Here is a 72,089-nt window from a genome sequence, read left to right as displayed (position 1 = left end):
AAAATGTTATATATTTTTTCATATCGAAAATCTGCACTTTTTCCACAATCAGAAATCTTACCAAAAACCCCAAAACGATAAATACTTAGAGTTTTGAAATGAAAGCGAATGGTTGGAACCTTTTTAGTAGGATTTTGGAGGTGGAAACACCTTTTTAGTTGAATACTGATGGCACTCTATCTCCAGTAAGCTCAGAAGGTATTATTTTCAGGGATGAGAATGGAAGAGTTATATTGATCTACAAAGGAAGCTCAAGGCATAGATCAATTCTGACATGAGTTGAAAGCTATTGACGTGGGTCTCTAATCAGCAAGAATGATTGGAATTAAGTGTAAAAACTAGGGTGATATTTGTTTATCCTTTACATAACCAAAATGATTTGATAGATAGTATTGGCTGAACTTCTTATGTGAAGCTGTCTACGTATCTAGTTCTTTTATCGAACTAGAATCAAGTCAAACGTAGTTCCATGGAGATTAAACTTGGAGAGGTTTCCATGGTGGGAGAGAACATCCCCAGATGATTATATTCATCCTCCTTTTATTGATCGATTTGATGAGTCTATCCGTTTTTCTCTTGGAGCTGTTATGTAATAATGATTTGTTGAGCTCTTACTCTCTTTTCCTTTAATGATGCTCATCCAGTATGTTTGGCTCTTGAGATGGATGTTTGTTACAATCTATTTAACTCCTTGTGCTGTCAATGAATGTTTTAACTCCCTAGTCTGAATTGTTTTAGATTTGCACACTAGAGTGAGAACTGATGTCTCAGGTCTCCCTAATTTCCATTGTGTGTTTTCTTTTCCCTTGTACATTTCCATGTAACTTATTTTTCATTTTTAATACAAAATCTTGCTCACTTAGTAAAAAAAAAAAAAAAAAAATGCTTTAATAATTGTGCTCGAGTTGATATCTGTTGATAGGGATCATATGTGTGCCTTGGTGTGTTAGGTCGTGTGCAACCTATTGCTCTTGTAGTAGACTTGGATTATAGGTTGTATGTTAGACCTATGATTAGACTTTGGACATTGGACACGTGGACCACAGTGATTGGTTGAGAGTGTATGGTACTTACACGAACAACCCCCTTTCTTTAGATCATTGTTTTTGGAACAGTGGTGTAAAAAAAGATAATAAATGAGACCATGTGTTAGACTTACTTGGTTTGAAATGGAGATTGTTGTGAATTGAATTTTCTTATTTTCTGTGTTTGTAAGTTGGATGTCATTTGTTGCTTAGAGCTTTGTTGCGAGTTGATGTGTTAGGTCTTGCTCGTAAATCATAGTTCGTAGATAATTGGATTTGACTGATAATTAGCATTTGAGTGGTAATTACAGTTTAATCAAACTTAATCTTTACATAGGCATCAAGCTGAGTGATTGATAGCTGACCTTTTGGGGGCGCTATATATTATGATAGCAGATGCCAATTTGGTTGGTTGATAGTAAGCCTTTTGGGGGAGTTACAATGATCGTAGATGCTAATTTGGTTGGTTGATAGTAAGCCTTTTGGGGGAGTTTACTATGATCGCAGATGCCAATTTGAATTGGTTCGCTGATACGCCTTTTGGGGGCGTGACTATAGTTGAATCAAACTTTGATCCTTAGCAAGGCATCAAGTTGATTGGTTGATATTGAGCCTTCGATGTGCATCAATATGGTTGATTGATACTGAGTTTTGTGAGTGCATCAATACGATTGGTGTGGAAAACTTGGAGATCGTCTTCGCCATTTTGTATGATATGGTGAACTACTATGCTTAAGTAGTACCGAATTTGTAGATTCCTTCGTAGCCCTCAGTTTGGAGTATTGTTGATCTGCACTAACTCGAGCAACTACCAATTAAACAAAATTAGTACAAATCAATTAGTACAAATCAAGTGTAATAATTTTGGAGATTTATGGAGTATTAAACCCAAGTTATAACTTGACTAGACATAGGCATATGACTTTAGATAGCCCCAGTTCGTATTGTAGGCGACCTGCCAAGGAGGAAACTTTGGTAGCTCCCAACTCATTTTGTACAGGTTGGCATGCAAAATAATCAAGTTCAGAATATAATTAATCATATGGTCGTCTCCATCACAAGGCATAAAGAGGACTAACATGGTATCGTCAATGTATAAGTCTCTAGAATTCAAATAAAAATAAATGAAATATCTAGTGTATATAATTCTATATGTCACGCCTGATTGTCGATAATTCGAGGTCGCTCTGTTTGTAAGATTTTGAAGTTCAACTGCCATGCATATCGAGCGACCTTCAGCTGATGGTGCTGCTAGCATTAATTGATGCAATTTTGAAAATACCACTGTATGGATCTGCATCCATTTATGGTCTAGCAAGAAAAACTGATAATGCCAAAGCTTGCTCCAAGGCAACTCATGCTTGTTGAGACCCGAGGGATAATAATATTTAAGTGGAGGTGAATCTTTTCCCAATGACACTAGGTACTGTTAGGGATATATCCCAACCAACACGACGAATTTAGAATCTAGAAAACTCAGAAGAAATAAACAAAGAAGAGGAACACACAGATATACGTGGTTAGGCAATTGCCTTAATCCAAGCATACCACAATTTACTATTATCAAGAAATAGTTACAAACACTAATATATCTCTCTCAATCAATCTCACACAAAGCACTCACAAAATAGCTCACCTAATTTGTAATCTATGTTCTCAAGTTTCTCTCTAATGTGTATTCTTAACTTTAAGGATGGGGTTCTATTTATAGACTCCCATTGAATACAAGTCCTAATAAAGCAAAAGGGAAACTAAAACTGATTGAGATAAGGATCATGTGTAGTAGTTGGTTATGATAACCAACTCCACTTATAAAGTCCTAGTACATAACCAACTCCATGAACTAATGGTTATCAAAACCAAAACCGATTTGGATAAGGCTTCATGTACTGGCGGTTGCAATCAGACTCGAATAACATAACAATCTTCCACTTGAAGACTGATAAAACGAAGTAACTGTACTCCTTGTATAACTGGTGCATCATGGTGTGCTTCAACAACGATCCTCAAGCTAGAAGACCAGCCAGCTAAACAGAGCTTCAGTTTCTCAATAGTCACTGGCTTAGTCAACATATCAGCGGATTCCGACTTCCTTGAATCTTTTCAAGTACTAGTACTTCATCTTCCAGAAACGACTTGATGAAATGGTAGCGTATATCAATATGCTTAGTCCTCGAATGGAATGCTGAATTCTTCGCTAGATGTATTGCACTTTGACTGTCATAATGTAACACATTTTCTTCTTGTATCAAACCTAACTCTTCCAGCAAGCCTTGGAGCCATATCAATTCTTTGCTAGCCTCAGTGACTGCAACATACTTTGCTTCTGTAGTAAATAAAACAATTATCTTCTGTAATTGTGAAACCTAACTTACGACTGTTGCACCCATAGTAAACACATAACCAGTGGTGCTCCTCCTGCGATCAATATCTCCTGCAAAGTCTGCATCAACATAACCTTGTAGTCTTATATCACCCCTGTGATAACACAAATAGACATTAGTAGTGCCTTTCAAGTAGTGCAATATCCACTTAACTGCCTCCCAATGTTGCTTTCCAGGATCACTAAGAAATCTGCTCACAACTCCCACTGCTTGAGCAATATCTGGTCTCGTGCAAACCATTGCATACATTAGACTTCCAATGGTTGAGGCATATGGTACCTTAGCCATGAAATCTATGTCATTCTGGGTCTTGGGAGATTATTCCTTAGATAACCGAAAGTGACTACCCAAGGGTGTGCTAACAGGTTTAGCATCACTCATGTTGAGCTTTCGAATGACACGTTCAACATAATCAACCTGAGACAATGTCAAAGTTCCCTTCTCCTTATCTTTACTGATTCTCATCCAAAGAATTTGCTTAGCTGCACCCAGATCCTTCATAACATATTCACTATTTTTTTTCTAAGTAAGCAAATATTGTATTGATGAGAGTAAAAACAGATGAGAGCAAACATAGCATATTCACTTGACAATTGTTTCTTCAGATTTTTAATCTCATTCATATCTGACCCAACTATCAACATATCATCAACATATAGCAACAAAATAAGATAACTAGAATCAAACCTCTTGTAGTAACAACAATGATCAACATTGCACTTGAAGAAACCGTTCTTTTGTATGAAACCATCAAACTTCTTGTACCACTGTCTTGGTGCCTGTTTCAAACCGTATAAGCTATTTTTCAGCTTACACACCATTTCCTCCTTACCATTCATGATGAAACCCTCCGGTTGGTGCATATAAATTTCTTCATCTAGGTCACCATGAAGAAATGTAGTCTTAACATCTAACTATTATAGATGTAAACCTTCAGCTGCTGCAATACCCAGAGTCATTTTGATAGTAGTAAGCTTCACCACAAGAGAAAGTACATCAGTGTAGTCAATACAATGCTTCTGCTGAAAACCTTTGACTACCAATCTGGCCTTGTACCTTTTAGAGCCATCATGCTCCTCCTTTACTCGGTATACCCATTTGTTATGCAAGGCCTTCTTCCCAATGGGTAATTTAGACAACTCCCATGTCTCATTTGTGATGATGGAGTCCATCTCATCTTTCATAGCAAGCTCCCACTTGCTCGCATCTTCTACCTTCATTGCTACATCATAGCACTGGGGTTCACCACCATCAGTAAGGAGCAAGTCACATAAGTGGATGTGGGATACTTTTGACTCAGTACATGTTGCCTAGAAGTCTTCCTAAGATCACTGGCCGGAGTTGGAGTCTGTGATGTAGCAACCTCATCATCACTTTCTATGTTTGATTGTGGAACATCGGTAACCTGTTGTTGCACTGTACCATGACTAACTTTAGTGTCTTCCAAGTCAACAAAGTTAGTCCCACTAACATGTGTGTCATTTCTGTCCTTGTACATTATATTCTTATTGAATACCACATCTATACTTCGTATGATCTTTTGATTATGGCAATCCCAAAATTGATAACCAAACTCATCACCACCATATCCAATGAATACACACTTCAGTGATTTAGGTTCAAGTTTATCCCTAGACTGATCACTGATATGCACATATGACACACATCCAAACACTCGCAAATAAGAGAGACTTATTTGCTTGTCGCCCCAGACCTCCTCAGGTAACTTGTGATCTAATGGAACTGATGACCCACGGTTAATCAAGTAAGCAGCTATACTAACTGCTTCGGCCTAAAACAGTTTCGGTAACCCTTCCTGTATACACATGCACCGTGCACGCTCTGTTAATAACTTGTTCATTCTCTCAGCCACACCATTCTGTTGAGGTGTCTCTAGCAGTGTCTTCTCCATCCGAATACAATTTTAAGCACAGTACTCCTTGAAACCAGTATCATTGTACTCTCCACCATTATTAGATCTCAAACAGTTCAATTTCAACCCTGTCTCATTTTCAACTATAGCTCTCCACTTCTTGAATACATAAAAAACCTTAGATTTCTGCTTCAAGAAATAAACCCATACCTTTCTAGTAGAGTCATCAATGAAAGTCACAAAATGTGACTTACCACCAAGAGAGGAAACAGATGAAGGACCCCAGACATCTGTGTGAACCAACTCAAACTTCTGTTGCTTTGGAGTTCTTCCCACTTTCTAAAAGCTAACACACTTTTGCTTCCCATATATGTAGTTTTCACATAAGTCTATCCCAGTAGACTTCAAACCTGGTAGTTTTCCTTGTGAATGAAGGACTTGTATTCATTTTTCACTCATATGCTCAAGTCTGCGATGCCATATGTTTGGATCTTCTTTGTCATCAGCAACATCAACATAACCACAACCATTGGTGGTTAAATAGAGAGTACCATCTTTCTTTCCACGTGCAATAAGTGATGTACTTTTTGCTACTTTCCAACTTTCACCTGTAAAATGGGTAGTGTAACCTTCACTTGCCAGCTGCCCTACTGAGATTAGGTTTCTCCTCAAATCCGGAACATGCCTTACATTTTTTAACTTCCATATAGACCCATCAATCTTGATCTGTACATTGCCTTAGCTTTACTAGCAATGTTGTAAGGCTTGTTATCACCCAGATAGACTGTACCAAGATTACCTGGAACATAGCTTTCTATCATATCCTTATTTGAGGTCTCATGGAATGAAGCACCCGAGTCCAGCACCCAAGAGTCTTCTCTGCTCTCCATAAAACAAATCAATGCATCATCTAACACCTCAGCCACATTGGCTTCTTGGCGTTTCTTCTTTCCATGTTTATTACCTTTCTTCTTCTTGGGCAATCGACAATCATAAGAGTAATGTCATTTCTTGCCACAGTTATAGCAATCTATCTCGGATATATAAACTTGAGATTTTCCTTTGGATTTAGATCTGTTCTTATCAGAATCCCTGTATGAACTCCTACTCCTACTTTCAAAACTCAATGCAGACTCAAAAGTAGAAGCAATATTCAATTTACTTCAGATCTCCTCGGTCAGTATCATATTAACTACATCATCAAACTTCAACTTAGTTTTACCTGCAGAGCCACTGCTGGCAGGAAATATAACTTTCCAACTTGCTTGCATCTGACCAAGAATGGCCAAAACTCTAACTTCATTACTAAAAGATATTTCAACAGACTCTAACTGATCCTTGGTTTCGTTGAACTTATTGAGATGTTCCTTGAACGAATCTCCTTCAGACATCCTTAAAGTAAAAAGCTTTATAATAAGATGTACCTTATTAGCATCAGAGGGTTGTTCATACATAGTAGAGAGAGCATTCATAATATCCACAATGGTTTTCTCAGTCTTGATATTGAATTCTACTGACTTCCCTAGAGATAACCGAATTGTACCAAGTGCCTTTCTGTCAAGCAGGTTCCAAGCATCCACAGTCATTGCTTTAGGTTTGGATCCCATCAATAGAAGATATAGATCTTTCTAATATAGATGATCTTCAATTTGCATCTTCCAAAATCCAAAATTTGTTCCGTTAAACTTTTCGATCTTGAGCTTTCCTTCATCATTCGCCATTGCTCACACAGGAACAATCAATACCCAAGATCCACAGTAAAACGTTACGCTATGATACTATTTGTTAGGGATATACCCCAACCAACACGATGAATTTAGAATCTAGAAAACTCAGAAGAAAGATACAAAGAAGAGAAACACACAGATATACGTGGTTAGGCAATTGCCTTAATCCACAAGCGTACCATAATCCATTATTATCAAGAAGTAGTTACAAACACTAATATCTCTCTCTCAATCAATCTCACACAAAGCACTCACAAAATAGCTCACCTAATTTGTAATCTATGTTCTCAAGCTCACCTAATTTGTAATCTATGCTCTCAAGTTTCAATTCTCTCTAATGTGTATTCTTAAAACTCTAAGGATGGGATTGTATTTATAGACTCCCATCGAATACAAGTCCTAAAGTAAAAGGGAAACTAAAATTGATTGAGATAAGGATCATGTGTAGTAGTTGGTTATGATAACCAACTCCACTTATAGAGTCCTAGTACATAACCAACTCCATGAACTAATGGTTATCAAAACCAAAACAGATTTGGATAAGGCTTCATGTGCTGGCGGTTGCAATCAGACTCGAATAACGTAACATGTATTATGTGTCGTTATGTGGTAAGACAAGCAGTTGGAAAGAAGAGCATATAACTGGAGGAAGTAAGAGTTTTTGCCAATAAGCAAAGTACTCCATTCAAAGAATCACAACAGTATTCATAATGTAAGCAACTAATAAACATAAAAATATAGTTTTACCTACGAATAAGTAACGAGACTCAAACGCAAGTAAAACTAAAGCTAGATTCTACTAAGGGTTTTATCAAAGTTTTCTACTCTCTTTATCAATGCAATACGTTTAGAGTAGAGAATTCGTTCCACTCCTAGTTCTTTAGTATTCAATGTTTTTAAGATTATCAGTCTATCCAAAGTCAATGAGAGTATGAATGGAAATTATACTACGATGCAAATTATGCTAACAAGATACGATAATTCAACTACGAAATGCTAAATTAATACTATGATAAGGAATTAGGGGGGATTGATTCCATTTTAACTCAACTTAATTAACTAGCGAAGATTCGTCGTAATTCGAATTGCAATGCTTTCGCATAGCAATTGGGTGTTTCTAATCCCCAATTGTTCATGGTAATCTCTACCAACTAACAACTAGCATGTGAAGCAATCAAATCCATTCTCATGGTGAACTAATTACTTTCTAGATTGGAATGGAAAATTACGACTATTCTACGCTAACAACAATCAAACTTTCATCAAGGCTTTCTCAAACCCTTCTAATGGAGGTTTAGCCTAGGGTCATTAAACTATCATTTCCAATTGAATTTAAATAAGATATCATATAAAGATTGTAAATTTACTAATTTGATCTAATCAATAATTCCAAACTAAATTAACACTAAGAAATAATTAATAACCAAATGATCGAAACTAGATCTAAGTAATTTTAATAATTAAAACTAGATTATGATTAACTAATTATGAAATGAAGACAACCTAATTTATGAATTTAACAATACTAAAATTAAATAAGAATTTAATCAAATAAACTAAATTAGAATTAAAAACTAATACTTTATTGTAAAACTAAAATTGATTCTCAAATAATAATCTACTTGTTCTAACACTAATTAATTGAAAGGTATAACTGGATAAAAACAAGATATGAAAAACTAATTAATGGAGACTAAAACTAGATCTAGAATTATTCGCTAATGGCTACCTAAAAACTAGAATGCTTAAGAGTTAAGTCTTCTGTGTTGAAAATAGAGGAGACCAGATCCACATTTTTCGTGCATGGGCTGAGGAGCCATGTTTTGGGCCGGAAAATCGAGCCCAAAATTCAATCTCTTCAGTCCACAGAGCCCTTTTCAGTTGGATTTGACTTCAGTAGGCTTTTCATCCACTTCTACTCCTTTGATTGGGTCAAAGGTTAGACCATTGGAAATCTCTTTCTGAGCTGGTCGTTTTGACATAAGGTAGGCCTAATTCCGAGGTCTGAGTCAAAAGATACGGTCTACGGAAGTTTTGCTGACTTTTGTGCGCTGTTTCTGCCCGCGTTGACTTTGACTTTTCAGCTTTGACCGGGCTTTTTAAAGGCTTTTTCTCTTTGAATCTTGGCCTTTAATCACATAACTTCTTAGCAACCAACCCTTGCTCCTTTATCTCGCAAAAGTGACACATTTCTGCACATAATCGACTCTAATGCCTGAAATACATAAAATCACGTAATCAACATTAACTCTTATTTATTACTCGCATAATTGGTCTAAAAGTATTATTGTTAGGGGATTAAAACTATATTTTTGGGCTCTTATCAGCAACCTGCAAAGGAGTGAGCTGAACAAAAAGAAATTAATAACTATCCCTGGTCAAATTGAGACAACATGTTGTATGTAGTACCACAACTACACATGGTCGTAAATTGGTATGAAACATGTATTGTGTCTTGTCAGGGCATCAATACATAGTCATTGATAAGTACATAAATGCTACACATTTATGCCCACATTTATATTAAGTTGTCAAGTTAATTTATATATATTCTCTTTTAATTAGTTTGTTTAATTGATTTTACAGAAATCGACATGAACGCGACGAAACGGGTTGAGACTGGAGACTTTACGGGATTGTAAAATCCTCATGGTTTGATTACATAGAGGAAACTCGATACAAGCTGGTTGAAAATTACATGTATAAGACATTCTAAAACTTCGGTGAAAGTTTGGAGTTTCGCAGTCAAAGTTCGAGGGCGCTCGCCCCTATTATGCCTAATCTCGAGGGCGCATGCCCCTCCTTCTCAGTACCCACATAAACCATGTTTTTTTTTCAATTCTATCGTAGATTGGAAATTAAATTGGAAAACTTCCTAATTCCAATTCTATTCAAACACCGAACAAAACGTTTCCACATCAGTTCCAACTCTTGCATGCCCTAAACCAAACTCCTATATATACCAAAGAGGGATCGAGATTAGTAAGATCCCCTTTTTTCATCTAGTTTAGAACTAAGTCGTAAACACTTTGTGTAATGTAATATTAATCCCTAGGATAAAAACAAATATTTACACATGTTATGGTGAGTTTTAGTCCTATAACCACCATTGCCTTGAAGATATTATTGATCGATGACAACTATGCATTGAGCTCATTGGATGCAAAATTGGTATTATTGCATGACCTCTGATAGACACTGAAACTTTGACTCAATCTTGTTTAATTTGAGTTAACCATGTATATAGTTTTTGGCTTGGTCTCATATATAAATCATATAGAGAGACTACTTGAGAAATATGTATTGAATGGGTTATCGAAAAAAGAAGAAGAAGAGAAATATGTATTGAAAGTGAAACGAAATACTAATCAGAAAAATGTCTTTATTTATAGTAAGTGATTCGTGCTGAAGGAAGAAGGCTTTCTCTCTATGGGCGGTGGACGGTTTCATCTGAAAGTTGCAAACTGAAAAGTATAGTTTTCAGTTAATCACTGGACTTGGTTTCTCGTTCTGAGTATTCCTTCACCATAATTTTACAATTATTAGTTATAATGGATTTTGCCCTCCTTTTCCATTAAAAAAGGTTTTTGATCGTGCAGGGGGTAGTAATTTTACAATTATTAGTTAGAGTAAATTCCTGATTCGGCCATGATAATGTTATTTTGTTCTTAATCCGGCCATTGTCAGCAACTCAGTGCAAAAAGTTGTTGACATTACCCCATTAGTTGCTGACAAAATGCGTTGAGTTGCAATTTGTGGCCGAATTGGGAACACATTGACATTAGCATGGCCGAATCAGGGAATTTACCCTAGTAGTAGTTATAATGGATTTTGCCCTCCCTTTCCATTAAAAAAGGTTTTTTGTCGTGCATTTTCCTTGGGGGGTGGGTGGGGGTAGGGATGTCCAAACGGGTACCTGACCCGACCCTACCCTAATCCTATATTTTGGATATCCATTGGGCTCGGGTTTGGATTTCGGATAGGATAAAACTCGGTATAAATGAAGAAAGAAGACAATAAGAAACTTTATTTGAAATATATATCTACATTTTATTCCTTCTTCGGCTATCCACCAATCCTTCAAACAAAATAAAACTTCTAATGAATTTGGAAGTAATTATCACATATACTCGGACATAATTATTTGATATGATTTAAAAATAGATGGACTCAAAATGAACTATAGACACATGATCAAGTGCATTTACTGAAAAAATTAGAAATCCCGACATAAATTTTTTCATAATCCAACATATTAAATAACTCATCATTGTAAACATAAATGAGATCATAATCCAAATATTTATCTAACTCATTCTTTTATATGAGATTGTAGTAGGGGTGTAATACGGGGTGGCCCGGGTCAACCATGGGTCAAATAGTGCTTGGGCGGGGCGGGGCGGGTTAAAGTGTCATGTCTTAGTACCATCACCCAACCTGTTGGGTCATCTTACGAGGCGGGTTTTGGGCGGGTCATCCGGGTCGGGTGGAAATTATCATTTTAACCCAATTTCACCCAAAAAAAACTTTTTAATTCTGTAAGTAATATATTTCCAATTCACAACATAGAGAAAAAAAAATAGAATCAATCGATAAAAAATAAACAAAAATAAAAAAACTTGAACTTAAACCCAAAACCATATCTGTAAATTTAAAACTTTTTTCTCGTGATTTACCATCCATTTGTAAATTGATTATTTTCCATAAGATGATAAAATGAAGATGAGAGTGAGGATCTATGGTACAAAATAATAAAATATAAACTAAAAGAATTCGAAATTAATACAAGGATGAATAATCCATCTTCTTCAAAATTCGAAAGTTGAATTTAAACTTTTGATATTTATCCAATGTTCAAACTTGAATATGTGAAATTGATGTTGAACTCATAAGTTTGTATTCATATCTCTCAAATTCCTACAAAAGTTAAAAGAAAATATACACAAAATACAAAAATATTAAAGTTAGAGTCTTGAAATTGTGCGGGTCAACAAGGTTGGGTCAATGACTTTTGACACGGTGTGGGTCGGGCGGCTTGACGGGTCGGGTTTGAGCATAGAACCTACACTCATAGCCCGACCGTGTAAAAAAGGTGGCGGGGCGGGTCTATTTTCGGGTCGGTGCGGGTTTGGGTGGCGGGTGAAAACCGGGTACCCTACCGGATGATGGGTCAACGGTTTTTTTACACTCCTAGATTGTAGTATGCAATTGAAACCGGATTTAAGGTTCGATTTTGGTTCGGGTTCGGTTTGGTTTTTAGCCTTTTTAACGGGTTTAGGGCTAAATTATCGGGTCGGTCCGGGTTTAAAGAGTGTGACCAAACCCTACCCTATGTATTTCGGTTTAGGTTCGGATTCGGGTTTTGTCTGGTTCGGACATGATTCGGTGCGGATATTTTATTCGGGTTTCGGGCAAGATAGACATCCCTTGGTGGGGGGTTTGCCAAATTAATCCCATAGTTAGTTGCACTTTTTTATAAATATTTTACAACACTTAATTAATTCCTGTTCATCGTGTTTTAAGTCAACTATTTAAAAAAACAACAACTTGCATGTACTATATTACTTCACTAGTTTTCAAACCCGTCTTACGAACGGGTGCCATTATATTAAATTATTCTAAAAAATATTAGTAATTATACAAAGCTATAAGATATATATGAAAATTATATTAATCACTAATTTAAATTTCTTGCACAACTCTCAATAAAAAGAAAACACCAAACCTTGATAAAACCTATCGACTTCTTTTAATAATTGAAATTTGATGAAAATGCTCAATGTGGCGAAATTGATATTGAAACTACTTGAATAGCAAGACACTCTCAATCATAATAAAATAATTATGATAAACATTATTTAAAATGCAAAACTATACTTGTCGAGACATTATATTCCCTCTACAAATAATACAACTATGTTTCGAGGTTAGTTCAATGCATTTGCATCAAGTTTCCAATTTTCTGTTAATTATTCATTGAGGTTAGTTCAATGTAGTTATTTCATCTAGTTTCCGATTCCCCATTACTTATTCTTTGAGGTTAGTTCAATGCAGTTGCATCAAGTTTCCGATTTTCCGTTAATTATTCTTTGAGGTTAATTCAGTGCAGTTGTATCAGGTTTATGATTTCTCGTTAGTTATTCATTAAGGTTAATTTAGTGCAGTTGCATCTAGTTTTCGATGTTTCATTAATTAGTTTTTGAGATTAGTTCATTGCATTTCCATCCAGGTTCCAATTTCTCATTAATTACTATTTCAGATTAGTTTAATACATTTGCATCCAGTTTCTAATTTTCAGTTAATTATTTTTAGAGGTTAGTTCGATGTTCAATGCATTTGCATATAGTTTCAAATTTCTAGTTATTTATACTTTGAAGTTAGTTCGACCAGTTACATCCGATTTCTTATTTCTTGTTAACTATCCTTTGAGGCTATTTCAATGCATTTGTATCAAGTTTCTGATTTTCCGTTAAATATTTCTCAAGATATTACATCCAAATTCTGATTTACCATTAGTTAATCTCTAATTTTAGTTTAATGCAATTGCATCAAGTTTCTGATTTTCCGTTAATTATTCTTTGAGGTTAGCTCAATGTAGTTGCATCCAATTTTCGATTTCTAGTTAATTGCTCTTTGAGGTTAGTTAAATGCATTTACATCAAGTTTTTGATTTCTCATTAATCATTTTTTGAGGTTAGTTTAATGTAGTTGTATCAAAATTTATGATTTCCCATTAATTATTCATTGAGATTAGTTCAAAGCAGTTGCATCCATTTTTCAATGTTTCGTTAATTAGTCTTTGAGATTAGTTTATTGTATTTGCATACAGTTTATGACTTCCCGTTAATAACTCTTTGAGGTTAGTTCAATATATTTGCATCTAGTTTTTTATTATTTATGCTTTGAGGTTAGTTCGATGCAATTACATTCGGTTTCTGATTTTTCGTTAACTATTCTGTGAGGTATTTAATTTCAATACATTTGCATCTAGTTTCTGATTTCCCACCAATTATTCTATGAGGTTAGTTCAACGCAGTTGCATTTGGTTTTTAATTTTTTGTTAATTATTTTTTGAGATTAGTTCAATGCATTTGCATCCAGTTTCAAATTTTCCGTTAATTATTATTTGAAGTTTGTTTGATGTATTTGCATATTGTTTCCAATTTCCTGTTAAATATTTTTCAAGGATTTGCATCCAATTTCTAATTTTTCGTTAGTTATTCTCTGACGTTAGTTTAATACAGTTACATCCAGTTTCCGATTTTTAGTTAATTACTTTTTGAGTCTGGTTTATTGTATTTGCATAATGTTTCCAATTTCCTGTTAATTACTCTTTGAACTCAATTCAATGTATTTGAATCCAGTTTTTAATTTTTTTTTTTAATTATCCAATGTGGTGTGTATACTTCAAACAGGACATAAAAATAAATTATGTTTCATTTGCTATGTGGGATCATCAAAAATTATCTAGTTTTCGATTTTCCGTTAATTATTCTTTAAATTATACATGACTCACTATGTGGGATCTTTAAATATTATCTACGAACGTGTGATGTTATATTAATTATTCTGAAAAATATTTGCAACTATATATGCAGAACTATTATATATGAATATTATATTGATAACTTGTCCAAATTTCCTATAATGTGAAAAGCCCATTATCCATTAAAAAAAAAGAACTCACCCTTGATAAAACCCTTCAACTTCATTTTGTTGTTTAATAATAGAAGTTTGATTAAAGTTTTGTGAGATTGCCTAATAAGGCGAAGTTCATATTGGAGCTACTTGAATAGCAAGACGTTCTCAATCATACGAAAAGAGATAAAATAAACACTATTTTAAATGCAAAACTATACTTATCGAGACATTCCCACAACATATAACACAACTATGTTTTGAGATTAGTTCAATCCATTTGCATCCAGTTTCTGATTTTCAATTCCATTATTTATTTTTTGATGTTAGTTCAATGCAGTTGCATATAGTTTTTGATTTCCTGTTATTTATTTTTTGAGGTTAGTTCAATGCATTTACATCAAATTTCCAATTTCCTATTAATTGTTCTTCGAGGTCAGTTCAATGCATTTGCATCTAATTTTTGATTTCCCGTTAATTATTCTTTGAGATTATTTTAATGCATTTGCATCCAGTTTTTTTATTTCTCGTTTATTATTCGATAAGGTTGCATTGGCATCTAGTTTTCGATTTTCTGTTAATTATTGTTTGAGGTTAGTTCAATGAATTTGCATCCAGTTTTCGATTTTCCATTAATTATTTCTTGTTGTTAGTTCAATGCATTTGCATCCAGTTTATTTTTTTAGATTAGTTCAATACACTTGCATCCTGTTTCCGATTTCCCATTAATTATTATTTAAGATTAATTCTATGAATTTGCATCCTGTTCCTAATTTATAGTTAATTTTTCTTTGATGTTAGTTCAATACAGTTGCATCCAGTTTTCGATTTCTATTAATTTAATCATTGAGGGTTAGTTCAATGCATTTCCAACTAGTTTTTGATTACCCGACAATTATTTTTTTTATGTTAATTCGATGTATTTGCATCCAAGTTTTGATTTCATTTTAATTATTTTTTGAGGTTAGTTTAATGCAGTTGTATCCATAGTCCGATTTTTCATTAATTACATTTTAAGATTAGTTTAATGTTTGCATTTGCATCCAATTTCTGATTTTCCGTTAAATATTATTTGAGGTTAGTTCGATGTATTTGCATCTAGTTTTCTGTTTCTCATTAATTGTTCTTTGAGCTTAGTTTCATGTAGTATTATATATATTTTAAAATATTTGTCATTATTGGTTTGCCATTATTTTTTTATTTTTTTATATACATGTGAGCTTGCATTAGAATGAATGCAAAATTTTCTATTATATGTTTTGTGATGTTAGTTTTTGTATAATTTAATTTTCCATTGAAATTTGTTTTGGTTTGGTATATATATATATATATATATATATATATATATATATATATATAATTGGAAATTACATTATAGTGTTGAATTTTTTTTTATAAATTCAGAAATTTAATTTGAATATGTCGTAATTACTGTGGTTTTTGAAATCCTTAACGATGACTAAATGTCTAAATCCCAAAGTGGATGGTGCATTAAATCTATCCAAGTTTATTTGTTTAGGCCCATATAGACATATAGTGCATACAATACAATTTTATTTGTTGTCCACTTAGTTTTCGGTGTACACAGTTACTTATTTATGATTAGTTGACATTTATTTTATTTTTTTTGTCCCAGTCACATGTGAGATTAACAAATGTATAAAGTAAATGTTCAGGCACCTCAATTCATTTTTCATTCGTTATTTCATTGTCTTTTTCTAGAAAGAAATTTTATTATGTTAAACTTCACCTAAGATTAGTGTAGAAACTATTCTTTGTGGCGTAAGAGTTTTAGGAAAATCATTTTCGGTGGAAACTATTATTTTTAGCAATTTAGTTTTTTTGTCTTCTATTTTTTCGTAATTGGCTATAGTGTTTAGGAAAAGTTAGAGAATCTATGAAACTCTAGATGAGATTGTTTCCTTCTTTATATCATATTTTTTCGTAATTAGTAATAGAGTTTAGAAAAAACTGGAGTCTATGTGATTGTCAATTGTCTGATTTTTCTATATTAGTCTCTTACTTTTTCGTAATTAGCCAAAGAGTTTTACAAATATTAGAGACTCTGTGAATGCTAAAAAAATAGAGCCAAGAGGGTAGAGCTATAATATATATATCTAAGGAGTACCAAATTGAGGCAATTCACTGGTCAGACGGACGGAGTTCACGAGAGCAATACATATTCGCTAAATGAAGGCAGACCCGTCAAACAATGTACATCTCAGTTACCCAAAAAAAAAAGTAATGTACATATCACATATATAATATATATGAACAACTAGCTTGCCGCGATTAGTGATGCATGTTTATGTTTGACTCAAATGTTTGACGGTGGAACTAAGGATTTGAGGGAGTGACTTTTAGGGACAGATCGGGGAAAAAAGTAACTTTCCAATTTTTTTTAATCACTCATAATGATCAGGTAGATGAAATATCAAATATGCACGCAAATTAAAAATAATTCAAGTAGATGAAAGATCAAGTGTATTCCTGACGAGAAATAATAAATGGCCCGACCCAACCGACACGACCCATTATATATAGTATGAACAATCAATATTCATACACTTTGGCTTCCTCTTGAATCCTCTTTGGACTCTTGAAAATCTGTTTTTGGTGATAAAATTGCTTTTTTTTAGTAACTCTGCTGGTAAGTCTGCGTATTTATTGTTTATTACAAGGCGGACTAAATTTTATGTTCAAATTTTAATGCTAGAATTAAGCAATATGATGCTGATGATTCTAAAGCTCGTATGCTTGAAGAATCAATTAGAATTCCCGTCATTAGACACGGAGAGTCACGCCTTGTTTTCTCTAGTTAGTGCCACTTGGATTCTTGACTACCTTTCTTGAAGAATCCAAAAACAGGGGGTATTAGTCCCATCAACTCTTGTGCAACTCTCCATGTCTACTTCATCTTCTGGAATTCCCTCCATCTAAGCTTGTGTTCACCTAGAAAGCTCAAGATTGCTATATTCTCGACAAGATGGGTATGGGTAATTTTAGAGTTTAAATAGCATTGTTTTGTACAAGTTCCAAAATATTGAATTCGGTGAATATTTTGATGTATCCAAAAATCGATATATATATCAGATATATTGAAAATATTAGAGATATCTATTTTTTGGTTGACTAGTCAAAATTTTGTTTTGTATGTCAATATATCGGAAATATCATCAATTATATTGGAAATATCGTCAATATATAGGTCAAAGTCAACAATATTTGGTCAAAATCAACAATATCGGTCAAAGTCAACAATTTATATCGTATATATCGATCGATATATATCGTTATATCGGAAATTGTGATATATATTAGAAAAAAAAAATTCAATATTTGGTTGAGATATATCGAATATATCCATATCGGTATACAAAAAAATGATATATATCGATAATATATCAAATATATTGACGATATTTTGAGCCTTGGTTTTGTAACGGTTGTTTTTATTCTTATAAATGGATTCAACTAGTTAGCTAGTTTAGGTTTATAGCATCTATTGATAATTGATGCATAATTTATTGTATATTGGGGCAAGTCCCGTCTCCGTCCCAGTCCCAGTCCCTATTGTTTTTATGATTAATAAATTGGTAAGGGTCTGCCCAACCCCCCTCCACAATGGAAGTTTCTTAAAAAAAAAACAAAAAATTTTGTGTTCACCTTCTTTGCTCTCTCTCTCTTAGAATACCCACTAGTAGACACTAAAATTGTATGATTTGTAATAGAGAATTAGTTTCTACAAATCACATATATTTTAGCAATTTTTTTTTTTTGATCAAATATATAAGAATTGGAACACTAAAAGTGTTTGATTCGTAATAGGAAATTACCTTTACAAATCACCTATTTTTTAACAATTTTTTTATTTGATCAAATATATAAGAATTAGAAATATACTCAAACTTTCCAAATATAAGAATTATAAATACACTCAACTCTCCAAAGAGGTTCCATATAAGTGGGATTGTAGGTTATTAGAAAATACTATTTTTAATATTATAGTGTCACATAGGAGAGAGAAAATCTTTCATTAGATGTCTTTGGTTTAGTATATAGACAATGTTTTTTACCCGGCCATATGGCCGGGACTCTTTTAGATATCACAAAAAAATGAATCCTTTCTCATATACACGTCCATCCTATGAAAAAACACATTTCACAACCACAATATAATTTTTATGGACAACTGCATCAAGAACATTCAGAAAGACAACTTTGAAAGACCTAAGTAAAATCAAAAGCTAACATTATTATAGACCATTTTGATAATAAAACCTGGAAAAGTGATAATATATATAGAACTTGAAAATCTCTTACATAACTCCTCAAATAGTTTTTTTTTTTTTGGTATTTAGGAGCTAGCCCCAAATATTTACTACAGTATGTTTTTGCTTTATAACTCATGGTAAAATAGTCAACATGTACATCAGTCCCTCACATAATTGAAGGACTTCTACACCAATTCAAAAACACCTTAAAGATAACGAACCATATGGTAAACACTATTGCAAGTGACTGAGATGTTAATAGTAACATACTTTTGAATATATAGATGGTTCTCCAGGCTTCCTCGAGGCATGAAATCATACACTAACATCCCATTGATCGATCACCTTCAATGATAAAGAACTATATGGTAAACAATATTGCAAGTGATTGAGATGTGAACAGTAACATACTTCTGAATAGATGGTTCTCTAGGCTTCCTCTAGGCATGAAATCATACACTAACATCCTGTTGATCACCTTCAATGCAGTAACCGATCAATTTAGCCAAATAAGGATGGAGGAGGTTGCCAAGAGAAATAACTTCAGCCTGCCAGAATGCCAGAATGGTAAGATATTAATGTATCAATATACACGGTATATATGATCCCAGATACCATAGTTGTACTTCTTGACATGGATGAGGACAAAAAGGAGCATGTATGTTTTGTATCACCATAGTGAGAAGTTGGCAGTTTCTTTTGGATTGATAAATACGCCTCCAGGCACACCAATTAGAATCATGAAGAACCTTCGGATTTGTGAGGACTGTCATGCAGCTCTGAAACTAATTTCAGATATTGTTAATAGAGAGATCGTCGTGCATGATAGAAACCACCCTGCTTTGATCTGAACCTTTCCAGCTTTCCTTATATGGTTTGTATAACCTGATTGTTACCTATATGATTTTTATTGTCGATTAAAACATTAACTCTTGTGTTTGAGAAGTTCAATTGTATTGAGTTGTCAGGTACAACAAAAGGTACTCTAGACTTGAACAATGTGAATTGACTGATGCTTTTCCTATTGGTATGTATCAACACGAAATATGTATGATGTCAACACAGCGTGCAAAAGCACATGGAATTTCTTTCTTCCAATTAAACGTAATTCGTGTAAACGATGTTAATGACTTAATGACCTTTAAGAAGCCAGACATTACAATTTAAATGGTCGTCCAATGGGACTAAACGACTGATACCTTTTACGTAGCTAGTAGAAGTGATTAACTAACAGAAACAGAGCTAAAACGTACATACACTGTAGTAGAAAAGTTTTACCTCATTAGCAGATATGAAGAAGCCATTTTGATCTTTATCAAATACTTTAAAAGCTTTTTTCAGCTCTTTGTCAGTGACTTAGAGCCGCTATACTTAGTTCAAATGATGGACTGCTTTCTACTACTTCACTTATGCTTGGTATGGTAGCTGCAAGCAAGGATCGGTGGGATATGATCCTGGTAGGAGTTGTTGTTTCTGTTTATTCTTTGCTTGTAGCATGGTTGTTGGAGAATATGTGTCACTTGCTACTCGGAGAGATATTGAGGGGTAGGTCAAACAAAAACTATGATCCTCACTTGTTTGGCCAAGAGAGTATCCCTTTGAATTCATTCCTAGTCCGAATAATAAGATGAACACCAATTCCATGCTTGTTTTGCTGACATTGGCGTCCCCAGCAAAGAAAAACCAAGGCAAAGAAGCAACTAACCAAAAGAGGATCCGTCTATGCAACATCACCTGGAGAATCGCCTACTGTGAGAGGGATGTCACCAGCAACAGAATTGCTATATATGTCATCTCAGAGGTCTCCATTGATGAGGGTGATTTCAGAGGATCGGAAGAAAGAGCAATGACGACTGACAATGTCACACCCCAAATTTCCAGACAATATTTAAAACAATTATATTCAATTATCTGGAAACCCGGGGTGAAACAAAACCCAAAACCCTGTTATCAACCACGATATATACAAAACTGAAATCAAAAGAAACCTAAAAAGAACAATCTTTAAATCACATTATTAAACTACAAAGAAACTAACCAACTCTATTACATCTGTCTCAAAACAAAACCGTACTCTTCAGAAAATCTTAAACCAGAAGACTCCAAGAGCAACTCTAAACCACGTGTCCTTATCCACTGCACTCCACCATCTATGTTCCCAAGAACACACCCACGTTGCAAAACAAAGCAAACATGGGTCAGCAAATTGAATTTGCTGGTATGAGTAGACTAACAACAAAATATATATAAAAGTCTTTCAAATTAATAAATATAACATTACCAACCATTTCAACTTGGAAGACAATATAGTTCCGTTTTCCAAAACGGCGTGTAGTTTCTTCCCAAGTAAGATTTCACCCCAATATACAAATTCCAAGAATCTCATATAACAGTACTCATCATTCCCACTTTCCAAAATAACTTACAACATAAATACCATTTACATTCCACTTATTAAATGCACATATGATAACCTAATTAAATATGAGTTTGGTATACCTTACCTTTAAGCCAACACGTCGTCTTAGGGTAGGATATTTACGTCCCTACAGAAAAGATTAATCGATCCTACCCTCCTGCAAAACAGAGTTAGACATCACAATAAAATGTTTTATCTCAATCAGTCAAATTTCCATTCATAACCAAACCTCATTTAAGACATTTAAGTCTAATTGATATAACCTAGTTTGTCCCGCATATTCGAGGAATACCACTTATCATAATACCTATATCAAGGGTAGTCATTCATATGATATCATTACATCATAAAGTTTCTACGTGCATAACCATAGATCTCAGACTATCACAATTCATTAATATTTTCGGAATAATATATCACGTTATAGTCATTTTGCAGTCACATAGAAATCACAATCATTTACTAATATTATTCACAATCACACTTCACATCCATAATATCACACACTTCATATATTTTTACTTAAAAACCACTCGTCTAGTTATGAGAACGGGGAAAATATCACACCCAAGGAGTACATTCATCCCGTGTGAGTATCAACTCATACAAACCACGTATATATTTCTCATAAGAAAACATATACATCATATGCAATAACTCCATCACACGAAAAATCAATATTTTTACTTTGCTTATTAATTATCTTGTTGACTCATTTATTCAAAGACACAGCCCAACCTTTAGTTCCTACTCCACGATTTGCACTACACACATTTGCCAAATCACACATATCCGTGTGCCTCACTCACACCGAGTACCACTACAAGACATATGTCCCAAGCGGGATATCGCCTCCAGGAAACATACTTTCATCTTGTAAACTCGTAACTTGTGAGTCACAACCATCTTTTGGCTTTCCATACACATAATCACAAAGCCTCCTTTGGGCATAACAAAATATCAGGTCATTCATGGCACATTCAATGAATACCTTGGGTCATTCCCGCCACATTCAAGGAATACCCATCATAACACTAACGGGCCATTCATGGCACATTCAATGAATGCCCTGAGTCATTCTCGCCACATTCAAGGAATACCCAAACCTACATTCCCGTACATTCAAGGAATACGACCAACCCGCAAGGCGAATATCTTAGTTCCTCTCTAGGGCAGTCCAAACTATTGGGTCATTCATGGCACATTCAATGAATACCCATCTATCACATGACATCACAAGTCATAATATCTCATTACCAAATCCTAAGGCATGGAGAGTTCTAAAGATGTGGGCAACACATTAAAACATTATTATCACTTATAATTATACTAGCATTATCCATGTTAAAATAGACCACACATGCAGAGAGTCATTTTCGCGCGTCAAGACAAATCAAGCACTTAAATATCATTGAATGTAAACAGACTTATAATCAAACAAATGCAATTTATCTAACCACACTCATATATATAATATCGTAAACAAATAATTCATTAGCCCAAATTCAAGTCCACACACACTAATGTCCAAAACATATCCACATATACTAAAGTCTATATTCATATACAACTTCTATCTCACACATATATATTTATGTAGTCTCAAAGCAATAGTAATTTCTAACACAATCACATAGTTATCACACAAACTAATATATATATATTATAGATATAGTGACTGCACCTGTACATAAGGCTGCCTACGTATCCAATCTTTTAAGATTAGAATCAAGCCTTACGTAGCTTTTAACCAATTCTCCAAATATTTTAATAATCACGATAAAATAAAACATATAGATATATTTTCATTCCACACCAATATTTTCACAATAGTAAGAATATATCGAAAGTATAATAACCACTGACCATCTAATGCCATCATGTAACCACCCAAATATATCTATTTTAAACTTTAGCTAATTCTAACAACCTTGTTAATCCGTGCCTTGACAGACAACCCACCATTGGATCTGCCTAAAATTTGTATATGTCATTTAACTGGATATCAAGAATCTATGGATTAAATTTGAGGTCAATCCAATAATAGGTTGACCTCCATCTAAACAGAAACAAAGGACTGCACCCATCAGTTTTCTGGTGTAGTTTCTACTACGACTAGTCCCACTAATGGAAGCCTCGACAGATATCAAGCCATTGGATAAATCTAAAAATCTAATATGGAAGACTAAAATGTGTCAGGAAACTATAGATTAAATTTCATACAAATCCGAGTACGGAAAGGTCACCATCTAAGAAGAAACAAAAGACTGCACACTGCAGTTTTTCTGGTGTAGAAACACTACAACTTGTCACGCTTATGCGCACCTCAACAGAAATCCAACCGTTGGATCTGTCTAAAATTTTAATATGTCAGACTACAATTTTTCAGGAAACTATGAATTAAATTTCATACAAATCCGAGCATGGAAACGATACCATCTAAGCAGAACCAAAAGACTGCACACTGCAGTTTTTCTGGTGTAGAAACACTACGACCTGTCACTCTTATGTGCGCCTCGACAGATATCCAACCGTTGGATCTGTCTACAATTTTAATATGTCAGACTACAATGTGTCAGAAAACTATGGATTAAATTTGAGTGACATCCGTGTACGGAAAGATCTCCATCTGAACAGAATTAAAAGACTGCGCATACAACTTTTTTAGAATGGTGTTTACTGTTAACTGTTCATCTTCTTCACAAAACTCTATACAATTTATTAATGGCTTTAGCCTCCCAATATACAATCCATATGATCACACATAACAAACAACATATCCTATTTCTATGGAAATAATAAAAGAAAAAAATATAACTCACCTTATTAAGTCTACAAGATGTAAACAACTATGAATATCAATAGTGCGGTGAGCCTAATGCTTTGCATTCCCTTTTTCTCTTTTCTTCCTTTTCCCCTTCTTTTTATTGGAGGCTAGGGTTTTGATTTTGAATAATCATCTTTTTACAGAGAAAATTCGCAGGTCTTCTTTATTCCATATTTTAAGTCTGTTTAAGTTAACCTATGGGCCTCCAATGGGTCTAAAAACACCCAAGGTCCATACCTATATGAATGGGTACATTTTAACAATGTTTTCAAGCCCAAAATGATTATAAAATACCCACATAAGTTCTAACAAACAATTCAAATAAAAACATGAACTTTTTTAAAAATCAACAATAGCTAAACAAATTCTAGAATAAGCTAGTCTTTATAATATAATAGTTATTTTCAATCAAATAATTTAATTTATGTTGTTTAAAATTGGGGTTGTTATAGACAATGACTATGAAACCTTACCAAACACTATGAAGGTGGCTTGTGCATCAGGTTTGGCATTCTTGTGTGGCTCACTTTTACCATTGTTGTCAGTCGTGATTGCTACTGACATCAACAGAGTTCTAAAGCTTGTCATATTAAAACTTCGCTAATCATCTGTTGGAGTTCCTCCTGCGCTAGGTTTTGATCCAATGACCGTTGCTAGCTCCTCAATAGTAATGTAACCTAAAGAGCATATCAATTCATTGGAAATAATTCATAAATACCAAAAAAGAAGAGACAAATATAGTTGAATTCAGACGTACTTGCTTAATTAACACACTTCATGTTCTGCTCTTATGTTATAGGACAGTAGGGATCACTTTAATGCATTAAGATTATATTGCATACAATGTTCAAGGGAAGATTTATTTGTGTGTATCCATCATATAAGTAATTAATACAAACCAGACAGTTCACATAGAGTAATGAAACAAATAATTGCACAGTTTGAAGTTTAAACATAGGACACAGGAAGAACGTACTCACCATCTCCATCATTGTCAAACAAACAGAAGAAATCTCGAAGAAAAAAAAAAATTGATGCATGTACTGAAAAAACTTAAAACTTGCGGTTCCGATGAGTTTAAAGTCTTGAATTTAGAATTTAAGTTTTGAATTTAGAAGAGTTTGAAACTAAAACTGGTTCCAGAGGGAGATTCGAGGCAGTATTGGAAAATATTTGGAGGTCTACCGGTTTTTGAGAGTTTTAAGAGAGGTCACTTACGTGAAACTTTTAGAAGTTTTAACTTTTAAGAGAGGCGAGACTTTCGGTTTCTAAAGCCCTTTTCCACGTGGCTTCACTCTCTCATAGGATAGTGCCACCTAGGATAGAAATTATCCACGTCAGATATACTATGCTTTAATATAGAGAGAGGTGATATTAGAATTGCACTGGATCGAAAAACACAATTTTATTACAAGTGTTGGATGATTTATATTACCTTCTCGAACTCTTTCATAAACTTTACTATCTCTAGCTAACCTCCATATCATGACTGGCAATCATCAGTAAAATAAACGAAGTTATCCATTACTTCCATTTCTGTGAGAGGCTCTATGTATCATGACTGGCAATCATCAGTAAAACGAAGTTATCCATTACTTCCATTTCTGTGAGAGGCTCTTTGTTTTCATCTCTGAGTGCCAACAAGCATGGTATCACATCGCTTTTTGCGCTTATATTTCCCTTCACGAGATCCCCCTTTTTCTTCTTAATAATTGGCTAACAACTTACAATTCTTGCTCGTGCATCTAAGCCTTGTTGGAAGACTGTACCAGGAAAGGAAACTTTATAGGGATAGATGAAAAGGCCTTGAATACAATTGTGAAATCGCTCAACAGGGCCTCTTTGACTGTTTCGTCATGCATACCGTACCATAATATAGAACGGCGCATGAGACATCAAACATAATCTATTTTGTTAAATGGACGGCCATGACCACATCTTCTTCTTTAGTTTCCCTCGTTAAGCTAGTCATAACCATATCGTCCATATCTCTTACATGGCGCTGAGTACTCTGGTTTTAAAAACTTATCATTGCTTTTTTAACAAATATGTATCTGTTGGGGTTAATACCGATACCAATCAATCCCCACTACACAGATAATTTGTATTTGAATTCACTTCAATTCCAGACTAATTTTAAATATCAACTACAGCCTAGCTAATATGTCCAACTCTCTAAACAACTATTAACAACAGATAATAATGTAAAGAAGTAAAACGTATACCACAACACAAAGATATATCATGGTTCGGCCAATGGTGTCTACTTCCACAAGAGTTAATCCTTTTATAAAGTGGGAAGGAAGATTACAATCACTTCTTTTAGTCTCTCACCTTACTAGATCACTCCTCTCTCTTTACACACTTGTTTCTATGTAAATGTTATCTCTCAATCTTGATTGCTTTCAAGATTGGGTTTTCTCTCTCTTGTGTTGCCTTGGTTCGTGTGTTAGGTTTTGCCAAAAAACCCCAACATAGCAAACTCGCGGTTCTACAAAAATAGAATTATGCCGAAAATAGGCATGTATGCGGCGCGCCTCGACAAAACCAAAGTCAAAGCCTCAGTAGCGCCACCAAAACACCTTGTAAATTGTCCATGGGCGCTGCGTGTTCGCGAAAGCAAGACCAAACTAAGCACACGCGCGCTCAACCTTCTTCACACAAACTGAACTTATTTTCCTCCTCATGTGAGGGATAACTCCAACAATCTCCCACTCCCAAACAGTGAGAGGGGATATCTCCATGCAATTTCCAAATCAACAGGAAGAGTCTGCTACCATTCCAGCGGTAGCACAACAAACATCAAACTTAATTACCTTTTGGTAAGACTTTGGTCATGATATCCGACCCGCTCTTGTCGATATGGATCTTCTCAATACACAGATGCTTATCTTCGAGTACTTCTCTAATCCAATGACAACACATATATATGTGTTTGGATCTAGAATGAAAACTCGATTCTTGCTCAAATGGATGGCGCTCTGACTGTCACATATGACTACAAATTGTTTATGCTTTAGCCCTAGTTCATCGAAAAACCTTTTCATCCATAACATCTCTTTGCAACACTCAGTGGCTGCAATATACTCAGCTTTTGTAGTGGAGAGGGCAACACACTTTTGCAACTTAGATTGCCAAAAAACTGCTCCCCCTGCAAAAGTAACCAGATAACTAGAGGTGGACTTCATCGAGTCAACATCACCTGCCATGTCTGCATCAGTATAGCCTTCAAGTAAGGGCTTACTTCCACCAAAACACAAACACGATTTGGAAGTGCCCTTGAGATATCTCAATATCCACTTAACACCTTCCCAATGCTCATTATCCGGATTTGACAGAAATTTGCTTACAACACTAACGGCGAAAGCAATATCCGATCTTGTACACACCATTGCATACATCAAGCTGCCCACTGCGGATGCATAAGGAATCTTTTCCATCTTACTCTGTTCATGCTCACCCTTTGGACACATCTCTTTGGTCATGAGGAACTGGCCACCAAGCGGACAACTGACTGGCTTCGCTTGATCCATGTTGAATCTCTTCAACACCTTCTCAAAGTAGCTTTCTTGAGAAAGCCACAACTTCCCACTCTTTCTGTCACGAGTGATCTGCATCCCAAGTATCTGCTTTACTTGACCCAAATCCTTCATCTCAAAGGACTTATTCAAGTCTTTCTTCAGCTTGGATATCTTGTTGATGTTTGGGCCAACTATCAACATATCATCCACATACAACAAGAGCATAATGAAATCCCCGTCTGGAAATTTCTGAACAAACACACAATCATGATCGGAAACAGACTTCTTGTATCCTTGCTTCACCATAAAAGAATCAAACTTTATGTACCACTGTCTCGGTGCTTGCTTCAACCCATACAAACTCTTTATCAGCTTGCATACTAAGTGCTCCTTACCTTTGACCTCAAACCCCTCTGGCTGGTCCATATAGACATCTTTTTCAAGGTCTCCATGAAGAAAAGCTGTCTTAATATCTAGCTGCTCAACCTCTAGGTTCATACTTGTGGTCATACCTAATACCACCTGATAGAAGTCATCTTAACTATAGGAGAGAAAATCTTATCAAAGTCAATACATTTCCTTTGACCAAATCCTTTCACAACAAGGCGAACTTTGTGCCTTGGGTGTGGATTATTCTTCTCATTCTTGACTTTGTAGATCCACTTATTCTTGAGAATTTTTCTTCTTTTCGGTTTCTCAACTAACTCATAAGTGTGATTCTTATACAAAGAATCCATCTCATCATGCATGGCCTTCAACCACTTCTCTTTGTTTGTACCTTCAAGAGCCTCTTGATAGTACATAGGTTCTTCACCATCAGATAGTAGAACATACGTATGTGATGGATACCTAGTTGAAGCTTGTTTCTCTCTGTTTGACCTCCTTGCCCCATATGCTAGTGCCTCAGGAGGATGCAACTCTGCTTGCTCTGGTGGTGGTTCATGCACTTCATCTGCATCTTCTATATCAATAGGTTCTATCCCATCATGAGCAATATGATTCTCATCATGAGCTTCAAGCCCATGGTTCTCTGCATTCTAAAGCCTTCTACACGTTCCACAGTAGGAACTTCTGGTTCTGAATCAACAAGATAATTAGTGAAAGCTTGTAGCTTCTAACCCTCCTCGAAATCTGCTATGGTTTGGTCTTCTAAGAACATAACATCTCGACTTCAGATTGCCTTCTTGTTAATCGGATCATAGAGTTTGTGATAGGGTTATATACTAAAAGCATTACTTTTGTATTAACTCTAATTCTTTATATTTTGAATGAGAATCATACGGGCAAATGTTATACATATTATATATGTTATTAGTTATATACATGTGTCTAATACTTTATGTTGTAGATGATATGGTGTGAACACACAGAAGATCATATCATCATTACCTTATAAAGTATAAGTAATTGTTCACAACCTAGATAGATTTGGACAAACCATTGGTACGGTTGTAGTATAATCTGGTATTAGTCTATCTTGACTATAGGATTACACTAGTACACTTTGTGTGTATTGAACAAGACTAAGTGAGGTTGTTTCTCTTTATACTGACTATATAAGAGAACAAACGCCTCTGTTATTATGGATGCTTGTCCTTTTAATCCAGATATAATAACGGGCACTTATGTGCATTGCACATTGCTTTAAATCATCAATGAGTGAGATTCATTTGTGAATCAACAAACTTGATGGATTGGGTAATGACATTGTATGTAAGATGTGCTATTGATTATAGAAGGAATCCCTGACCCACAGGAACTCGGGTTAATGATGTCCCCTTGAGGAGCTCAAAAAGATTGTCATGTAAACCCTGCAGGTGGATTTATTCTGACATGACAATGAGGTTGAGTGGTACTACTCAAGGACATAAGAAGTTAATTAATGTAGTTGTCAGTAACTTGACTTAATCAACGGACATTCGATATCTTAAACACGGGGATATCAACGAGCATATAATATGGAGCCCATAAATGCTGACACGTAATTTGGGATTAGGGTGGTAGTGTAATAATGGCCTTTAGTGGAATAAGCCATTTGTTGACGGACTTAGGTCGTGTGTTCTGGGCGAACATGGAAAGCCCAAGCCCGTCAGGAGGCCCAACCCTAATTTCTCCTCATGGTCCCTGTTGTAGCCTATAAATAGAAACCTTTCTTCTTGGCTGAAATTAACTATTCAATGGATTGAAAAGATAGGCAAGGAAAGATAGATCCAAAATTGGATCTAGCTTTGTGAGAAAGAAGGGGGTTGGTAGATCGTTTCCCACACAACGTCCAATCTATTCTAAAGGAATACAACAGAAGATCAAGGGGTTGATTGTTGATTCGGATTCATAGCTATTGGATTCTTAGAGATATCAAGAAGTTGATCTAAATGTATGATTTTTTATCCAAAACCGTGAACCCCATTAATTCCGCTGCGCGTGGGTTTTTGCGGTTTGTAGAAATATTCATTCTGAAAATAGCGGTTCCTATAGTTTGTAGCCAAACTTCTCATCCCCATAACCCAGAAAAATGCATTACTTGGCTTTGTCGTCAAGCTTGGATCTTTTATCCTTCGAAATATGCACAAATGCCCTGCACCCAAATACCCTCAAGTATCCATAATCAACATCTCTGCCTGACCATACTCTCTCTAGATAATCACTATTCAGAGGCTTCGACGATGATAGGTTGATCACATGTATGGCTGTGCGCATTGCTTCTACCCAGTAACTTCTAGGTAGGTTAGAGTGAGACATCATGCATCTCATCCTCTCTACAATTGTATGATTCATCCTCTCGGCTATACCATTTTGCTGCGGAGTTTTGGGAACGGTCTGCTCATGACGAATCCCATGACTCTGGCAATACTCTTCAAATGGCCTAATATACTCACCCCTATTATATGAGCGAATACACTTCAAAAGCTTCCCTGTCTCTCTTTCCACCATGCTATGAAATTTCTCAAACACACCAAGTACTTCATCCTTGGTCTTCAAACTATATGCCCATACCTTTCTTGACGTATCATCAATGAAGGTCACGAAGTATAAAGCTCCCCTGTGGGACTTTACTTTTATAAGACCACATAAATCTGTGTGCACTAGTTCAAGGACGTTGTCCTTTCTGTGAGACAGGAATATTTGGAAAGACACCCTGTATTGCTTTCCTACCAAACAGTGAGTGCATTTATTTAAATGCGTACCTTTAATGTCTGGCAAGGCCTTTTGCTTGGTAAGAACTTTCATGCGTTTTTCGCCCATATGACATAGTCTCTTATGCCACAATTCGGATCGGAGGAAGCTTCTTTTTCTGCTGCATTTACTTCTGCTTTACACAAATTAGCATGTGTTTTGTAAAGAGAGCAAGTTTTCTTCCTTTTGGCTGCTACAATGGAACCTCTACTCAGTTTCCATATCTCGTTACCAAACGAGTTTACAAAGCCATCATCATTTAACCTCCCAGCGGAAATTAGGCTTAGCCGAATGTCAGGGACATGTCTTACATTCTTGAGTGTCAAGGTGTATCCGACATTGGTTTCTATGTGAGCATCCCCAATTCCTACAATCTTCGAGACTCCACTGTTACCCATCTTCACTTTACCATATTCACCACAGCTGTAGGTAATGAAGAATCCCATGTGCGGTGTAACGTGATAGGATGCTCCTGTATCTATCACCCACTCTGTACCCTGACATGAGGTACTAAGACAACACTCACCACAATCTGACATAATTCCCACTAGACCATCGTTGACTAGTGCAGTAGTATCTCTTCTTGAGTTTTCGTTCCTCTTTACCATGTCTTCATGTACACAGTTATTCTTCTCATCCCTCTTCAGTGTTTTGCACTCATACCTAAAGTGACCCTTGGTGGCACAGTAGTAACATTGCCTATCTGCCTTAGGAGTTCTAGCTTCACCACTAGATTTGCTTCTGTCATCACCTCTAGAATGAGATGGTTTTCTGCTTCTACCTCTCCCCCATTTCTTTGTGACAAGGATCTCTGAGTGAGAGGAGCTGCTTCTTGAACTCTTTCTAGTCTCCTCATTCAATAAAGATGCGGTAGCCATCTCCATGGAAATGATTCCATCCTTAGCTGATCTGTGTAGAGAAGCTGCTAACGTCTCCCAACTTTCGGGTAGAGAGCCTAATAGAAACAAAGCCTCAACTTCGTCTCCCATATTAATCTTCATCAAATGTAACTGATTGATGGTATTCTATACTTCATTAAGATGCTCAGACATTGAAGAATCTTCTTGGTACTTCGTGTTGGCAAACTTCTTAACGAGCAACACTTTGTTTCCGCTCGACTTCCTTTCATAGAGGTCTTCGAGTTTCTTCCACAAGACAAAAGTTGTAGTATCTTGGGATACATGGTGAAAGACACTGTCGTCAATCCACTGTCGAATGTACCCAATTGCTTTTCTGTCAAGCTTGCTCCACTCAGCCGCAGTAATAGATTCCGGTTTTTCTCCTCCATTCTCAATGGGTTGTGTCAAGTCCTTGCAATAGAGTAAGTCTTCCATCTTGGCTTTCCAAATAGTATAGTTCTTTCTATTCAGACTCGTCATGCGAGTGTTCACAAAATGGTCCATCTCTACAAGTTATTTAAACTCAAATCTTCTTTCAGAAATTTTGTCAAACACCTTCCGACCAAGATTTGGATAACACCTTAAGTTAATCTAACCAATGCTCTGATACCACTTCTTGGGGTTAATACCGATACCAATCGATCCCCATTACATAGATAACTTATATTTGAACTCACTTCAACACCAGACAAATTCTAAATATCAACTACAACCTAGCTAACATGCCCAACTCTCTAAACAACTATTAACAACAGATAATAATGTAAAGAGTAAAACACATACCACAACACAAAGATATACCGTGGTTCGGCCAATGGTGCATACTTCCACAAGAGCTAATCCTTTTATAAAATGGGAAGGAATATTACAATCACTCCTTTCAGTCCACTACAACAAATAGGCTATTTAGCGACAAAACTTTTAGTGACAATAAAAAAATGTGGCTAATGATCATCTTTGGCGACGTTTGTAACGTCACAATTTCTCTAGTGTCGCACCATTTGATGATAAATTTTTGGCTACGCTTTTATGTTGTTTGAAAGCCTTGTTCAAAAATTTTGGAAATTTTATAAATCAGAAAAAATTATTTGGCTTAATTTAAAGGACTGTTGGAAAAACATTTTACCAATAACGACGTATTTAAGCGTCGGTGATGATAGAGTATCCCAACGTTGAAAAAAAAACGTAGCTTGAAATTACTCTTTTGGCGGCATTTTCATTGTAGCCAATGGTTTGGCATAAATAGAAATTAAAAATCTATATATGGCTTAATTTATACCAATTTGAATTTGTGATTTGACCGAGTCAAAATTATTGTTTCGAAAAATTTCAGGCTCAAATTTTTTGGTTATCTCACGCCCATCCAATTAAAAAGAAAAGGAAAAAAGGGAAAAAAAAAAAAAAAACTAGCTACTACTCAAGACTCACGCACTCTCTCTCCCAATCGAATCGCCATTCTTCTCGCCTCCACCACCGCTATTAAATCACTTCAACCAATGTGAATAACCCTCCCCATCGGATTGAGAACCGTTTCAGAGAAAGGTACACTCTCCATCACTCTATTCTCTCTTTAGGGTTTTAAATTTGATTTTTGGGGTTTCTAGGTCGATTAGCAAATGAAATTCATTCTAGGGGTTTACTTAATTCGGGGCCGCATGTTTTGTTTTTCTACTATTTTTTTTAGTCATGGGTTTCTCACAATTTTCTTATAGAAATTGTTGCTTTGCAAAGGTTTCTTCTCTCCTCTCTCTCAAAATGATAAGAGATCCCGTCTTTAACCTCAAGGCTATTGAGGAAGCCAAGATAGAGATCTATGATATTTTATCCGAGCTAGTCCGCTTGTCAAGAGTGTAATGTGTCTCGGCGCGATGATTTTTCATTAACCGACTTTGTTGGTTGTTTTGTTTGATTTGTTTTTATTCAGATCATCCGAAGTTCCTCTGCACTCTTTCTCCTCCAATAATATATGATAAGTGACGCCTAAGTAGTGCCAACCTCTTAGGTCCCCTCGAAGGAAAAGTTCTCTTTTTCTTGGTATGTTATCATTGTAGTTTACTTCTTTTTGAGCTCTACACGAAGCAAGTTTTTTCTCCTACATTACCAACCCAAAAGACCAAAACATATCTTTTAAAATGTTAATGTGATCGCTCAATTCTATCACAATGGATCTTGTACATTTAAAAAATCTCTGAGAAGACTATATTTATCCTCATATTGTGTGTGTGTGCCCTCAAGCAAACTGAAAATTTGGATTCCTGTTTCCTTTTTGTTTGTTTCTCCGAGCTTTTATTTGTCTTCCGAGGGAAAGGGGAAGGCCTGCAAAGTTGAAAGGAATGGCCTCAATGATAATTGGGATGATGCGTATGGTACTACGAAGAAGTTTCTCCTCAAATCTCTTCTTTGTAATAATGTAATATCATTGTTTAGTTCACTCACAGTTGGCCTCAATTTCTCAAGTGGCTTCTCTTCACCGCTTTTGCATTGATTGATTAGAGCCTCCCGATTATTTTGTGCATTTTGCCTTTTCTTGTGCATTCTTTGTAAGTTTCTTCTCGATCATCTTTCCTTGATGGGGGTATTTACAATATGTACTCACAGGCTATTGATTTGGAGAAGTACTTGATAGCAGATATGAGGTTATTGCAGCTCATGGTAAAGGCGTTTTTCAATCAGAAGTTCGTGCAAAAGATCTTAGGGGCCGGAAGGGTGAACTCAAGAAGTAGCAATAAAGATTATCCGTAATAATGACATTGTGAGTTACCTCTCTCTCTCTCTCTCTCAGTATTCCTCATTTTATTTTCATTATTTATCCCCTTCTCGGTCACATAAAAAATTAACTTTTGTGCTAACATAAAGGTACAAGGCCGATTGGAAGAGCCGGTCATACTAAAGAAGCTAGCCGGTGCAGATCCCGAGGACAAACGCGTCATTGTGTTCGCTTTTATTTCAAGTTTCAAGTATCGTAATCATCTTTGTTTAGTCTTTGAATCTCTTCATATGAATCTTCGTGAGGTTCTCAAAAAGTTTGGTCGTAATATTGCCCTTAAGTTGATGGCCTTTGGAGAGCTTATGCAAAGCAACTTTTATTGCATTGAAGCATCTTAGAAACTTGGTGCTCTGACCGCGGATATAAAGCCGGACAATATGCTGGTAGACTTTCACCTTTCTTTGTATTGTTTCATAGGTGCTTGCATATTGTTGCAAATTTTGCAATCGGGCTTCTCACTATTTTTTTTATTTAAACAGTTAACGAGGCAAAAAAATGTCTTTGAAACTCGCGGACTTTGGTTGGAAATGCTATGTTTGCCGGGAAAGAATGAGATAACACCCTATCTCGCGGAGCCGATTTTATAGGGCCTCTGAAATAAGTATGTCCCACTCTTTTTGTTTACATCTTTATAAAATATATATGTCTTACTTGAATTGATTTTTCGCTACTCAAAATTTTATGTGCTTTTAATTAAATCACCGTACTTGTGTTTTTGTTACCACAAAGTGCTTGGCTTGACTTATGATCATCCCATGGATATTTGGTCCGTTGGTTGCCGCCTATATGAGCTCTATTCAGGGAAGGTCTTATTTCCCGGCCATCAAACAATGACATACTTCGCCTCCAAATGGAGTTAAAGGGTCCTTTTCCAAAGAAGATGCTCTGAAGGTCAGTTTCTTTGTTTCATGAAGTTTAGTAAGTCAGCCTTTGTGTTGTTTGGAGCTTTTAGGATAACATATCTTGTAGAGAGTTTAAGTGACAGTTTTTTAGTGCCAAGCACTATCCGCTTGTTGGAATCGAGTAAGAGTTGGTTGGTTTAAGCTTTAAACATTAATTTCGCTCATGAATCACATTGTCCGAGTTTTGTATCACTTGTTTGCATTTAGTTGTTCTAACAGGAGTTTGTAGACTTAAGTTTTGCATTTAATGGGGAGTTTGTTGGTTTGAAACGATCAAAGTATTTTCTTAGTGATGTTATAGACTTAAAAGGACTTGAATGGTAAGGGGTACACAAGGTCATTGTGTGTGTTTGGCAACGGCTTTTCGGTTCCACCAATGTTGTCTCTTCTCTCATTGAACTCTTTCACCCTTTATCGCTACTACTATCCCCGCTTATTATTGTTAATCTGAACTAGGACATTGATAACTTATTTGGATACGCCTTAAACTTAACATAATTGTTAATCGCTCATCGGATTTTAATTTTGATAACGTGATGAATTTATTATATTTTTTGGGTTCCCATTTTTTGGTGGTCTAATGGATAATATGTTTGTGTGCAGATAATTTTACGCTAAAAAGATAAGTGGTTTGGTACTATTCTTTGTGAAGAAATGGCAGTTTGGAATTGCAAGAGGCCCGAGATGAATCTAAATGCTATTGTATCTCACTTTTTGTGAAGACGAAGTTCATTCGAAAGCTACTCGAAGGATGCTTAGAAATGTTTTTGTTTAACCTAACACTTTTATTAAGACAAAGTTCAAAAAATTTATGAAAGGGGATGATGTAACTCTATTTTGTTTCTAATGTAGTAAATTGACTCATTTTTATTTACTGTTTATTACATATTATTAAATAATTGATGTTATGGCTTTTTTTTTAGGTTTATTTGTTGAATGGTAAGGGGGGAGGGGAATAATCTGTGTACAACTAATGGTGCACAATTGGCAATGATATGATACTCCAGCGAAGATCAGAATGTTGCTTATAATATTAATTTTTTAAATCCGTTAAATTTTTGTCGACAATAGAAACGTTGCTAAAAACACACAAAATTTAAATATTTTAGATCTTTAATGACGATAGAATTGTCGCAATAAAAACAAAGTTTCAAATCACTAATATCTCTAGTGACACTAAAATCGTCACTAATAACATCTTTTAATTTAAATTTTTGGACTTCTAGCAATGATTAAAACGTCGTTAATAACGCTAAAATTTTCAAATTTTGTTGATTTTTATCGACGATAAAAGCGTTGCTAGTAAGGCCTAATTACCGACGATTTTGAAAATGTTGCAAAAAGTTTATCTTTTGTGATGATCTTGCATTGAGAATGTGAAAATGGGTTAGCGACAAAATTAGATAAACGGCGACAATAAGAATCGTCGTTGAAGATCTCATATTTGGCGACGTTAAATAATCGTCGCTCTATATCTTTGCCGACTATATCATTAGCGACGATGACACGACACTCCAAAAAGCGTCGTCAAATCTTATTAGCGACGTTTCTACAATTTTCAACGACATTTTTTTTTGTCGCCAAAAGCCCTGTTTCTTGTAGTGGTCTCTCACCTTACTAGATTACTCCTCTCTCTTTACAGGCTTGTTTCTCTGTAAAGGTTATCTCTCAATCTTAATTGCTTTCAAGATTGGGTTTTCTCTCTCTTGTGGTTCCTTGGTTTGTGTGTTAGGTTTTGCCAAAAAACCCCAACATATATTGCAAACTCACGGTTCCACAAAAATAGAATTCTGCCGAAAATAGGCATGGGTGTGGGCGCGCTTTCGGCAAGGCCAAAGTCGAGCGCGCGCGCCCTCAAAACACTGTAAGTTGTCCAGGCATGGGCACGTGCGCACGTTGAGCAAGACCAAACTGAGCGCGCACACGCTCAGCCTTCTTCAAGCAGACTGAACTTCTTTTCCTCCTCATGTGAGGGATAACTCCAACAGTATCTGCATCACAAAAATTTGGAGCATCAACACCCAAAACAAGTCATATACCTTGTTACTTACATATCACCCTTTCTTAATTTGTTGAAAGAATTGAGTAACTATCAGTGTTACTCTCCGTTTTCAAAAATATTAGGGATATCTCTCCATTTGTAAGATCTGTTGGGGAAAACGATACCAATCGATCCCCACTAAAATAGCTTGCACTTAGACAATCTACTACTCTAAACAAAAATCTAATCTTTTACTACAACCAACAATCACAATTCTAATATATGAATATAACTATCACAAACAAACAATAAAAATATAAAACAAGTAAAACATACCACAACATAAAGATGTACCATGGTTCGGTCAATGATGTCTATTTCCACAAGAGCTAATCTTTTTATAAATATGGGAATGAAGATTACAATCACTCCTCTCAAGTCTCTCCACCTTACTAGATCACTCATCTCTCGCTCTTTACAAGCTTTTCTATTTGCAAGAGTTTTATCTCAATTTGGATTGCTCTCAAAATTGGGTTTCTATTCAAGACTTGGTTTTCCAAAACCTAATTTCTATTTTTATAGTAAACTGCAATTTCGCGATTACTGTAGAAAAATAGAAACTAACAAGTTTAGGCATTAGTGCGGGCGCGCTCTCGGCAAGGCCAATTCGAGCGTGTGCGCCCTCTTATTTTTCCAGCTTAAAAGTTCAGTAATTTTGTTTCGTGAGAGGCTGAAAAAAAAAATTATCTTCTTTTTCATAGCAAGGGCGCGCCTTGAGCAAGGCCAATCTGAACGTGTGCGTGCTCAGACTTATTCACACGTGAACAACACCAATTTCTCTCCTCTTCCTCATCTTCATATGAGGGATAACTCCAACAAGATCTAACAGTAATGCTTCTTCATATAAAAAAAAACTTAATTGTAACCGTTGGATCTTGCAACCCGGGAGAGGGGGTTATCACTAATATTTTGAAAAAATGGGGGCGGGGGTGGTTATCCCTAACTAACCCTTGAAATGTACCAATTATCCAAGACTCATACCTTGTCTTTGGGAGCTCAAAGAGTACGTTGATGTTTTCCAATCCAGAAATTGATACTCTTTGGTTGCGTTGCAGCAACTACATCAAAATCCTAAGATAGTGATGTCTAGAAAGTAGGAGATCGAATGATAGGATTGCTAGATTGACTCACCTTCCATTGAGTACAATAGGTGGCTGCCTCTGCTTAGGCTTTTCAGAACGTTGGTTTTTTTAGGACTGATTATCTTAACAATGATTGCTTGGTCTCGGCAGAAGTTATCGTACCATCAACAGGCGGTGCTGGCCTACTATGGAAATATTTATTAAACAACAAAACTTAGTTAATCTCTTATTCCGTCTTCTAATTTTATGTTTTTACCGATTTTAGTTCCAAGCGTTAGAATATTAGATCTCTCTGTGAATGGTATTACGCGACTTTGAAAGAGGGAAAATGAGGGGAGATAGTTTAATAACAAATGACATATCCAAATAATTAATTAACACGTCCAAATAAATGAATGAACACGTCAAAACAAATGAAAATGCATAAACATGTAGTAGCTGAGGTCACATGTTTGGTGATGGAACTATGGGTTTGAGCTTGATTGGAAGACCCTTGGATGGATATGGAATTGGTCGACGAGTGATCTTTTCATCTGGATACACTAGAGACCATTCGAACTTGGTTACCAAGTGATGGATTATAGTTAAGATCTCAACTCTGGCGTATTCATTCCCAATGCACATGTGAGTCCCTGCTCCAAAAGGAATGTATGTATAGGGAGGGATAGGTTTCGGCGGCGATTCAAAACGATCTGGGTCAAATGTGGTCGGATCCTCGAAGACGGTCTTGTCCATATGAGTGGTACAAGCAGCTACAAGCACCTGGTGAATCCATTTTCATTAATCATTACTATTAGTAAGAATATACTGTTACAAGAGAAATAAATAAATAAAATCTACCTGCCATCCTTTGGGGATATTATATCCTGCAAAACTGATGTCCTTGACCACCTTTCTAAAGGTTCCAATCAGTGCACTGACCCTCATCAACTCTTGTGCAACTCTCCAGGTATACCTCATCTTTTGTATTTCACTCCATGAAAGCTTTTCTTCTCCTCTCTGTCTCTCGCTTAGGATTCCCATTTGCTCTACATCAAAACATACACTTGTAAGACAACTAACTTAACATGAAAGAGTTTACAGAGGAACTGATTTTTCTTACCTTCTAGAACTTTATCATAGATCTTCCTATCTTTGGCCAACTTCCAGATCATTAAGCTAGCGAGGATCGTAGTTGTATCATGACTGGCTATTATGAGAGTAATGAGACTATCCATAACTTCCATTATTTTGAGAGGCTCTTCATTTTCATCTCTAAGTGCCACCAAGGAAGAAATGACATCGTTTTTCGGGCTTATAATTCCATTTCTCAGATCCTCCTTTTTCTTCTCAAAAATTGGTAACATTATATCAATAATTCTTGCTCGTGCATCTAAGCCTCGTTTCCAGAGTGTACCAGGAAATTTTATAGGGATAGACCAAAATGCTTTGAATGTGATTGCGAAATTGCTCAACAATGCCTCTTTAATTGGTTGTTTCTCTATACCAAATAGTACTTTGCATGAGACATCAAATGTGATGTTTCTCATTAATTCCTCTCCCATAACAATGTCTTTATCTTCAGTTTCTCTTTTTAGGCTAGTCATAACCAACTCGTCCATATCTTTTACATGGTGCTGAAGACTTTCTGGTTTTAAGAAGCTTACCATTGCTGCCTTAATAAGCATGTATCTGCACCAATGAAACGTACAACAACGTCAATGCAAAAACAAATTCTTTAAACACGACCCCATTTGATTTAGTGGTAGCCTAATTGCAGGGGCGGATGCAGGATTCTCCATCAGGGGGCTACTAGCTAGCACTAATTCGCACCATAGTACAAAATATCCTGATATATCGTGATATTTGGGGATATCTATCCAGATTTCAAAGAAAGATATATAAATATCAAAAAATAATATGTTCGTCAAAGATATATACTGGTACAACTATCGGTGATATTTCGATGATATTTGTGATATTTTGGGATATTTGAAGATATTTGGCGATATTTTGTGTATATAACAATTTTATTTAATATTTACCATTATATTTCAAATAAATATAAATAATGTATCATGATATATCAAGAAATATCTACAATATCCACGATATTTATCGATATTTTGAATATATCCACGATATTTGCATGTGAAACAATGTCAAATATCTCTAAAGAGAGATATATCTACGATACATATCCAGAAATTAAATATCGATAAATACTCTTATCCTGATATTTTGTACTATGATTCACACTAGTATTTCTTTTTTTTTTATTTCTTTTGGAGTATAAATTATGAACAGTTACCACTATAAAAAAATAATTGAGCAAAGTTAGGGGGGGCTACAGCCCGGGTCAGCCAACTCCTAGATCCGTCTAGGGATGTCCAAACGGGTATCTAACCCGACCCGAACATGATTTTTTGGGTTTCGAATGGGTATCGGGTTACTCGAATTTGGACCGGTTTTCAGTGGGTCAGGTTCGAAGTCGGGTATTTTGTTGAGAAGTGTGACCAAATCCTACCCTAACCCTATATTTCAGGTACCCATCGGGATCGAATTCGGGTTTCGGGTAGGATAAAGCCCGATATAAATGAAGAAAGAAGACAATAAGAAACTTTATTTGAAATATATATCTACATTTTATTTCTTCTTCGGCTATCCACCAATCCTTCAAACAAAATAAAATTTCTAATGAACTTGAAAGTAATTATCACCTATACTCGAACATAATTATTTGATATGATTTAAAAATAGATGGACTCAGAATGAACTATAGACACATGATCATGTGCAATTACTGAAAAAATTGGAAATCCCGACATAAATTTTTTCATAATCCAATATATTAAATAACTCATCATTGTAAACATGAATGAGATCATAATCCAAATATTTATCTAACCCATTCTTTTATATGAGATTAGTAGTATGCAATTGAAACCGGATTTGGGGTTTGATTTCGACCCAGGTTCGATTTCGGGTTTTTTATCCCTTCTAACGGGTTTAGGGCTAAATTATCGGGTTGGGCTCGGGTCGGTCCGGGTTTAGAGAGTGTGACCAAACCCTATCCTATGTATTTCGGTTTGGGTTTGGGTTTGGGTTCGGATTTTGTCGAGTTCGGACAGGGTTCGATGCGGGTATTTTGGGCGGGTTTCGGGGAAGATGGACATCCCTAGATCCACATCCGGCCATGTCTAATTGGCTGTCTACTTGAGTGGTGATGGGATCAGGTCATGGTGGGTGAAGAAAAAACCCAAAAATAAGTTCTTTGAGCGCTGGCCAAATTATATGGCTTATTCTTTGTAAATCGAGAGGGTTCCAGGGGCATTGAAGGTGGACATGTAAACAAACTTGTGATAATATGATCCTAAGCGAATTTACAAATTGTAGATTAAATTCATATTTTGTGACGTTGATCTTCCAACTATATAAATTGTAGATTAAAAATTGGGTTAACGAGTATTACCTCCACTAGATGAGCCAATTAGGATTTCCTCCCTACAAAATGAAAAATTAGGGTCTCGTCTCCAAAAAAAAAAAAAAATGTCAAATTGGGTTTAAATCCTCCAGTTGGGAGGAGGTTAGGCAGAGTTTCAAAGTTAAAACTTTTGGAGGACGTAGAAAAGCCTTACCCCACTAAAAACATCTAGATAACTGGGGCTATATTTGGCGTTGTTAGATATTTTGGATTGAACTTATTTTTTTCCGAAAGATGTTTTATGTACTTGAGAGTTGGGACTTGGGAGACAAATCTAAACTTTCTAAGCAGCGTTACATGTCCTCGGAACTTTTCTCCTATTTATAATAAACTTTATTCCCAAGAGATGCATAAAAGAAAATCATACCTAGTCTTTGGGAGCCGAAAGAGTTGATACTCTCCACAAATTTCAGAAATACTCTTTGGATACTTCGTAGCAACTACATCAGGATCAGAACCCAGTATGAACTTGTTACCAGCCTGCCCAGTGACAATCAAAGTTTTACAACCAATCAGAGAGGTCTTGAACACTGGACCATATTTGCTCACCCTTTCTTGTATCCATTCCTCCCCACGGTCCTGGTATAGTGCTACAAGGAAGCTTATATTTTCACCAATTAGAGGGAACCCAAAAGATCCATTAGGCAATTTTTTTCCTTTGCAATCCTTCTTAAAAAAATAATATAGAAACAAACTTGAAACAATGGTGACTACAACACATGAGTAAATATCCATGAATAATACTGTTTTCAAGATGACTGATACTTTGATCCCGCTAAATATTGCAATGGCGAGGTTAGGGAGTGAAACGCAATTTTGTTGAAATTGAAGTTTGTGGTTTAATCTAAAAGAGAATTACCAAGGACTAGAGGAGCGAACCGCATTTTTGAATGTGCCAATACACTTAAAAACTACAATCATTTTTATGCTTTAAAACACTCCATAATTATAGTCCATTGTCCAAAACATCATTTTATTTCCAATTTTGGATTCTCTTATAAATCTTTCCCAACAAATCCAGTAACCAAATTAATTAAGGAGATTTCCAATAATTTTAAATTGATTCAATCTACCTGAAATTTCCTCTTTTGTCTTAGTACTGAAATATAGTTTGAGACAAACTTTCTCAAATCTCAATAAATCCAATCTTTACCGAAAAAACAATTACAGAAACAAAATAATTTCTTTTCATAACTTATCCATAAAAAAAACCCTCTTAATTAGGCCACTTATATGAAAATATATTCATGTTCGACTTAATTCCTATTAGGAGCATACACGTTTTGCAGTTAATTTTTACTTTTTAGACAGTGGAACTATTGGCCTGAGTTTGATTGGAAGACCCATTGATGGATATGGCATCGGTTGACGTGTTATCGTTTCATTGGGATCCACCTGTGACCACTCGAATTTTGTTACTAAGTGATGAATCACCGTCAGTGTTTCAACTCTGGCGAATTCGTTCCCTATGCACATTCGCGGCCCTGCTCCGAAAGGTATGTAAGCGTAAGGAGGGATTGGTGTTGACGGGGACTCGAAACGAGAAGGATCAAATGTTGTTGGATTGTTGAAAATCTCCTTGTTCAAGTGAGTTCCACAAGCAACCCAGAATATCTGAAACAAAGATTAAAAGTAAATAGATTTGTCCAATTGACTCTAAGGCTGGTAAGGATGTACTCCAAAGGCAATGACCAAACTAGTATGCTATTGACTTAAATGAGATTACCTGCCATCCTTGGGGGATATCATAGCCTCCAAAACTAGTGTCCTTAACTGCCTTTCTAAAGCTACCAAATACAGGGGGAGTGATCCTCATCAACTCTTGGGCAAATCTCCATGTGTACTTCATCTTCTGTACTTCACTCCATGTAAGCTTTTCGTTTCCTCCTTGTCGCTCGCTTAAAATCCCCATTTGCTCTAGAACAAATATAAAACGAAATACTCAATTGATTTTTACAAAGTTTGGCACGCAACAGGCCTGGATGATAGAAAACCAATTTTACCTTCTCTAATTTTGTCGTAGATCTTTGTATCTCTTGCCATTTTCCAGATCATTAAGCACAAGAGAATCGCCGATGTATCATGACTAGCTATCATTAGCATGATAAAATTATCCATTATTTCCTGTTCTGTTATAGGCTCTTGATTCTCTTCTCTAAGTGCCAATAAGCAAGATAGTACATCACTTTTGGGGCTAATTATCCCCTTGATGAGATCCTCCCTTTTCTTCTTTATGATTGGCGATAATCGATCAATAATCCTTCCTCGTGCTTCTATTCCTTTACGGAAGTTTGTACCAGGAAAGTTCACAGGGATAGACCAAACGGCTTTGAATGCTATTGTAAAATCACTCAACATGGCACTTTTAGTCATTTCATCATGTATACCGAATAGTATGGTGCAAGCAACATCAAAAGTGATCATCTTCATTGAATCCACTGCCTTAACAATGTCTCTGTCTTTTGTTTCTCTTAGTAAGTTTGTGACAACCAAATCATCGATATGTCTAACATAATATTGAAGGCTTTCTGGTTTTAAGAAACTAACCATTGCTGCCTTAATAAGTTTGTATCTGCACCAGAAAAGGGAAAACATTAACCCCGGCGGATTGATCCTACTTTGGTAAATGCAAATTATTGTTTAGCAGAATCAAGGTTAGATGAGTATTAAATGGAGTATAAAGTGTGTATCTGTGGAATGCATTGCCAAACCGCAATGCAGTGAGGCTAGCATCTGCCTCATGACATGATTTGGCAGTGAGGCATGTTGCCTTAAAAAGTCCCCTCAAATTTTGTTGGGCATGCTACCACTAATTTAATTTTCCACCATGATTCCACTCATTCCTTTAGCTGCTATATATGCGTTAGAGAGATGAAATTGTATATACCTGGCTCCTGTGAGTTCAAAGAGTTGGTGTTTTCCTGCAATCGCTAAAATAGTCTTGGGCTGCTTTGCAGCGAGTATCTCGTCATCAGAACCCAATACAAATTTATTACCTGCCTGACCAGTGATAATCACAGTAGGAGAACCCATCAAAGAGGTCTTGAACACTGGACCATACTTTGATACCCTTTCCTCTATCCATTCCACCCCTCGGTCTTGGTTCTGCGCTCGAAGGAAATTTATCGTTTCTCCAACGAAAGGGAGGCCAAGAGATCCATTAGGTAGATTTTTTGCTTTAAAATCCTTCTTGAGAAGATAAAGCAAAACCATAAAGGAAAGAATGGTCACTGCAACCAATACAAGACATGACTTATCTAAGGATGATACTAAAGCCTCTAACATGTCTAATCTGCGACTTGATTTATTAGTTTTACAACCTCTGGTATTTCCTCTATTCGATCATATAAAGGTCTCACCAGATTTTGTGCAGTCTGTAGAAAACTTAAAGAGCTCGACTCCTTAAAATAATGTGCAGGCATTATACATTATTCTATCATGTTTTTTTCACAGAATGACAGATACTATTTCTACTAAGCCTTCAAGTAGTTGCACCAGTGCCTCCCTAATGGCAGCTCCCGTCTTACTGTCTATACAAGTTGAAATATATATATATGCAGGCCATACTGTCAACATAGAATGTCGCTATGAAGTGGTATATTTTAACGAAGGAAGCGAAGTAGTGGGTAGAAAGAAAAGACAAGTTGATGAAGCATTGATGTGGTTATGTGAACAAAAATCAAAACAATCAAGGACAAAACCACATCCTTGATTATTCCAATTTTGCTATGTCTCAGGATTCCATGTCTTTTAGAATTTACCTTCCATTGTTGGAAGTGAGATGACTACATTATTGATTGCCAATACAATACACGTCATTTGCGCTTGCATATTATGTTAGGAATTAGAGATCACAGTAATCTCGACTAACGACAATTATCCTAAAGATCTTGGAATCAATGACAAAACAAGAACACCAATACAACCACTAAAGCAATAATGAAATAACAAAGAATAAACGAACACAATAAACTTACTGTAGTGGGCAAATATCGTACCTATAAACATGATCATTTCGGTATTTTAAAACTTGGGTTATTGGCATAAATATTGTGATTGTTTAAATTGAGTTGCAGGTAGAAGGCGGAAATGAGGAAGAAGGACAAGGGACACGTGTCAAAGATTGATTGGGTCAAAGCCAAATCAGGACACTATATAAAGACTGGAAGAGCAAGAGAAATTCATTAATTCATTCTGGAAAAGAGTGACAAAATAGGAGAGAGAAAGAGTGAACCAAAAAAAGAAAGTGTAACAAACTTTATCATAAATCAATAAACACATCGCTTTTCTTTATCTTTCTTTCATATTTTCATCATGAATTGTGTGAACTAAGAACATTAATTGGAAGTAAGTGTTCTTGGCAATCACATTGGCGCCATCTGTGCATCGAAGACAAGTAAAACTTTGCTTTTCTTTTTCTTCGATCAAGAATCCGAAGTGTTTCTTTGAATTTGAGTGAAAGTAGTGTGAAAGAGGAGTGAGAAGTGGATTATAATGGCTCCCAAGAAGAAAGCGAATAGCAAGCGAATGGATAAAGATAATCAATCACATACAAGGAATACAAGAACTTCTGTAAGTTGGAGATTACAGGAAGAAAATATTGAGGGTGAAGTTTCACTTCAGAAAGTATTGAAAAGATTGAAGGAGGTGGAAAGATTGAATGCTGTTTTACTTAAGGAGAACCAAGAGATGAAGAAAGGAGGTCTAAGTAATGCAGTAAGAGATCTTCATGAGGAAGAGGAGGAGGAATGTAGTTCGAAGTCGGGTAGTCATTATACTGGAAAGGAATCAACAAGAAAGGAAAGAGTTGCCGAAGTATCTCCAATATCGGAAATTCCGATACCACAACCTATCATAAAGGAGATGATACAAGAAATGATGATAAAGCAACTGTGAAATCAAGGGCTCGAGAAGACTTCAACATCAATAAGAAAATTAGCGGATGATGTGAGTAGAAATCCGATATATCAAAGTATTGAGATGATGCCTGTTCCGCCGAAGTTTAAGTTACCTAAGTTCACACAATATGATGGATCGTCGGATCCAATGGACCATCTTTTCGCATACCGGCATCAGTTTTCGATATATAAGGGAACTATATTTTTGGATTCATTGCTATGCAAATCTTTTTCTTCAAGTTTAAAGGGGAAGGCATTAAAGTGGTTCTGTTCTTTACAAGAGGGATCAATATCAGGTTATAGGGAGATTGAAGAAAAATTTCTGACCAAGTATGGGCATCATCGAGTGAAACCGAAGCATGTATCGGCTTTGTTCCAATTAAAGCAGGGAAAGAAAGAATCTCTAAAAGGTTTTTTTATCACGATTCAAGGCAGAGGCACAGCTAGTAGAACATTTGGATGAGTCCGAAATGACGACAGTAATGGCTTTTCAGACAGGACTCATTCCTGCGTCCGATATGCACAAGTATATGCTTCGAAATGAGATTATAGGGGTGTCTCTTTTTGCCGAATTTCTGATTTTTCCGAAATCCGACCCGAAATTGGTCTGGCTCTGGGTGTAGTTTTCATGGGCCGATTTTCCGATTTCCGAAAATTCCGAAAAAAAATTGGATCGGATTTGGATATAATTCTAAAATCCGATCCGATCCGAAAATTCCGAAAATTCCGATATTATTGCCAATTTATTCTGAAAATATACTTCTCTCACTATCCACTTGATTAAATCTCGATCGTTCATTCATTTTATAGTTTTTTACTTCCAAAAATAAAACAAAATCATAACCTAGCCGCTACTTCCCCACTTGAATTGGACCACTCTATTGTCATTACACCGTCTGCCATAACAACAATGATATGAAAAAAAATGTCATTGAGTCATACAATGACTTCCAGACCAATCCAAAAGCCAAATTCCAATAGATAGAATATTATGTAAAGCTACTTTGAGTCCAAGACCATAATCCATTATTTATGCAGACACTTCACGCTTCAATTTCCACACACGAAAAAAGATTAAAACATTACAAATACCCAGACCTCAACAGAATGCAATGCTTGCTATTGGTGGCTGCAAGTTCTTTTTCTCGTTTTTTCTTGGATCACTTGTTTGAATAAAAATAGGTTTTCTCAGTAAACAAGTGCGTATTGTTGTTGGTACATTGGTGTTGTGGACATGGTTTTCTCTTCCTACAATGAACATTGGCGTATGATATTCCAAAAATAATTGAAAGTAAAGAGATCTTTGAAAATTTACCAAGTATTATGAAATTTCCAAATTATTCCGAAATTTCCGAAAGTTCCAAAATTGGAAATATATTTTGAATCCGAAAAAAAATTGGATCGGATTTGGCTAGCATATTAGGTTCTGATTTTTTTTTGGAAAAATTCCGAAGGAGGTTAATCCGATCCGATCCGATCCGAAGTCACCCCTATGAGATTAAGACTCTTAGAGAGCTATATGATAAAGCCAAGAAAGACGTGCAAGTTGAAGAGGGTGTTCTATCAAGTTTAGTTCAACCTGTGTTGCAAGTATCTGAGGCAAGCAATTCAGCGAAAGAAGAGACCCATCATAAATCCGAAAAGCGAAAAGAGAATGATTCTTACTCAAAAGCTGAAGGTCAACCTTCACAAAAGAAGAAGTTCAAAAAATCATTAAGAGAAGAGTTGGATCCATCCAATTATATCGCTATTAATACTACATTAGAAGACATTTTGAGAAGGGTGGGGAAAGAGCCTTATTTCCAACATCCGACTCATAAGCCTCGGGAAATAGAAGATAAACCTTTATGTAATTTTCACAAGGTAAAGAATCATGAGACAAACAAATGTCTTCAATTGCTCAGGGAAGTGGATCGATTAATGAGAGATGGAAAGCTCAGGGAGTTTAGAGGTGATGCCAGACCAGAGGTGGCGGCGGTGATGAATGATAAACCTGTAGGGGTGATTAACATGATATATAAGGGAGTTATTCCACAGAAGAAGATCATAAGAGACAAAATTTGAAAGATATCGACGGTCAAGGAGGTGTTGGAAGTCAATGTGGAACCAATCCCAGTAGATCCTGCTCTAATATCGGCAAGTATACCTGGAGCTATTATGTTCGTACCCGACGATCTATCGAAGGTAATGTTACCCCATGACAATGCTTTGCTAATCATTTTAAGGATATCAGGGTATGATGTCCAAAAGATATTGGTCGATTGTGGCAGTTCTGTCAATATTTTATTTTGGAAAGCATATACTGGTATCGGATTTGATAAATCCCATTTAAAAGAACCACGGTTTAATTTGTATGGTTTTAATGGAATCTCAACAAGACCAGCAGGAGAAATTAAGTTGCCAGTAAGGGCAGGCTCATAGACTATTATGACTAAGTTTATAGTCATAAAGCATCATTCAGATCACAATGTTATTTTGGGAAGGAAATGGATACATGCTATGAGAGCAGTTCCGAACACTTTTTATCAAGTTATCAGATTTGCGACAGTATATGGGCCACATGCGATAAGAGGCGACCAGTCGGAATCCGAGAAGTACAATTTTGTTACTGTGAAAGGTATGATGAAAGAAAAGAAAGTAGAAACTGGGGGCGTCTCGGAAGTCGCAAGATAGCAATTAATGGAAAATTCATTTCCAAGGTCTGACAGTAAAAGTCGTCAGGAGGATGTTAAGTTTATATTAAAAACGAAGATAGAGCCTGAGATAATCTTGAGTAAGACAATGAAAGAAGTGTAGAAGATCAATATCGGACAAAACAATGAAAGTTGCTTCACTTTCATTGGAACAGAGTTGAGTTCAAAAATCAAGAGTGATTTAATTGAGTTTCTAAAGGAGAATAAAGATGTATTTGCTTGGTTGATGGCTGATCTTCCGGGTATTAACCCTCAGATATGTTCGCATAAATTGAATATGCGAGAAGGAGCAATCCCAGTTCATTAGCGTCATAGAAGGGTTAGGCCGATGTACGCGCAAGCAGTACAAAATGAAATTCAGAAAATGCTGGAATGTGGAATCATCAAAGAGATCGATAATTTAGAATGGGTTGCAAATATTGTGGTTGTTCCGAAAAAGAATGGCAAGGTTCGTATATATGTTGATTTCACAAATGTTAATAAGCAATGCCCGAAGGATTACTATCCAATGCCTAGGATTGATGAACTGGTGGATAGGACAGCTGGATTCGAGTTGTTGAGTTTCTGCAATGGTCATTCCGGGTATTTTCAGATTGTTATGTCAATATTAGATCAATTGAAGACAGCATTCGTTGTTGAAGGGGGTCTTTATTATTTCATTAGAATGCCATTCGGGTTGAGGAATGCAGGGGCGACATATCAGTGGTTGGTCGAAAAGATGTTCAAACATCTGATTAAACATATTGTGGAAGTATATATAGATGATATGGTCATCAAATCAAAGAAGGCGTCCAACCATGTTCAAGATTTGAATACGGTGTTCCAGATATTCCGACAGTTTAATATGAAGCTTAACCCTGAGAAATGTACTTTTGGGGTAAGTTCAGGGAAATTCCTCAGATATATCATCACTAAGCGAGGAATTGATGTTAACCCATATTAGATTCGAGCTATCCAGCAGATGCCTTCACCCAGCACAAGAAAGCAGATTCAAAAGCTTACAGGCAGAATTGCAGCGTTGAATAGGTTCATATCTCGAACTTTTGATAGATGTAAACCTTTATTCAAATTGTTGAAGAAGAATATAAAATTTGTATGGGATGAGGAATGTGAACTCGCATTCACCGAGTTAAAAAAGTATTTGCAAGAAGTACCAACTTTGATAAAACCAGAAGAAGGCGATATGCTATTCTTATACCTCACAATCTTGAATTTCGCTATAAGTTCAGTACTAGTCAAAGTGGAAGACGGAGCTGAGCGGCCTGTGTATTTTCAATCTAAAATAATGCTTGAAGCTGAAACTCAATATTCAATGTTAGAAAAATATGCATTAGCTCTCCTATATTCTACTCAAAGGTTAAAGCCTTATTTTCAGTCCCATTCAGTAGTGGTAATGACAAATCTTCCTTTGAAGCAAACTTTAGCTAAGACAGCTAAGTCGGGGAGAATGGCGAAGTGGTCGGTTGTTATTGATGAGTTTGGGATTGAATATAAAAATAGAATATCGGAGAAAAGCCAAGTTTTGGCTGACTTCTTAGCAGATTTTCCTGCTGAAGATGAAGATTGGAAAGCTGAAGAAGAGAATCTTCTATTGGTACAAGAGAATGATAATGTAATGGATGAGGATGATCCTTGGGTAGGAACAAATGGATGGAGACTTTTTGTAGATGGGTCATCAGGGCAAAAATGGTGCGGTATCGGCGCTGTACTGATAACTCCAGAAAACCAAAGACTCGAGACAACAGTTACGTTAGGTTTTTATGCTTCTAATAATGAAGCTGAGTACGAGGCTCTAATAACAGGTTTGGAGATGGCTAAATCGTTGAATGTCAAAGACTTATCGATTTTCAGTGATTCGCAGTTGGTGGTAAGCCAGATAAATGGAGGGTATGCAACAAAATGCGATAACATGATAGATTATCTAAATTTGGTGAGGATGAAGTTTAAGGATTTCAGGAATATTATTTTTCAGCATCTCGATAGGGGTGAGAACCGACATGTGGATGCATTGGCATATGTGGCTGTAATGCTCTAAAATGAGGAAGGGCGATTGTTGCATATTGGGGTTCAGCAAATTCCGAGTATTAATATAAGGCACACAGGGATAATGGAAATAGATATACTGGGGGCGTCATGGATGAGCAATTATGTGCTATTTCTATCACAAGGAATGTTGTCAGCAGATAAGAATGAGGCTAGAAGGATAAAAGGAGGAGCTGAAAGATATCTACTAATAGATGATCAGTTATATCGGAAAAATCTAGGGGGGCCACATTTAAAATGTGTATCGGCAGAAGATTCTCAGAAAATTATTGCAGAAATGCATGAAGGAGAATGTGGCAATCATTCGGTAGGAAGATCGTTGGCTTGTAAGATTGCAAGGCAGGGGTATTTCTGGCCACAAATGTGGCGAGATTGTTTGTGATATGCAAAAAAGTGTAGTCAGTGTCAGAAACATGAACATGCCATTCATGTGCAAGCAGAGGAATTACACTGTGTCTCGAACCCATGGCCGTTCGCGTTATGGGGGATGGACATTGTAGGGCCTCTCGTACCTGGAAAAGGAAAGAAAAGATTTATCTTAGCAGTAACTGACTACTTTACTAAGTGGGTAGAAGCGATAGCTTTGCAACATGTCAAAGAGCAGGACATTATTGGGTTTTTATTTGAAAGGGTGGTTTGCCGATACGGGTTGCCGCATGCTATTATATCGGATAATGGACCTCAATTCATTGGGGGAAAAGTGAAAGATTTTTTAGAATCATATCAGATCAAACACTTTACATCGGCACCTTACTATGCTCAAGGAAATGGGCAAGCAGAAGCAACAAATAAGACCATTATGGACAACATAAAAAAGAAGCTGGAAGATAAGAAAAACTTATGGGTTGATGAGTTAAACAGTGTGTTGTGGGCATACAGAACAACCCCAAGAGTAGCAATGGGAGAATCACCATTTACTTTAGCTTATGGGATGGAAGCTGTAACTCCAGTTGAGATGGTAGTGTTGACATCAAGAATAATGCTTGTAGAAAAAGGGTTGAATGATCAGGGGATGCAGGCAGAGATCTTAAATTTGGAAGAGAGAAGGGAGCAAGCAAGAATGAGGCTTGATTCTTATCATAGGCAGCTCAGAAAAGCATTCAATAAGAAAGTTAAAGAAAGAAGTTTCCAAGAAGGTGACCTAGTGCTGAAAGAGGTTACACAGGCGACAAAAGAAAAGGGAGCTGGGAAGTTATCGGCGAATTGAGAAGGTCCATACATTGTCCACAAAGTGGGAGTAAATGGAGCATATTATCTAAAGAAAGCTAATGGTGAATTGCTAGCAAAATCTCAAAATATCAGTAATCTGAAGGTATTCTATCAATAATGTAAAGGTATTGTGTAGCATGAATTTTCAATTCAATATAAAGGGATTCAAGTTTCAAATTTCAATTTTTTTATATGGTGTTAGCATATGGTAAAAAGTCCTGGTATCGATAGAAATATTGATATCAGGCATATCGGCAAAAAGTCTTGATATCAGAAACAATGGCAGATATCAGGCATAAGAAGTCCTGGCGTTGATAGAAATATTGACATCAGACATAAAAAGTCCTGATATTGACAGAAATGTTGATATCATGCATATTGTCAAAAAGTCCTGATATTAGAAACAGAGGCAGATATCAGGCATAAAAAGTCTTGGTATCGATAGAAATATTGATATAAGGCATATCGGCAAAAAGTCCTGATATCAGAAACAATGGTAGATATAAGGCATAAGAAGTCGTGGTGTCGATAGAAATGTTGACATCAGGCATAAAAAGTCCTGATATCGACAGAAATGTCGATATCAGGCATATTGTCAAAAAGTCATGATATCAGAAACAGAGGCAAATATCAGGCATAAAAAGTCTTGGTATTGATAAAAATATTGGTATCAGGCATATCGACAAAAAGTCCTGATATCAGAAATAAAGGCAGATATCAGGCATAAAAAGTCCTGGTATCGATAGAAATGTTGACATTAGGCGTAAGAAGTCCTGATATCAACAGATGTGTTGGTATTAGGCATATTGTCAAAAGTCCTAATATTGACAGAAATGTTGATATTAGGCATAAGAAGTCCTGATATCGACAGAGGTGTTGGTATCGGGCATATTGTCAAAAAGACCTGATATCAAAAATAGTGGCAGATATCAGGCATAAGAAAGTCCTGGGATTGGCAGAAATGTTGATTTCTTGCGTATTGTCAAAAAGTCCTGATATGAAAAACAGGGGCAGATATCAGGCATAAGAAAGTCCTGAGATTGGCAGAAATGTTGATTTTAGGCATATTGTCAAAAAGTCCTGATATCAAAAACAGGGGCAGATATCAGGCATAAGAAAGTCCTGAGATTGGCAGAAATGTTGATTTCAGGCGTATTGTCAAAAAGTCCTGATATCAGAAACAAGGGTAGATATCAGGCATGAAAAGATCATAGGTATCAAGCAAGATATCCGCAAAGGAGGAGCCATTAAAGATCGTTTGATAATAAAGGTATGTGGTAATGCTTTAGATAGAATTAAAATGTCAGATGGATATAATTCTAAGTATCGACGATATTCTCTTTTTGGTTGAGGAAATCGAAAATTATATTTTCTTTTTTGATACAAGTCTAAGTATCGCCAATACTCCCTTTTTGGTTGAGGATATCGAAAATTATATTTTCTTTTTGATATAAGTCTAAGTATCGCCGATACTCTCTTTTTGGTTAAGGATATCGAAAATTATATTTTCTTTTTGATACAAGTCTAAGTATCGCCGATACTCTCTTTTTGGTTGAGGAAATCGAAAATTATATTTTCTTTTTTGATACAAGTCTAAGTATCGCCGATACTCTCTTTTTGGTTGAGGATATCGAAAATTATATTTTCTTTTTGATACAAGTCTAAGTATCACCGATACTCTCTTTTTGGTTGAGGATATCGAAAATTATATTTTCTTTTTGATACAAGTCTAAGTATAGCCGATACTCTCTTTTTGGTTGAGGATATCGAAAATTATATTTTCTTTTTGATACAATTCTAAGTATTGCCGATACTATCATTTTAGTTGAGGATATCGAAAATTGTATTTTCTTTCTAATTTAAGTCTAAGTATCGCCGATACTCTCTTCTTGTTGGAGGAAAATGCAAAGAGGGGAAAATTACAAATAATGGTGAAGTATCAAAACAAAAGACAAATGGAATTAAGAATTTAGAACAGTCAAAAACTATATATTGTTAGCAAATCACAAGTTTGGAGCAAAAAGAGGATAGTTTAAAGAGGATTGTTCAGAAGGGCATCAACATCAGATAAGATAACCTCAGTAGGTTGAGTAGCATCAGGTGGAAGTTGTGAGGTGGTATCATCCATAGTAACTGTGTCTCCTTCTTCATCGTCCGAAAGCATATTGTTATCCTTAAGGATGTTACGAGGGACAAAAGGTTTGCAGATATCCAACTTATCACCAAGAGAATTTACAGTTGCCATGAGATCATTGAATTCAATATCAGCAGCCTTAGAGGCTTCGACATTTTTCTTTCGATAGCAAAATCCTCAAGCATTTTCTTCATGATCTCGGAATGTTCAGATTCTTTATCGGATAAAGTCTTCTCAGCTTTCTCGGATTGCAGCTTTATTTCAACTTTCAGTTGATGAATTTCCTTATGGAAGCCATTGTTTTCTCGGGATAATCTGTCGAATTCTAATTGCTGAGTAGTCAGAGTTTTTCTAATGCGCCCGATCTCGCAGTCTTGCTTATGAAGCAAATCAAATTGAGCCATGGCAAGTGCTTTCGCCTATAAAAATATCCAAAGTAGATAAGTACAAAGTAAAAAGACGAGATTGGTATGAAATAAAAGAAGACAAGATATAAGTACCTTCTCCATATGATCGTAAAACTCGGTAAGCCGCTTAGAGGGGTCGATGTTGAGAACAACAATTTTGTCTTTCGGAAGAATAGAGCTGCTAGCTAAAGCAACACCTAATTCATCCTTATGAGTATCTTTGAAAAGAGAGGCATTTAAAGGAATATCGCTGCCATCAGCAAGGTGAAATTCAGGTCTAAAAATTTCATGGGTATCGCATGACGAGAAGGAGTTAAGGTTTTGACCATCGGGAAGACCACTTTCACCCCATGGGTGAGTTTTTCTTCTTTTAGAAGAGACATTAGTAGTTGGAGGGGGAATGGTGGTATTGTGTTTGGAAGCAGAGGGAGGATTATTTTTAGGAGCATTAGGAGGATCGCCAGGGATGGAAGAAGGAGCAGGTTGTTTATCAGCACCAGGGGGTTTGGAGGAGGGATTTGATGGTTTCTTTTTCCCCTTCTCAGATAAATAACGACCAACGTTGGCATTCATCGGCATTCGAGGAGCCATATCTGTATACAATAAAAGATGCTCATTAAATATATTTTGCAATATCGGATATTCATAAAAATCAGGAACTTCTTTTTTAATATCAGGGAAAAGATTGGGAGTCATGGTACAATTGTCATCTAGATAATCGTAGAAGCTTTTGGGAAGTTTAGGAGGCAATTTGTGCAAGGCAAAGGAGGATATAAAAAAGGGTAGATCGTCTGAGGAATCATTTAAAGGAGACTGATGGGGAGTTGGTGAGTGACCCATTTTTTGAAGAGCTCGATGTTTGAGAATGTAAAGAGGTGCCCGATAGTGTGAGATATCGGGAAGATGAACAGTAACTTTGGGATTCCTTTCTTTATCGGCACCCGTTTTAATATCAACATCGGCTTCAGTTCCTTCTAAAAGTCTCAAGACTCTGTCGGAATTACCACGAGCTTTAGCAAAATGAGGTAGAAGTACTGAAAAGACGCAAATGAGAGTGAAATTAGATAAGGGATTTCTGAGGGTGGAAGTGGGAAAACAAAGGAAAGGGAGGACATACCTGTGGAGTTGAAGACTTGATGTTTCAAAGGGGGATTTGCTGGGCTATCAGAACTTTCCTAGTTATCTAAAACAACAATAGGATACTAGGTCCACTGTTTGTCGCTATTGCGGTTTTTTCTAAGAATACCCTTAATGGTTCGATGGGTATGTTTTTTGGGATAAAAGTATCCGATAATCTTTTCACAGAATCTATAGTGCATAAGAATATCGGATAACCTAATACAGTCAGTGGCATATTTATCGGGAGAAAGGTGGCTGTTATAATAATTACATACAAACATCAGCCTCCATAAGTTACCAGTACCCTGACCAGGAGAAATGTCTAAATGGTTCAGTACTTCACGATCAAGGGTAGATAGAGGAAATCTCGCAGCGAGTTGGTCGACAGTAATAATGATTCCATTCTTGGTACCGCTCTGGCATTGAGTAAAAGCCCGAGTACCAGCATAATGTTGTAGATAAAGTGAAGAGGGAATCTGATAGGCGGTTTGAACTAAAGATAGATTGGATCGTTTAATGAAGAAACTGCAAAGACCAGTTCTCCATCGGCTGGTATCTTCTATGGTATCACGTTCAGATTCAGAGTCAGTGGTTGCAAAAGGATGGCATGGAATACCTTCTACAACATAAGATAGGTCCCATGAAATATGGGGCCGAGAGTTATTGGTCGAAGTCGAAGCAAAGTTTTGACTGAAAGGTCTATCGTCATAAATTATATTGTCAGAAAGAATGCTATTCGATATGGTATCTTCAGAGGGGAGACTTGCGTCAGAGATAGTATCTTCACTGGCCATTGAAATGACTATACACAAAAAAGGTATTTTTAATATCGGCAATTCAATATTTATAAAGTGTTATTAGTTGCATGATATTTCAGTATTGACAATATCGATATAAGATGGAATTATCGGAGATACCGAGTTATAGAGATATATCAGAATAAAGTAATATCGGAAATATTGTGATACATGCCGATAGTAGAGACAGAACAAACAAAAAGATAAAAACAGTGTTATGAGTAAAAAGATTCAAACTTTTATAGGTTTAGAAGTTCAAAGTAATAATGTATGTCATTATATAAGCATTAGCACACGCGCGCATGCAAAATTAAGAGATTTAAATGTAAACAATTAAAGTTAAGATAGAATGTCGTATCTGTTATAACTAAAGCAAGTATATCAATGCATATGTTAGAAAGATTAACAAAGTGCAGGATGAAATAGCATACCTTATGGATTGCAAGAGGGATGAATTCTGGAAAGTTGAAAAGAAAACTAGAGTTTTGTTGGAGGCGTACTGAAGAAGCTAAAGAGAGCGTGTTTGAGAAATGTACTAAAGAAGCTAAAGATGTTTGAATTTATAATTTTTTTGAAATATTAGACCGGGTGATTGTTTGGGCCCGATAGTTTTCATATCCATTATTTTGTATAATTACTTTTCGAAAAGTTGAAATTTCAAAATTTCGAAAGGGGGCGATGTAGTGGGCAAATATCGTACCTATAAACATGATCATTTTGGTATTTTAAAACTCGGGATATTGGCATAAAGGCTAATATTTCGGTAAATATCGTGGTTGTTTAAATTGAGTTGCAGGTAGAAGGCGGGAAATGAGGAAGAAGGACAAGGGACACGTGTTAAAGATTGATTGGGTCAAAGCCAAATCAGGACACTATATAAAGACTGGAAGAGCAAGGGAAATTAATTAATTCATTCTGGAAAAGAGTGACAAAATAGGAGAGAGAAAGAGTGAACCAAAAAAAAAAAAGTGTAACAAACTTTATCATAAATCAATAAACACATCGCTTTTCTTTATCTTTCATTCATATTTTCATCATGAATTGTGTGAACTAAGAACATTAAGTGGATGTAAGTGTTCTTGGCAATCACACTTACGTGGTTTGGCAATTGCCTACATCCACAAACGGACCAAAATCCACTATAATCAAAGAGTTGTTTACAATGTCACGAGCCTCACACAAACACTAATATCTCTCTCACACGCACACACTTTTGGAGTGGCACTCACAAATTTATGCTATTACAATATCATAATGCACTCACAAATTTGGCTATTGCCTTATACTAATTATTGCTCCAATAATATACTCGCTACACGCCCCGTACACTATGAGCTCTCTTAGTTGTCTTATTAATTCTCAAATACCTTGGGGTATTTATAGAGAACGTGAGGAACCAAAGTAGTAATTGGTTTCCAAAACAATTTTACTTGTTCATCACCGTTTAAGAGAAGTAGTGCTGGCGGGTCCATGTTTCAAATTCCGATTTGGAAACTAACCATGTGATGATCAGGCTCCATACTTAACAATCTCCTACTTCGAGACTGATAACCAAAGTAAATCAACTCCATGCATTTCCAATGCATAATGGTGTGCTTCATCTACAATCTTCAAACTAGAAGACCAATTGAAGTTAGACATAGCTTCAGCTTCTCAATAGTCACTGTCTTTGTCCATTGTTAGTCCAAGTTCATTGCAGTAGCTCCTATTGTAAAGACATAACTAGTAGTGCCTATTTCACCAGCAAAGTCTGTATCAATATACCTTGCAAATACACATCACCCTTCACATAACATATGCATTCATCAGTAGTACCTCTTAGATACCGCAGTATCCACTTCACTTCTTCCTAGTACTGCTTGCCGCAATTAGTCATCAACCTGCTAATAGCTCCCACTGCATGGGAAATATCTGGGCGCGTGCAAACCATGTACCACTGCCTAGGGGCTTGTGTCAAACTATACAAGCTCTTTCTTAGCTTGCATACCATATTCTCTCTACCCAATTCAATGAAACACTCACATTACTGCACATACATCTCTTCCTCTTGGTCACCATGGAGGAAGACAGTTTTCACATCTAGCTGCTCAAGGTGTAAATCTTCTGCTGTAACAATACTCGACACTGACATAGTAGTATTTAGTTTCACAACTGGAGAGAATATTACTGTGTAATCAGAGACAAAGGACTTCATCTCATTCTTCATTGCAAGCTCCCACTCGCTTGCATCATCAACCTCCAATGCTTTATCATAGCACTGGGGCACACTGCCATTAGTACGTGGCAGTAATACTGGCGGTCCTCTATTGATCAGGTAAGATGTTGTGCTAATGGTCTCTGCCCAGAACTGTTTGGGCATCCCTGCTAGTATATGCATATACTTAGCTCTTTCTGTCAGTGATTTGTTCATACACTCTGCCACCTCGTTCAGTTGAAGCATCCCTCGCAAAGTATATTCCATATCCATTCCATTACTTGCACAACCATTCCTCCAACCTGCATCAACGTACTATCCTATATTATCGGATCTCAACTCTTTTACTTTCAAGTTTGTCTCATTTTCAACCTTGGCATTCCACTTCCTGAACACTCCATAATCCTCAGATTTATGTCTCAAGAAATATGCCCACACCTTTCTCGTGTGGTCATCAATAAAAGTCACAATATATGACTTTCTGCCATGGGAGGAGACTGTAGCTGGCCACCAGACATCTATATGGACTAACTCAAGCTTTTCTGCTTTCAGAGTTCTACCTACATTCTGAAAACTCACCCACTTCCGTTCTTCAACGCAATTCTGACAGAAGCCAAACTCAGTCGACTGTAACATGGGTAGTTTTCCAACTGAGTGAAGGACTTGCATTCCTTTCTCACTCACGTGATCAAGTCTACGGTGCCACACATTCGGATCTTCTTTGCTATAAACAATAGCAAATGAACCACATACATCAATGGTCCTATAGAGAGTACCACTCCTCTTTCCTTTTGCCACCATCATAGAACCCTTAGAGACTTTCCAAGCATTACCAGTAAAGGTTGTCACATAACCTTCATCTGCCAACTGCCCCATAGAAATCAAGTTCTTTCTCAAATCAGGGACATGTCTCACATCCCTCAATTTTCATGCAAACCCTTTCAACTTAATCTGCACATCACTCTTGTCAACAATGTTACAAGGTTGATCATCACTAAGGAATACCTTACCTAGGTCACCTTTGGTGTAGTTCTCAAAGATCTTCCGATTTGAAGTAGCATAGAACGATGCGCCGGAATCTATGACCCAAGACTCCCAATTGTTATTCTCCATAGAACATATCAATGCGTCATCATCCACTTCAACAACATTAACATCTTGATTCTTGTTCTTGTTGTTATTTCTTGGGGCTTTACATTCATATTTGTAATGGCCTAGCATGCCACAATTGTAACACAAATCATCACTTGTATCTCTAGGTTCCTGTTCAACATCATCAAGGCTATGAGATTTCAATCTCCCCTTTCTATGTTCTAACCGATGTCGACCTTTGAATGAACTCATTCCTCTACTCTCTATGATCAATGTAGACTTTGAAGTGGAGGCATTATCCGAATGCCTTCGGATCTCCTCAGTTAGTAACATACTAACAACTTCATCATATTTCAACTTAGATTTACCAGAAGAACCACTAATTACAGAAACTGTGGCTTTCCAACTCGGTGGCATCTGCCCAAGAATTGCGCAAGCCATCACCTCATCACTAAAAGTGATCTCAACTGACTCAAGTTGGTCTTTGGTCTCATTGAACAAATTAAGATGTTCTCTGAAAGAATCTCCCTTAGACATTCTCAATGTAAAGAATTTTGTTATAAGATGTATCTTATTTGTCATAGAAGGTTGTTCATACATAGAGAGCTTTCATGAGAGACGCTGCCGTCTTCTCATTCTTGATGTTGAAGGCTACGGACTTAGACAAACTCAATCAGATTGTCGCCAATGCTTTTCTATCAAGCAAATCCCATGCTCCTTGTTCCATCGTTGCAGACTTTTTTTCCTACCAACGATTCATAGAGATCTTTCTGATAAAGATAATCCTCTATTTGCATCTTCCAAAAGCCAAAGTTTGTACCATCAAACCTCTCAACCATGGTTGTCGTCTTCTCGATTGTCATTGCTCCCACTTAAATCAAACTACGGTGGAGTAATCTTCGATCACTCAAGAAATTTCTTCAAACACTTTGTGTCAAACAATGGCGGAGTTCACCACTCAAGAATTTCTTCAAACACCTTCAGTAATTCGATTCACAAACCACGCTCCGATACTAGTTGTTAGGAATTAGAGATCACAGTAATCCCGACTAACGATAATTATCCTCAAGATCTTGGAATCAATGACAAAACAAGAACACCAATACAACCACTAAAGAAATAATGAAAGAACAAAGAATAAACGAACAAAATGAACTTACGTGGTTTGGCAATTGCCTACGTCCACAAACGCACCAAAATCCACTATAATCAAAGAGTTGTTTACAATGTCACGAGCCTCACACAAACACCAATCTCTCTCTCACAAGCACACACTTTTGGCACTCATAAATTTATGCTATTACACTATCATAATGCACTCACAAATTTGGCTAGTGCCTTACACTAATTATTGCTCCAATAATATACTCGCTACGCGCCCCGTACAATATGAGCTCTCTTAGTTGCATCTTATTAATTCTCAAATACCTTGGGGTATTTATAGAGAACGTGAGGAACCAAAGTAGTAATTGGTTTCCAAAACCAATTTACTTGTTCATCACCGTTTAGGAGAAGTAGTGCTGGCGGGTCTATGTTTCCAATTTCGATTTGGAAACTAACCACGTGATGATCAGGCTCTATACTTAACATGATCCACATTCTGACAACCAAGTTTGGTTCATATCTATTTTCTGTTTATGGACTGAAGTACAAAACCTCTATTACATGGTAATGACTTTTATTTATTTATTTAATATTATTATTATGGGTAATGTAGATAAGACTATACTAGCTAGTATCATGTCTAACAGATACGAAGAGTTCAAAGGAATAGATTACTTGGCAAGTGGCCGAAATTTCAACTCCTCACTGAAAAATGGTAATTCGACTACTAAAATCTTGGACTTAACAAATGAATTTTACGTCCTTGTACAGTTTGTAAGTTCCCTTCCATCTTTGGACTCTACCTTCCTATTAGGAATCCTCTCCTTATGGAAGTTTGAATTTAGACCATATCTTATTAGAGGTAGGTTTCCTTGTTGATCATAATGTCCCATCATACATGGGAAGATTATATCTAAAAGATAACTCATAAAGATATGCCATCACGATTCCTTCCTTATCATCAAAGATCGCTCTCACTAGTTTCCTTCTGTTCAAGAACTGTCTATATCAGTTCCTAACGACTTGGAGAACTGTTATGCTTAGAGGCGGTCAGTCACGTGCCTGGCACATGCCTACTAAACACTCGTGCTAAACACGAGATCACTTATTCGCAGAACTGACCCGATGATTCTCATCTCATTTTGGACATCTATAGTCCTGGGTTATTTCTCATACACGTGTCATCCATATAATGACGGGAAATCCCCCTTACAGATGCCCCCTCTCGTGCCATCTAGCACGTGGGCGCTTGAAGCGACACTGCTTTTGGCGCGATAATCTTTTTGCTGAACAATTGCTGAAACTGATTACGTACTCAACTAATTAAGGCTCTGAAAAGACAGCTCGAACAGACACGCCGTTTCCCAAAAAAGATAATTATGGCAGTTCCATCCCGAAAAGATGTAATGTTTGGGCAAATAATAACTGTCCATCTTATCTGTATATAAAGGATCTGGTGAGAGAACTCTCATTATCTCTTCCGCTACTTTTTCCCTGTAAACTGAACCCTTTAATCTCCCATTTAGGGTTTAACCAAAACTTGAAACTTTCTCTCTTTTCTGATCATGAATCCCAATTGGCCACTTATAAATTTCGGAGAAGATCGTTCCTCCCTAGAACTGATCTAAGAGAAATTCCACATTCTTGATGATATTGGCCTGGAGTGGGGGAGATTGTCTGATGAGTTGGCCTACAAGGAAGTGGCACTCATCACAATCAGTCAACTCAGGGCCGGACTCACCCTTCCCCTCCACCCATTGTTAAGAGAATGTCTTATTCACTTCAATCTTGGTCTTGGTCAAGCAGCACCCCTGTTCTACATAACCGTTATGTACTCTGCCATACTGTCCAAGAGACATGGGTTCGTTCTGAATCGTTGGGTGTTTGGATATTTCTATGAGGTCCACCGCATTTGAGACCAATCTTACTACTACTTCATGACCAGAGACAAGAAATCCCAAATTGTCTTTTTCGAGGGGAAGCAAAGTGACGAAGGTTGGGTTGATCACCACCTTCGTGTGTTGGGTGATAAGTGGGATGTTCGTCCTTCTGATGCTGAGGGTGAGCCTGTGGGAATTCCTATTCCCAGAAAACACACTGATGCTCCAACCAGTAAGTATTTTTTTTCACGAATTTTGTAATCATTATAAGATTCTCTCGACTGAGTTTCTTTGCTATTATTCCTTAGATGACTCTTCCCCCTGGAATCAACTAACTGCAACTAATGCTGCTATGGTGGACTTCATTAAGAAGATCCCCAAGGAACAAAGAATGCCTTGGGTGATAGTTCCTGATCCCACCCATCTTTTTGAATATTTCAACATGCTTACTGAAGAATTGTTGCAACTTGCCCCCAGCTTTTCCCCTTTTGGGATAAACACTGTAAATTCTGGGCACACATTACTCCCTCCTCCTGTGGATCAGGATGCTGGACTTCTTCCTCCTCCAATTCAGGATGAATCCTCTTTGAATATTAGAAGAAGAGGAAACCGCAAGGAGAAGAGTTCTGTGGCAACCTCCGGTGATATTGCAACGTCGGGCTCAGTTTAGGAGCCTGCTGTCAGTGATGATTGTGTGATCACTGGTGGGAAAGGCCCTGAACTGCCTCATGAACTACTGGCGGCTAGTAACTTTAAAAAGTAAGTACGTGCGTCCAACCGTTCAAGACTGAAGAGAGTTGATTGATATAAACAAATTTACGCAAACTAGCTATCTATGCATAAACACAAATAATCAATTAACTAAATAAGTGCTTAGATCAATATTCCTACTCTCAAATAATGAAATAATATAAAGAGTACAGATTCGTTCCACTCCTAAACTATCAAGACATAAATGGAATTCAACTAATCAAACAAAAGGAACAATGGCGAGAGTGATATTGTGTTGTGAGATTTATACTCTACAATTATACTATCAATTGATTTTATACTAATATTAACTAAAGTAATTAAATATAGATTAATCAAATATGGAGAAAGCTAGAGAGAGATTGAAATCCACTTTGTAATTTCTTAACATGCTAGCATAGATTTGTATAGAAAACCCTAGTCTAGATATTCTCACACAAGGTTAAAATATAAAGACTAGACCTTTAATGATCCATAATTACTTTATACTATCTCTAATCATAAACTAATTAGCATGAGAGAAAGCTTGTTCCAATTCTCATGGCAAACTCACTATTATCTAGTTTAGGTTAAACTCTTCTTATCTCTAAATCAATAAAAAACCTAAACTTAAAACCCTAAACAACAAATCTATACTAACAAATCAAGCCCTCTCAAAGCTTCATTTAAACTCCCTCTAATGGGAGTTTAGCTTTGATTCATAGGACTATCATGAACAAAAGAATGAAATGAAGACATAATGTAAAGAAGAAGTAATTAAATTGAATAGACTAAAGCTTTTATTAATAGGTTCTAATGGAGGCTAGAATTATAAACCCTAATTAAACTAAACTAAGTGGGAGAGAAAGAGAGAGAGAGAGAACCCTAATTTATTCTAACTAATGGAAGGGAGAAAGAGAATCCTAATTTAAAACTAAACTAAAGAGGGGAGTAGCCCAATTTTGTTTTAGCCTTAACCCTCTTTATATAGGAGAGAGTTAGGTTACAATTTCATGCATGGGCTTTGGAGCTATATTTTGGGACATTAAATCATGCCCAAAATCTAATTACTTAAGTCCAAAAAGGGTTTCTCTGCGCAAATTTACTGCAACATCCTTTTCGTCCACTTTTACTACTCTGATTGGGTCAAGGCTTAAACCATTAGAAAGCTCTTTCTGAGTCGGTCGTTTACATATAGTAGGCTCAATTCCGAGGTCTGAGTCCAAAGATACGGCCTGCCGAAGTTCTATTGACTTTTATGCTTTTTTTCTATCCGCATTGACTTTGACTTTTCAGCTTTGACTAGGCTTTAAAAAGGCCTTTTCTCCTTGAAACTTGGGCTTTAACCATAGAACTTCTTAGCAACCAACCTTTGCTCCTTTCTCTTGCAAAAGTGACATATTTCTTCACATATTTGACTCCAAGACCTGAAATACACAAAAGCACGTAAACAGTACTAACTCTTATTTATTATATACATAATTGGTCTAAATGTAATATTATTAAGGGGTTAAAACTACAGTTTTGGGCTCTTATCAAACCACCCCCAAACAGCATTTTGCTTGTCCTCAAGCTAATATGAGAAATTAGTATAAGTGACCAAAAATGGAGTTCTAACTAATCTCTTTTCGCCGAGTGCGATTGCATTTACCATATGCAATAAGGCCTTAAACCACTAGAAATTCCGTAGTGGACGATTTATAGCCTCGTGAGAGTTTTCCAGAGAAGGTACTTACAAACTTCGTATATACTACAACGACTAAGAAATAAACATTACTGTTTCCTAATTTATTCTCAGATATCTATACATCTCACTAGTACTTAAACAAGGATGATCATTCTAAAACTTAAACTAATACATGCATAATAATCAAATCATCTTAAGATAAACAACTATACAATGAACTATGATATGAAATGCAATGGCAGGTCCGTTTCTGAAACTTTTTGGTAGCGTGCCTAAGTAGGTTCTCACAAAGAATGTGTCAAAACACATAACACTCTGATTTTTCCACTCAAGTTTGCTAACTCCAGTGTACAGTGGGCACACGTTTCCTCACAATCTCAATGACAATCCAAGGAAGTCGAGGTCGATCAAATATATCTACCACTTACTATCACACCAATCTATTCCTAATTGAGCTAGATGTTTTTATTAGGTGATACGAGGGTAGGTGTTGGTTAAATAAGGAAGTAAATGGATATTCAAAAAGACAAGTCTGAGAAAATAGGGTCTTCATATTATGTAACTTAGAGAAAACCTTGTTATTTGCTTCTACACTTTTTGCTCCATACTTAGCCCTTATTTTGGCTTTTGACTCATTTTTATTCTATTTTTGGAGTTCTAACTTTTATTTTTCTTTCCTTTTGGAAGCTTTCTTTTCTTTTCTTTTCTTTTTCTTTGGATGGAAACTTTATTTTCTTTTTTGAACCAACTAACTAATTTTTGTTTACACAGGTTTTTCTCTTCTCTTTTCTTTACTCATCCTATTTCTCAAACTTATCCAGATAGGTAGGCTAATTTTATTTTTTTTATTTTGTTTTCTTGGGTAAAGGAATTGTGGTTTGTGAAAAGGCTAATGAAAGGCTCAGTGGGACGACTAGCAGATAATAAATTTCATATAGGTGTGAATTTCTGGCTATATCGATCCAAAGAGGGCCTAAATTCTCGTTTAGGATATGGTATGGTGATCAAGCAAGTAGATGTGTGATTTCTCTACTCGGAATTTACTTCTCCCTTGTGTCATTGCTCAGATATTTCACTCTTATGAGGCTTTTAGGCTGGATGCTCACATGATATGTATTAAGTACTCTAACGTAGGTCTTAGAAAAATACTGCCAAGTACAATCAAAGATGCTCATGCAAGATGTTCATGAAAAGATGCAATGACTATTACCTATATATTAATATAAGTTTCAAAAATTAAATCCTAATTCAAGTATTACGTAAGATTTCTAGACTAATATCATCATGGAGAAGGGAACAATACCATTATCACTAAGTGCCTAGTATAAACAATAATTTTGGTTTTTAATATTTTATAAAGAAAAGTGTGGAATTTACATCCTAAAAGTGCCTAATTTTTGCAATTGTTTCTATCCCACCCCCAAACAATTGAACGCTTTGTCCTTAAAGTGTAAAGAGATAAGAAAAGAATTTACCATAGAAACGTGGCAAAAATTGGTAGTACCTGTAACAGAAATATTGTAAAGATGATATGATAACATGAAGCACAACTAAACTGTTACGTACTAACTAACACAAACTCTACTAGAGTAAACATGACAGGCAAAGGGTGGCAAAAAGATTTGAAATGAGATACCAAAATATGCCACCCCCAAACAAAATTGGAAAACTTTTTTTAAGTTTGAAAATTTTTGTTTGGCCTATACTCTAGAAATGTCGTATTATATAAAAACTTGGTCTTTTAAAGCCAGATTCCCTAGACTTAATGTGATATATACGTATTAACATGTTGTTTACCATATATCAATAATCTAAATAATTGTGGATCTTTCCATAAATAGTTAACACGGAATGCACCATCAAACAGAATCAAGCACCAAGATTTCCAATGACATGGCTTAGTGGAATGGGAGTGAATTCTGATGGATATAGAACCTAATTGAGCATATAGTTTCTTCTTTTTCCTCCTACGAAAGGGGGGCCAAGTGAATGAGCGTGAGAAAATGGATGGTTTTTGAAAATACGTGGGATGTGGATAAGTTTTAGAATGATGGAATGGAAAAAATGGTTGGATTCTATGAGGGATTAGCTCAGGTGAATGGTGGTCGGGTGGTGCTCTAGGGAGTGTTTGAGAGGGTGGATCATCACAGGCTCTTAGAAACTCAAAGAATTCCTCATCTAGCTTGGTCGTATCTACATAATTATGGTATTCATCTCCATCTTTAAGGAATTTATCTATCTCGTCTATTGTGAGATTGACTCCATCTCTCATAGGGGTGGAAAGCAGGGTGGAATTTTTTTTCTCTATTTTAGTTATGTTCAAGGAGTCAAAATTGTGATCTTTGTCTTCTTCCATAAGAGGGGTATCTACTAGTGTGGGGACGAGGTCGTTGACCGTACTAATGTGAGATACAAAACTCTCAATAAAATTTATTTCTTCTTCTATACGCAAACCTAGTTGTTCATGCGGTGTTTTATCCCTATACCTAACATGAGGGGGAACACATTTGTTAACCGTTGCTTTATCTTTTATCACTTTCCAACTAGGTTTCCATATTGGAACCTCTACAGGTGTAGAATCATCAATTTCTATGGTGGCATTCGGTAAAGTTGTGCCTTTTGGTTGTAGTTGGACTAGAACTTCTACAATTGTAGGGTCTTCAGTTTCTATGGCAGTATTTGGTATGGTTTCATTTTCAGCTTCTATTTGCGGGCGATCTTTAGGCATAACTACTTTGTTATCAACTACTCTCCCTGAACGAAGGGTAGTGACTGCTTGTAGGTCCCTTGGGGTTATATTACCATTACACTGAATACTGTGTATATCAAAGGCGGTGTTTGTTGACTTAGGATTAGGCACTGCTTGACCTAGAAACACGCCTGCTTGGTTATTATTTGGGTTAGGAGACATGTCAATAACCTTTTGGCACAAAGATTGAATCATTTGCATCGTTTGTTTCATCATATTAGAGTTTTGATCATGCTGATCTTTCATTAAGTTAGAGTTTTGTTACATAATTTGATTTTGTTTTTCCAACAAGGTCACTACTACTTTGTCTGTAGATGGTTGGACTGGAATTAAGGCTTGTTGAACGTTCATGTCTTGATGTTGATAGTTCTGGGTCATGGGTTCTAAATCTCTATTCTGGTCACCTAAGTATCCTTGCCCTTGATGTGGAGTTAACTAGTTGAAGTTTGATGGTTGTAGTGGTGGTTGTGCATAGATAAGAGGACAATAGAAGTCGGATTGCTCAAGACTAAAACAGACATTACAACGAGTAGAGTTAATGTTCATGACTGGAGTGAGCTGTTGTTGAACAGAGAGGACATCTACCCTTTTAGTGAGGGCATCGAGAAGAGTTTTAAGCTCGGGATCATGTTTAACCTCAAAAGAAGAAGGAGTGGAGCGGGAAGAGTCGTTATCTCCCCAATTGTTGTTCCTCTTAGATTGATCTTCTAAGAATTTATAAGCCTCCAAGGCTCCTTTACTAAGAAAACTAACCCCAGTCATGATATCTAGAACCTCCTTATGATGATGTACAAGCCCCTTGAAGAAGGCACGAACAAGCGTGTCTTTCATAAGATTATGATGTGGGCATTCAATGAGAAGATCAGTGAAATGATTCCAGGCCTCTGAAAATGATTTAAGAGGATTCTGGCGGAAGAAATGAATCTTTTGAAGCATTTCATCTGTCTTCAGTGGTGGGTAAAACTGTTCCATGAACAATTGAACAAGATTATCCCATGAGTCCACACAGTTTGGCATTTGGGCAGTTAACCAAGATGCCGCCTTGTCGGCTAGGGTGAATGGAAACACCCTAAGTTTAACTTGATCCGAACTTACGCTACGATGATGGAATGTAGTAAGAACTTGTTATATCCTATACATGTGTTAATAAGGCTTTTCGTGGTCTAAACCATGGAAAACCGGTAACAAGTTAAATATATTTGGAGGAATTAGAAAATTCCCCACTAGGTCTGCAAGAACGATGCACGACTTAGGGCCATCGTTTAGTGCTTTATATAAAATCAGAGAGAGGAGTCTCTGGTTCTTTAGCTATTGATGCAGGTGTAGTGTGTGAAATTCTAGATAGGCGTGTGGTATTTCCTTTACTAAAAACAAGCCTGATTATACTAGAATTAAAACTCCTCTGACAAAAGAGGCGAGGAGTGGAAGAAAGAGTACCTAAATGCCTCCTTGCTACGCGTATTAATAGCGTATTTGATACACAATCTCAGTGTATTTTAAGAAGTTGGAAACACTGGATATAAAAATAATTTGAACAAAAGGAGAGCTGGTGACTCACATAGGAAAATTGGGCTTCCTTCTGAAGGGACACGAGCGCTTGGAAACAGGCTTAATAGGGCGCATGCGCGCTCTTACCTTACACGATGTCCAGTACTTTGAGGGCGGGCGCGCCCAAATGATAGGGTTAATAGCGCGCGAGTGTACACTCCAAAAAATTTGATATTTTTATAGTAGTTTGCTAAGACGTCCAATAAATCGCCTGTAAAAGTTTAGATCAATCGGAGTTAGGAAAGTCCGTCTACTGCCCTGTAAAGTTTGTGAAATAGTTTTCGGACACAACACAAACAACTGAATGGTTAACCAATCAAAACAGAGCAAAAAATCGCCAAAATTTTATTAAAGAATCCTGACAGATCATACGTATTCCTGTAAAATATTTAGAGCAATTGGAGTTCTACAAATACTCTTTATTGGTTGTTGTTCCAGAAATTAAGTGTTGCAAAACTGCAGAAACACACTGTAAACAATCCACTAGTTAGGTGGTCAAAACAAATAAAAAACACTTCAAATTTTTACTGTAAACTCCTAACTTATGATAGATACGTCTGTAAAAATCTTAGAATTTTTGGAACTGCCTAAGTAACCTTACTCATCAGTGTTTTCCGGAACTTACGGTTAGAAAGCTAAAATGCAGCACTATAAAGATGGTAATAGTTCAGTAAATAAAACAACTAGGAAAAATCTGAAAATAATCCAGTAAATAAAAAACACCCTATATATTATCCCTGAAAAATTTCAGAATTTTTGGAAATTTAAAAATACCTTTACCGCAGTGTTCTTCACTGTGAATCCGCAGACACAAGGGAGGGCGAGTGCGCTCGGAACAAGGCAAAATGGAGGGCGGGCGCTCCTATGCCTAAAACAGTGAACAGTACCAAAAATACAAAAAATAAGAAAGAAAAATTAAAAGGGTGGGTGGGTTGAGAATGTGGGATTGCCCCTTGGATTGAACCAATTGAATTCTTGTCCTGAATGAGCTTAAGATGGCAGCGATGCCATTTGATATTGACAAATTTACGCAAACCAACTATCTATGTGTAAACACAAATAATCAATTAACTAAATAAGTGCTTAGATCAATATTCCTACTCTTAAATAATGAAGTAATATAAAGAGTACGGATTCGTTCCACTCCTAAACTATCAAGACATAAATGGAATTCAACTAATCAAACAAAAAGAACAATGATGAGAGTGATATTGTGTTGTGAGATTTATACTCTACGATTATACTATCAATTGATTTTATACTAATATTAACTAAAGTAATTAAATATAGATTAATCAAATATGGAGAAAGCTAGAAAGAGATTGAAATCCACTTTGTAATTTCTTAACATGCTAGCATAGATTTGTATAGAAAACCCTAGTCTAGATATTCTCACACAAGGTTAAAATATAAAGACTAGACCTTTGTAATTAACTAGTATCATAAAACAGTAATAAGAAAGCAAGTAAAACTTATCACTGAGGATTGTGCTCGGCACAATTTCCTTAAGATCTAAAAACGCCACGGTATGGTTCTTTGCCGACCTCAAGCGTGCACGCCTCCCAGATACAACAAGTGGATGAAACGTGTCACCAGCCAATGACCAGCTCTGCATGAACTCTCAGCATACTCCAGACAAGTTTTTAATCAGAGGAAAATAATGTTGTGTTTTCGTGTTTTGATAAACAGGAGAGACCTTAGTTTTATAGATCTGAAAAAACGCAACTCAAGGCTAGAGTCACGACTCCTCATTGCCTGATTTATGGTTTGACTCGAATCAAGGAAAGATT

At 36.3% G+C, this 72,089-nt stretch overlaps 2 protein-coding genes across 2 annotated transcripts; both read right to left on the bottom strand.

The window, feature by feature from the left end:
* Window positions 1–38,912: 38,912 nt before the first annotated feature.
* On the bottom strand, window positions 38,913–42,997 carry LOC147490232 (taxane 13-alpha-hydroxylase-like). The gene is made up of 4 exons (XM_086572794.1): window positions 42,384–42,997; window positions 39,656–40,224; window positions 39,394–39,581; window positions 38,913–39,315 (listed from the first exon to the last, which is right to left on the bottom strand). Exons 1-4 carry the CDS (start codon window positions 42,749–42,751, stop codon window positions 38,998–39,000), a joined length of 1,443 nt encoding a protein of 480 aa, XP_086428920.1. The 5' UTR covers window positions 42,752–42,997; the 3' UTR covers window positions 38,913–38,997.
* Window positions 42,998–43,149: 152 nt separating this feature from the next.
* On the bottom strand, window positions 43,150–45,530 carry LOC147490231 (taxane 9-alpha-hydroxylase 1-like). The gene is made up of 4 exons (XM_086572793.1): window positions 44,904–45,530; window positions 44,020–44,588; window positions 43,743–43,933; window positions 43,150–43,630 (listed from the first exon to the last, which is right to left on the bottom strand). Exons 1-4 carry the CDS (start codon window positions 45,299–45,301, stop codon window positions 43,313–43,315), a joined length of 1,476 nt encoding a protein of 491 aa, XP_086428919.1. The 5' UTR covers window positions 45,302–45,530; the 3' UTR covers window positions 43,150–43,312.
* Between the last annotated feature and the right edge of the window lie 26,559 nt (window positions 45,531–72,089).

This window comes from Coptis chinensis, chromosome 7 (assembly GCF_015680905.1).
Source record: "Coptis chinensis isolate HL-2020 chromosome 7, ASM1568090v1, whole genome shotgun sequence".
NCBI lineage: Eukaryota > Viridiplantae > Streptophyta > Magnoliopsida > Ranunculales > Ranunculaceae > Coptis > Coptis chinensis.
The sequence above is the reverse complement of the archived record's forward strand: the minus strand, read 5'-3'. Positions and strand labels throughout refer to the sequence as shown.

What these genes read in the sequence shown, in the direction of transcription:
- LOC147490232 (XM_086572794.1), bottom strand. Translation starts at nt 42,751, where the DNA reads ATGGATATTTACTCATGTGTTGTAGTCACCATTGTTTCAAGTTTGTTT. An exon ending in TTTCGGCTCCCAAAGACTAG is followed by an intron (nt 40,225 to 42,383) that starts GTATGATTTTCT and finishes TCATTGGTGCAG; the next exon opens with ATACATGCTTATTAAGGCAG. An exon ending in ATATCCCCAAAGGATGGCAG is followed by an intron (nt 39,316 to 39,393) that starts GTAGATTTTATT and finishes TGGATTCACCAG; the next exon opens with GTGCTTGTAGCTGCTTGTAC.
- LOC147490231 (XM_086572793.1), bottom strand. Translation starts at nt 45,301, where the DNA reads ATGTTAGAGGCTTTAGTATCATCCTTAGATAAGTCATGTCTTGTATTG. An exon ending in TTTGAACTCACAGGAGCCAG is followed by an intron (nt 44,589 to 44,903) that starts GTATATACAATT and finishes TTTCTGGTGCAG; the next exon opens with ATACAAACTTATTAAGGCAG. An exon ending in CTACGACAAAATTAGAGAAG is followed by an intron (nt 43,934 to 44,019) that starts GTAAAATTGGTT and finishes TATTTGTTCTAG; the next exon opens with AGCAAATGGGGATTTTAAGC.